The 72,089-nt window shown below is 45.3% G+C and overlaps 2 protein-coding genes across 2 annotated transcripts; both read left to right on the forward strand.

The window, feature by feature from the left end:
* The first annotated feature begins 3,560 nt into the window (after positions 1 to 3,560).
* On the forward strand, positions 3,561 to 11,211 carry TAGLN2 (transgelin 2). Its single transcript, XM_082275671.1, has 4 exons — positions 3,561 to 3,770; positions 6,418 to 6,583; positions 8,855 to 8,957; positions 10,360 to 11,211. The coding sequence occupies exons 1-4, from the start codon at positions 3,588 to 3,590 to the stop codon at positions 10,499 to 10,501; spliced, it is 594 nt and encodes a 197-aa protein (XP_082131797.1). The 5' UTR covers positions 3,561 to 3,587; the 3' UTR covers positions 10,502 to 11,211.
* A 23,115-nt stretch (positions 11,212 to 34,326) lies between these two features.
* CFAP45 (cilia and flagella associated protein 45) lies at positions 34,327 to 55,944 on the forward strand. Its single transcript, XM_082275115.1, has 12 exons — positions 34,327 to 34,477; positions 39,015 to 39,125; positions 39,405 to 39,541; positions 41,200 to 41,344; positions 44,101 to 44,271; positions 46,853 to 47,031; positions 47,535 to 47,664; positions 50,640 to 50,786; positions 53,345 to 53,458; positions 53,670 to 53,863; positions 53,948 to 54,172; positions 55,855 to 55,944. The coding sequence occupies exons 1-12, from the start codon at positions 34,328 to 34,330 to the stop codon at positions 55,928 to 55,930; spliced, it is 1,779 nt and encodes a 592-aa protein (XP_082131241.1). The 5' UTR covers position 34,327; the 3' UTR covers positions 55,931 to 55,944.
* Positions 55,945 to 72,089: the final 16,145 nt, after the last annotated feature.

Genomic DNA, 72,089 nt, shown 5'->3' on the forward strand with positions numbered 1-72,089 from the left:
CCTACTCATCTCCCATGTGATAATTGTGGGTGTGGCATCTCCCATGTGATGCGTGTGGCTATTAGGTTTCATGTGTTGGGTGTGGACATTAGGCGCTCAGTTACAGATTATTGCAGTGCATCAAGCATAGGGCTGGGTGTAATAGACATGTTGTGCCTCTTACCGTTTTTTTCTCGGGGTTCCACTTTAAAGTGACTTCATATGGTTCATGCCACGTGCGGGGTTCCTGTAACAGAGAAGATCAGAGGAAGTGGTGAGCTCAGCGGATAATGCAGAAAGGATGTGGAGTGCATACAGATGGTGAATCTATTACTGAATGAACTCTGACAGATCTCTTTGCTGTAATGAAGAGGTCGGATCTCGTACAGCGCTGAAAATCTTTTACAATTACTCCATTTTTCTCATTAAAAAAAGAAAAAAAAAAAAATCCTATCTAAAGGCCAAAACCTTTTAGTTCTAGATAGAGTAAGATAAGGTTAATCATACTTTTTGATTTCTTTCTGCCATCTGCGCCCCGTTGGGGAAAATTTCCCTCACTTCCTGTTCTGGTGACACAACAGGAAGGGAACAAAGATATCCCCCAACAAAAATTAGGGAAATCACAACGCTGAAACAGGTGCCGCCCCCCCCCCCCCCCCCCCATTGGAAGATTAACTGCAACATTCAGGGTTTTCTCCATGGACAAACAGGGTGAATTAACAATAAAATGAAATCCAATATAAAAAAAAAAAAAAATGAAATAAAAAAAATACAATAAAAAAAAAAAAAGATACAACACAATAAACATATAAAAATGTAATTTAATTTTACAATAAATTAAATTACATTTAAATAAAATATGAAATAGATCAACAAAAATACAATAAAAAAAAAAAAAGATACAACACAATAAAGGTAAAATTAAATTACATTTTAATTAATTTATAATAATAATAATAAAAAAAAATAAATGAAATTACAATTAAATAAAATCCAATTTAAAAAAATATAGAATAAAAAAAAATACAATAAAATAAAAAAATACGATACAATAAAATAAAATGCAATAAAATAAAATCCAATAAATTAAAAAAATTACAAAAAAATTAAAATACAATTAAATACAAAAACATGCATTCATTGAATTGCTGGATACTACCAGAGGAAGAATAGGAGCGTGCCCCCATCTCTGTGGTCACAATGTCCCTCCCTGTTCCCCAGCATGTTGGCCAGGGAGCGTCCCTCCGCAGCTGTGCTAACACAAGAAATATCACACAATCCGTGCCTCGCGTCCTAGCGACAAAATGTACCCCGGGGGCTGTTTTCGGAAAACTTCTTTGTTTGTGGGATGTCGGAAAGAAAAAAAAAAAAAGGAGCAACATCTGCTCCATAATCTATACACTGTCATTCTGCAGGAACACACACAAGGCTTAAAAAAAGGACCAATTACATTATTTAAAGAATTAAAGAAATATGTTCATGTCATTTAAAAAAAAAAAAAAAAAAAAAGTCATTTTCAATATTTTGTAAATCTGCAGCTTTAAGTAAAAGAATCCCTTGTGATCCTGCCTTGTTCAAGCACTTCCTGTTATAGGGTGACAACGCTTTGTCATGGTCTCCCAATAGTGCTCCTGTGTAGTCACCCTTCCGAAGGGGACTACTAATGGCTGTTTTAATACAAATTATACAGGCATGGTCCCCAGATGTTACCATCAGGAACGCCAACCTGAATGAAGCCATGCAGCCACTGTTATGAGTGCATGTAGACAGAAGTGAGTGCAAAGAGGTTGCAGAGGATCGGCAGCACTGAGATGAAGAAATACATTTTAAAGCCTCTTTTGTATTGGTTTATAGATGGGTGTTCTGGGAACTATTTGTGACTGAAGGGTTAAGTAGATCAAAGGCGTGCCCTTGGGGTTCGCCCAGGCCCGGTGTTCAGTGTCTGAGAATACCCACTTCCTCTAAACACAAACAGGATGTGGCAGGGAAGTTCCTGCGGGCGCCCGGTTTCCGGGTCCCTCAGAGTTGAAGCTTCAAAAGGTAAAGAGGTCATTTGGCAGCGGGCTTTAAATATAGTGAGGCTAGGGAAGACGATCGGAAAGCAGAATTGAGCAGGAAATATAGGAATGTAGGGGGGTGGGGTTGTGATTTAAAGGGGAACGATTGTCTTATTGAGGTCTTAGTTATACATATGTGGAAGAGGTCAATGGTTTCACCTTGTTGGTCCTCTGATCTCATCGCAAGTCAACCAGACAGGGTCTATCTGTCTGGAAATTACACTCTTTGCAGTCTCCTATGACGTTATTAATTTCTTTAAACCCCCCTTTCACCCTTGCCACCAGGGGGCAATGTTTTTACAGCTCTTGACTGCCCACCTACAAGTGAACATTGGACCACATGGATGAATACACACAATACTTGCCAACTGTCCTGGATTTTCCGGGACAGTCACCCTTTTTAGTAAGCTGTCCCGCCATGGTTCAGTCCCGAGATCCTGTTTGTTGGTAGCTGTGTGTGAGCTGTCTGTGAGCTCAAACATTAGAAAATAAAGGGACATCTCTATGAGTATTAGGAAAACATACTTTGGACCTGAAGTCTTCTGACTCTTGAGTGGAACCAACATGGTTGCTTCCTTGAAGGCTTACTGTACTTGCCAACTGTCCTGGATTTTCCGGGACAGTCACGATTTTTAGTAAGCTGTCCAGCCATGGCTCAGTCCCGGGATTCTGTTTGTTTGTAGTTGTGTATGAGCTGTGAGCTCATACATTCGAAAATACGGGACATCTCTAGGAGTATCAGGAAAACATACTTTGGACCTGAAGTCTTCTGACTCTTGAGTGGAACCAACATGGTTGCTTCCTTGAAGGCTTACTGTACTTGCCAACTGTCCTGGATTTTCCGGGACAGTCACGATTTTTAGTAAGCTGTCCGGCCATGGCTCAGTCCCGGGATTCTGTTTGGTTGTTGTTGTGTATCAGCTGTGTGCTCAAACATTAGAAAATAAGGGACATCGCTAGGAGAATTAGGAAAACATTCTTTGGACCTGAAGTCTTCTGACTACTGAGTGGAACCAACATGGTTGCTTCCTTGAAGGCTTACTGTACTTGCCAACTGTCCTGGATTTTCCGGGACAGTCACGATTTTTAGTAAGCTGTCCGGCCATGGCTCAGTCCCGGGATTCTGTTTGGTTGTTGTTGTGTATGAGCTGTGAGCTCAAACATTAGAAAATAAGGGACATCGCTAGGAGAATTAGGAAAACATTCTTTGGACCTGAAGTCTTCTGACTACTGAGTGGAACCAACATGGTTGCTTCCTTGAAGGCTTATCAAGCAGTATAGTCCTAGGATCGAATATCTATGCTCCCCTCTATTTTCAGGGGTTTTGAATGTGCGGGGAAGCTCAACGGCAGAATTTCTTTTGGACTTTTTTATTAAAATGAAAGGGATTTAATAAAGAGGACATTGTTCCTTCTGGTTTGGGGAAGGGTAGAAGAGTCCACCTAAAGAAGCCTTTCTGTTATATGATCATTGAACTGTAGTAATCTCTCCGGTAATATGTGCTTCAATGTTTTTTTCTTGCAGAGACCTTAACTACCAACACTTCAAAAAATGGCAAACAAAGGACCCTCCTATGGACTGAGCAGAGAAGTTCAGCTGAAGATTGACCAGAAGTACGACCCAGAGCTGGAGAACATCCTGGTGCAATGGATCAGTAGTCAGTGCAGCAATCAGGTTGGCGAACCGGAGGAGGCTGGAAAAGCTGGCTTTCAGAAGTGGCTGAAGGACGGCGTGGTGAGTAGACTAGATTGATGATGGACCACTTACCTGTCTTGGTGTAGGGAGGTCTTTGGAAGTTTCATAGGACCAAAAGTAATCAGCAGCATCCCTTTAGACTATGCCTCAACAACTATTTTAGCGGGAGGACATCTTTTCCAGGGTGAAATAGATATTAGAAGTAGAAAATAAATAGCTGATAAAGTTTTCTACTGTGGTGAACTTTTAAAGCCAAATCACGCAATGTTGCACATAGACCAGTGGTCGGTCTCCAAACTGCAGCCTGTGGGGCGTATGTGGCTCTTTGCTTGCCTTTATACTAACATGGAGGGACCATTCCTCTCAGGGACACCAATGGTGGGGCACCATTCCTCCCAGGGACACCAATGGTGGGGCACCATTCCTCCCAGGGACACTAGTGACGGGACTTTGTTTACCTCCCTCTGACATCAATGATGGGGCACCATTCCTCCCACTGACAGCAATGATGGAGCACCATTCCTCCCACTGACATCAAAGGGGGGGCACAATTCCTCCTACCAATACCAATGACGGGCACCATTCCTCCCACTGACACCAGAGATAAGGCACCATTCTTCCGACTGGCACCAGTGATAGGGCACTACTCCTCCAACTGACATTGAAAACCTCAGGTCATGGCTTATATAAGGCAAAACAAAGGGGATAAGACAGGCTTTCCCAACTTGATGATCCATATTTCCCCTTCCTGGCCAGACCTGGCTGGTGGTCTCCTTCAGTGCCCCTTAACCATTAGATCTGTTATGTAATGGTATCAGCCAAATGATCAGACCAGTGGTGATGTGCAATTTCTACTTTACTTAACAATGTAGAAAATAGATTACACAGGAGATCATGTGGACAGGGATTTGCAGTACAAAACAGCAATATGAGGAAGGGAGAAACCGGTATAACACATATGAAAACAATTCTATTGCAGTTCTACTAATGGCCACTAGATGGCAGCAGAGTGCTCTGAGCGCAGTTTACTGATAGGATAAAGAGCAGAAGATTCCCACGTGTTCCATAGATTAATCATTCATTCAGCAGACTGTGAGCTGAGGGGATTTCCTGCTGGCACAGACTTCACACTGGCACTGCTGATGCTGACTTCGGTCAGGAGGGTCTGGGGGCCGTAGATAGGACCAACCGACTGCTTAGACAACTTCTCCACATGGACTGTAACAGAGTCCTCTCCAGTGACTGGGGCTTGGATAGATGCTGCGTGCTCTTGTGCTCACTGCTGGTGGCCCACACACCAGACTGATCGAATGAGGACCCAGCACCTGGGGACAGCTCACTTGCCCAGTCACTGCTGTCCCATCAGGCAGGAACTCTCTGAGCACAGGAAGCTGGGCGGAGCTGGCATTTATACTCCCTGGGCGTGTCCTGGAACTCAGGGGATGCTGGGAGCCCAGAGGATTGTGGGGAATTGAGTTAAAGGGACTTGCACCTGCATCTGGATAAAGGGGCACACCACTACAGATCCTCTTATGATCTGCTGGAAATTGGCTGAATTTGGATACTATCATCTAAAGGTCTGTGGTCATAACTAAAATAGTTGCTTGACCAACCTTCCATTCCTTTAAGTCAATCTGGTTGGAGCTTAAACTGGTCAAATGTCTAACCCAACCCCTACTTGACTGCAGTTTGGGTAGCGATTGGCCGTTTAGATATTCAGGAATAGAACATGGAAGAAAGGGGAAAGCGTTACATGCTTCTTCCATACCAGGTATTTCTGTATGTTCCGGGGCAACATGATAGAAGAGGTATATAAATCCAGATTACGAGGTGGGGGTGGGCAAGTTAGGATGTTGCATTGCCTTACATGGAAAAAGCACAGGTTAATGACAATATAAGCTTGTACTTAGTTATACTCCTGATCACCCCATTTAAAGTGCCAAATCTCCAGAACATATCCACCCAACCGAGGCCTTTGCCTTCTGTGACTTCATCGAGCCTTGGTCCAAACCTGCCGCTCCTTTTTCAATGGGGCACCTCTTAAATGGCCTTTAAGTTCTTTCTTTGGACTGTGGGGGAATGTTAGAACTTGAAGTCGTACACTTCAACAGTAAAGGTAATCTTGACAATAAGTACGTGACAGGTTGACTTTATGGAATCCATTGTTATAAGAGTTTTATTTAATCCATTGCCAAGAAGAAGACCAAAGACCCAACCATGATATTCATTAACGCACAGCAAGTCAATGATGAGATTATTAAAGAGTAGAAAGTTTAACAGGTGAACTTGCACCTTTAGGAGCGCAGTTGTCAGGAAGGTTGGCAGATACAAGGAGGCAAGAGCTAGCCTGTAAACCAGAGTTTCTCAACTAGGGTTCCTCCTGAGGTTGCTAAGGGTTCTTTTAGCAATGGGCAATTTCTGCTTCTCAGATAAGTTCCCAATGACACCATTGTTCCTTTTAGCCATCTGTAAGGGGGTAATTCTTCCCAATGATAACAAGAGTAAGGAGCATTCTTCCCACTGAATGTCACACCAAAGTATCATGAGTTGTAGATTTTTAATTTTTAGCAGGGGTTCCCTGAGACCAGAAATTTATTTCAAGGGTTCCTCTGTGTTGAAAATGTTGAGAAAGGCTGCTGTAGACTGTCTGTGAACCTCACCAAGTTCCCTTCTTCTTCCTCTACAGATCCTGTGTAAGCTGATCAACTCTCTTGCTCCGGGCTCAGTGGCCAAAATCCAAACCTCCTCTATGGCCTTCAAACAGATGGAGCAGGTGTCCCAGTTCCTGAAGGCCTGCGAGAAATATGGAATAGCAGCTGCTGACCAATTCCAGACTGTCGACTTGTGGGAAGGTGAGAACCATAAAATAACGTCCGTGTTCGAAGCGCAACAACAGTTTTCAGCACCTGTAGCTATGCAGAATCTGTGTCCCCTCCCCCAATGCCCACCCAATCATCACACACACACACCTTTCATATACTTCTGAGCCAATTCTCAGCTCTCCCTCCCTTCTGTTAGCCCACCAGAAATGCGCAGAACCAAATATTTGTTTCATTTCAGTTTGATTTAAGTTACTAATTTTGTTTTGTTGCATTTATAATGAAATTCGTTTTCGATAATTCATTTTTAGACCCGATTCAAATATTACCAATAGATTCAAAGTATTCCAATTGAATTTGAATCAAAGATATTGAATCGATCCAAGTTCATTGTGAAGAATAGCTGGTTCTATTCTATTTAAAATTCGAAATTTCAGAAGACAGCTTTATTTTTTATTTTTTTTATTCAAAATTTGTATTTCTAAATTCAAATTTTGGAAGACAGCTATAATCTATTTTATTCTATTCTAAATTAAAATTTCAGAAGACGGCTATATTCTATTTTTTTCTATGGTATTTTATTCTATTTGATTTTACGTTTGTTTTATTCTATTCTTTTTTAATTTTGGAAGACGGCTATATTCTATTTTATTCTATTTTTTTTTTTTATTCTTTTCCTTTATTTTCTAATCTATAGTTTTACTCTATTTTTTTCTATTCTGTTCCGTTTTATTCTACTCTGTTCTTTTCAAAATGCAAATTTCGGAAGACAGCTATATTCTATTTTATTCTATTTGAAAATTGAATTTCGGAAGACGGTTATTTTCTATTTTATTTTACTCTGTTATTTTCTATTTTAATTTGGTTTTAGTCTATTCTCTTTGAATTTTGTAAGACCGCTATATTCTATATTATTCAATTCACAACTCGAATTACAAAATTAGAATTTTGAAACATGGCTATATCTATTTTTTTCCTATTTTTTTTGTATTATAATCCATCCTTTTCCATTCCATTATTTTCTATTCTATTATATTCTGTTTTTGTTTCTATTCTATTCAAAAATCAAAATTTCGGAAAAGACAGCTATATTCTTCTATTTTATTCTATTCCATTTCAAATTTGAATTTCGGGAAGACGGCTATATTCTATTTTATTTTACTCTGTTCTTTTCTATTCTAATTCGGTTTTATTCTATTCTTTTTGAACCTTGGAAGACAGCTATATTCTATATATTTTATTCTATTTTTTCTGTTCTTTTATTCTATTTTTTTCTATTATATTCCATCCTTTTCCCCTCCATTATTTTCTATTCAATTACATTCTGTTTTTGTTTCCATTCTATTCTTTTCAAAATTTTAATTTTGGAAGACGGCTGTGTTCGAACACTAAGACTCGGCTCACACTGGGGCGGCACGACTCTGTACTACTTCGGGGGCGACTTGCGCATTACCATGCACCACGACCTCGGAGCGACTTGCACGGACTTCACATAATGGAAGTCTATGCAAGTCGCTCCGAGGTCGCCCCGAAGTAGTACAGGACCCTTTTTCTAAGTCGGAGCGACTTGTGTCGCACCTATTAGAACGGGTCCTGTAGCGGTCAATGGACCGCGACTTGTCAGGCTGACAAGTCGCCTGACAAGTCGCACTGGTGTGAATGGAGTCTAATACACACAGTCTTTGAAATTATAAACATCTTGCTGATTTCCTTCAAATACGATTTAGTTTTCAAATTAGTTGCAAATTAGATTCAAATTCACATAGTTCGTTATTTCTGGTTCATTTAAATTCGTTACTATTGTAGTTTGGAAATTCGGATACATCCGAATCTCCGAAGAAAGACATTTTTTTTCTGAATTTTGATTGGGAACTAAACAAACTGCACACACACGTCTAAAGTCCTCTTATTTATTAAAAAAAAAACTGTGCTAATATCTCAAGCATTCACACAGCTTTCACTAATCTCTCTATTTGCCCAATATGATTATTTCCCATGATCATCAGCCCCATCTAGTGGCCATAATGCTGAATTTCCCTGCAAACCCTCAAATCAGGAAAATACCAAATCATGGCCACTTGATGGAGGTGACAATCATAGGAAATAAACATATTAGTCAGTTTATTAGAATTATTTGTGATTTATTTAAATTTTTTATAAAGACCCCTTTTAAGTGGGCTAAAAAAAAAAAAACACACCACTTTACCAGTCTTATTGAGTGAAGATTTTTTTTTTTTTACAGGCAAACACAACAACTCAATCAATAAAATGACAAAATTGGACTAAAATGTTCTTATTTTACAGGAAAGGACATGGCCAGCGTCCAGCGGACTCTGATGAACCTGGGTAGTTTAGCCGTTACAAAGAGCGACGGACATTTCAATGGAGACCCTAACTGGTTCCCCAAGTAAGTTATACCACAGGCTTACTTTTCACTGGTAAAACCAGAGGGGGTTCAAATCATAAAGTTTTAAAAACAAGTTTCTGTATTCCTACCGTGTGACTGAAATTTTCAAACCTCATTGGACTGAAAATCCTTACCTTGGCATGTTTGACTTGGCATTTTAGTGTTTGGTGGATGCTGCAGAGTTAAAGCCCCTGGTGGCTTCTACTATCCCTTAGGGACTATAGATCCCTGAACGGAGTTCACCTGCTGTGCCCATTATGAGGGGTTCCCACCATCCCTGTGCCGAGTTCCCGGGTCTGTACACCTGCTGTGCTCATTATGAGGGGTCCCACCATCCATGTGCTGAATCCTAGGTCTGTACACCTTCTGTGTCCATTATGAGGGGTTTCCACTATCCCTGCACAGAGTTCCCAGGTTTGCACATCTGCTGTGCCAGTTATGAGGAGTTCCCACCAACCCTATGCTAAATCCCCAATCCTGCACCCCTGCCGTGTCCATTATGAGGGGTTCCCACTATCCCCGTGTTGAGTTTCTGGCTGTGCACACTTGCTGTCCCCATTGTAATGGGTTCCCACAACTTTTATGCTGAATACCCAGGTCTGCACACCTGCCATGTCCACTAGGAGGGGTTCCCACCAACTCTATGTTGAGTTCCCAGGTCTGCGCACCTGCTGTGCCCATTATGAAAGTTCCCACCAACCCTATGTTGAGTTCCTGGGTCTGCACTCCTGCCATGTCCACTAGGAGGGGATCCCACCAACCCTATGTTGAGTTCCCAGGTCTGCGCACTTGCTGTGCCCATTATAAAGGGTTCCCACCAACCCTATGTTGAGTTCCTGGGTCTGAACCCCCTGCCATTTGCATTAGGAGGGGATCCCACCAACCCTATGTTGAGTTCCCAGGTCTGCGCACCTGCTGTGCCCATTATGAAGGGTTCCCACCAAACCTATGTTGAGTTCCTGGGTCTGCACGCCTGCCATGTCCATTAGGAGGGGTTCCCACCAACCCTATGTTGAGTTCCCAGGTCTGCGCACCTGCTGTGCCCATTATGAAGGGTTCCCACCAAACCTATGTTGAGTTCCTGGGTCTGCACGCCTGCCATGCCCATTATGAGGGGTTCCCACCAACCTTATGTTCAGTTCCTGGGACTGCAGGCCTGCCATGTCTATTTTAAAGGGGTTCCCACCAACCCTATGTTGGGTTTCCAGGTCTTCACACCTGCTGCACCCATGATGAGGGATTCCTACCAACCCTATGTTGAGTTCCTAGGTCTGCACACCTGCCGTGTCCATTATGGGGGGTTCCCAGGTTTTCACGTCTGCTGTGCCAGTTATGGGGCATACAAAAAAGGTGAGCGAAAAATGATGCAGCTAAAAAATTAATTTTTTCTCTCCCACTTTAGGAAATCCATGGAGAACAGGCGCGAATTCACTCAAGACAAATTAAAAGAAGGGCAAAGCGTCATCGGTCTACAGATGGGCACCAACAAGGGCGCCTCCCAGTCCGGAATGACCGGTTACGGCATGCCCAGGCAAATCCTCTGAACGCCAAAACCACTAGAACCCCCCCTGGCCAGAATCGGGACACGTCAAGCACTCATCTCCTAGCTGTCTCCTTTCTTTGCTCTCTTCTATTATCCTCCCTGGTCCTCGGTACCCAAAAATCGTCAAGGACAGCGTCTAGGCCCCCGCTCAAAGTTATGTGATCGGCAAGACGGAAGAGTCCAATCCTTTCTCATCGGTTTTCCTCCATCGCATGTGATTGTGTTTAGGCCAGGATAAAAATTCTTTGTTTTTTGTTATGTCCATCAGGGGGAAATTATTTAATTGGGGGGATGGATGTTTAGGAATATTTTTGAATTTTTTTTTTTTTTTTTTTTTAAGTTTTTTTTGGGTGTTCGGCAATGCCTTAACATTCCACATGTGCCTGCTACTTTTTTTATAGTCTTGTGACAAAATTAAGCCTTTTTTTAAAACATTTTTTTTTACAATTTTGTTTCGTTCTGATTCTGTGGCTGGTGATATTTCCCATGCTGCTTTACAAGCTTATCGTGGTTGCTGGTGATCAAACCAGCTTCGGCGCAAATAAAAGAAACAAAAGAAGGGAACAAGAGTTTTAGCTGTAGATTCATTCCTGATAAGGATTGGGGTGGGACCTTTGCATCTTTTTGGCTCTGCTGTCTGATCTCCAGATCCGATACTGAAAAATATATTTCTGATCCGAATAAAGACCAATCTATGTTTATAAAATGTGAGTGTTGTCATGTATGGGGTTTTTTTTTTTTGGGTCCTTCCAGCCCTAGAATCTCGAAGAGTTGATGACTTCCTCCACGCAGTGCTGTATTTTGGCCTAGGCCAACAAGGCCTAGGGCAGCACTATGCAGGGGGGCAGCAGAAAAGCCACCCCCCCTCCACTCCACCTGAGACTCTATTGGCCACTGGTTGCTCCCTCACCCCCCCCTATCACTCACCGCCTCTCACCCACCCCCCCCTCTCTCTCCCTCTCATCCCCCTCTCTCTCTCTCACCCCCCTCTCTCACATCCCCTTCTCACCCCTCCTCTCTCCCCCCTCCTCTCTCTCTCTCATCCCCCTCTGTCATTCCCCCCTCTCTCTCTTACCCCCCCCTCTCTCTCTTACCCCCCTCTCTCTGATTCCCTCTCTCCCTCTCTCTTTGGTCTCCCCCTCTCTCTCTCACCCCCTCTCTCTTTCACCCCCTCTCTCTCTCCCTTTCTCTCCCCCTCATCCACCCCCCTCTCTCACATCCCCTTCTCACCCCTCCTCTCTCATCCCCCTCTGTCATTCCCCCCCTCTCTCTCTTGCTCTCTATCTCATCACCCTCTCTCATCCCCCCTCTCTCTCTCTCTCTTACCCCCCCTCTCTCTCTCTCTTACCCCCTCTCCCTCTCTCTTTGGTCTCCCCCTCTCTCTCACCCCCTTTCTCTCTCCCTCCCTTTCTCTCTCCCTTTCTCTCTCCCTCCCCCACCCCCCTCTCTCTCTCTCTTCCACCCCCTCTCACAACCCCCCCTCTCTTGAGATCTCAGGGGTTCATGCTGGGACTTGTAGTCCTTCAATTTTGGAGGGAGTCCCATCCGTTAAAAAAAGGAGTGGGGCAAATTTACATAGGAGGGGGCGCCCAATTTTAGTCTTGCCTAGGGCAGCACAAAACCAAAATACACCACTGCCTCCACGTATGGTGATCCTGATGACCAGCGACTCATGCTAGAGCACCCATCATGGAAGAAGGTTTTAGTCCACCCTCAACCCACCCATACTCACCTCCTCCAATGCTCCTCAGACACTCCCATCTGTCTAACCTTGTGTAAGATCCATGTTTGATGGCATTGGAGCTTACGCAAGGTTAATGTTGTCCTCACATGGCGATTGCTTGCTTATGCTAGAGCATTGTATCATGGAGGGGGATTTTTGGGTCACGCATAGCTCTTTTGCCCTTTTCCTTGTGACCTTCAGTTCATGATTTTAAAGAGATTTTGTTGCTTTCCTAGCTAGTCCACCCCCAACCTACCTATACTCGCCTCACCCCATGTTCCCCAGTCACTCCATTCCTCTGACTGTCAAACCTTGTGTAAGCTCCATGTTGGATGGAGTGGCTAATCACCAATTGAGGAGAACGTCATCAACCTTGTGTATGGTCTGACACCATCCAACATAGAGATTACACAGGGTTTGACAATCTGGGGAATGGATCGACTGGGGAGCATGGAGGAAGGGGAGTATGAGTAAGGGAGGGTGGACAAGCTTAAGCCATTGGAAGTTGCAAGGATGGGGCAAAAGGGCCAAATGTGATACAAAAACACCTTACCTCCTCCCATGCTCCTCAATTGCTCCATTCTTTCAATTGTCTAACCTTGTGTAAGCTCCACATTGGATGGTATTGGAGCTTATGCAAGGTTATTGATTTCCTCCTCACATGGCGATTGGCTGCTCATGCTAGAGCATTGTATCATGCAGGGTGTTTTTCGAGTCATACTTGGCTCTTTTGGCCTTTCCCCTGTGGCCTTCGATGGCTTAAGAAGAGATTCTGTTGCTTTGTCCTAATAGCTAGTCCACGCTCAACCTACCCATGCTTCACAGTCACTTAATTTCTCCGAGTGTCAAACCTTGTGTAAGCTCCATGGTCGATAGAGTGGCTAATCGTTAGGATCGCCACATAAGATGAATGTCATCAACTTTGTGTATGGTCTGACACCAACCAACATGCAGTTTACACAAGGTTTGACAATCTGAGGAATGAATGGACTGAGGAGCATGGGAGAAGGCGAGTATGAGTAGGGCAAGGGTGGACCATCCTAAGCTACAGAGTCACTTTAAATTCTCAAGTCACCTAAGGTTGCAAGGATGGGATAAAAGGGCCACACGTGACCCCCAAAACACCTTACCTTCTTCCATACTCCTTATCTGCTCCATTCCTCCAATTGTCTAACCTTGTGTAAGCTCCATCTTAGGTGGCACTGGAGCTTATGCAAAGTTAATGACGTTCCCCTCACATGGCGATTGACTGCTCGTGCTAGAGCATTGTATTATGGAAGGTATTTTTTGGGTAACTCGCTGCCCTTTTGCTCCTGTCCTTGTGGCGTTCAGTGGCTTAAGAATTTAGAAAAACTGTTTATTTGTCCTAATTGCTAGTCCACTCTCAACCTACCCATACACACCACTCCCCAGTCACTCCATTCCTCTAAATGTCAAATCTTGTGTAGGCTCCACGTTGGATGGAGTGGCTAATCGCCAGAATGGCCACATGAGACGAAAACCATCAACCTTGTGTATGGTCTTATACCATCCACCATGGAGTTTACACAAGGTTTGACAGTTGACAGTCTGAGGGACTGGGGAGCATGGAGGGGGGGGGGTTGAGGGTGGACAAGCTAGAGAGTCTCCAACTTCTTAAGCCACTTAAGTGTGCAAGGATGGGGTAAAAAGGCCACATGTGACCCAAAAACACCTGCCATGCTTTAGCATGAATGGCCAATCTCCAAGATCGCCATGTTGATGTCCCAATCTTGTCTAAGCTCCAGCATGGTCCAATGTGTGGTGATCCTGGCAATTGGCCACTCAGGCCACAGCTCCTTTCCCTGGAGGGTGTTTTGGGCCACATGTGGCCCTTTTCTCCTTCCTTGTGACCTTTGTTGGTTTAAGAATTTAAAGAAAATCTGTAAATTTGTGGTGCTTACATGAAGCCTCAAGGGGCAAGACTGTTACTTTCCCCAGAATGCTAATCCACCCTAAACTCACTCATACTTGCCTACCTCATGCTCCAAGGTGACTCCATTCTTCTGATTGCCAAACCCTGCAGAAACTCCATATTGGATGGTGTTGGAGCGTAAACAAGGTTGAAGACATCCACCTCGCTTTGCGATCCTGGAGATTAGCCACTCGTTTTATGTATCATGGAAGGTGTTAGGTCATGTGTGGCCCTTTTGCCGCAACCTTCAGTGGCTTGAGAAGTTAAACTGGCACTGTAGCTTTGCCCTGAATGCTAGTCCAGCCTCAACCCACTCATACTTACCTTCCCCCATGCTCCCCAGTCAATCTATTCCTCAGATCGTCAAACCTTGTGTAAGCTCCATGTTGGATGGTGTTGGAGCTTACACAAGGTTAAGGACATCCTCTTCACATGGTGATTGGCTGCCCATGCTACACATTATATCATGGAAAGTGTTTTTGGGTGAAGCATGGCCCTTTTGCCTTTGTGGCCTTTGGTGGTTAGAGAGATCTTGCTTTGCCCTTATAGCTAGTCAACCCTCAACCTACCCATACTCCCCAGTCACTCCATTCAAGGTTGTTGACATTCTCCTAGCGATTAGCCACTCATTTCGGAGCACTGTATTGAGAATTTATAGAGACTCTGAATCTTTGCCCTGAATACTAGTCCACCCTTGACCCACAAATACACCCCTCCTCCCTTGCTTCCCAGTCAGCCCTTTCCTCAGATTGTCCACCCCCTGTAAGCTCCACTTTCAATTATGTTGGAGCTTACACAAGGGAGAGGGTTTTCTCCTCATGTAGGGAACTTGGCAAGTGGCCACTCAAAGTAGCCTAGCAAGACATTTCACCAAGTGGGCAAAGTGATAGGATTCTCCAAATCCAGATGATAAAAGCTCCACTTCCTTACATAACAGTCCTGGAGACCCAACAGGATATGAGAGAAAATCTCTAAAGTGAAGGGAAATCGCCTTTTAGACAGTTGACCACACAAAGAGTCTACCCTATCCCTTTTCCAATGAGAATCATAACATTTTGGATTTCCTTTCCTTCTGGTCTCTGTAAAAGTAGCTTCTAGGACAAAAATCTAGGTCAGATCGTCATGACAAGCAAGACACAGACAGCAAAAGAAACCCAACATGGGTTCTAACTACTTCCTACTCTTTCAAAAAAAAAAAAAAAAAAAAATGGATGGAGTGGGCAATTTGGTACACATAATGTAGCCCCCTTGATGACCGATTCCTGCCAGGTCGGCCCTTGTGGACCCATTCCAGCCAGGTCGGCCTTTGAGGACCCATTCCTGACAGGTCGGCCCTTGAGGACCCATTCCTGACAGGTCGGCCCTTGAGGACCCATTCCTGACAGGTCGGCCCTTGAGGACCCATTCCTGACAGGTAGGCCCTTGAGGACCCATTCCTGACAGGTCGGCCCTTGAGGACCCATTCCTGACAGGTCGGCCCTTGAGGACCCATTCCTGACAGGTCAGCCCTTGAGGACCCATTCCTGCCAGGTCGGCCCTTGAGGACCCATTCCTGCCATGTCTGCCCTTGAGGACCCATTTCTGCCAGGTCGGCCCTGAGGACCGATTCCTTCCAGGACGGCCCTTGAGGACCCATTCCTGCCAGGTCGGCCCTGAGGACCGATTCCTGCCAGGTCGGCCCATTGTTTTTATTGAGTTTGACATGGCTATTATAATTATTGATGGATTTTTACGTCTCTTAGAGACTCTGCTGATGATATCCCCCTGTCATAGTGCTTAGCTGTTTCTGTCTACCTTGAAGTCTCACTTCTGCTGCAGTAGGATTTTCCAGGGTGTCCCACTCTTCCCCATCGCATTCTCCATAATATAGAATAACAAAAAAAATCCAGAAGGAACAGCGGGATGCCCCTGTAATGAATAGAGTCGATTTGCAAATCCAGGAACTCGGTGCAGGGACAGTAGGAACCCCTCATAATGGGAGCAGTATGTGTGAAGACCTGGAAATTCTGCGCAGAGACAATGGGAACCCCTCATAATGGGCACGGTAGGTGTACCTGGGAACTCATCGTTGGGATGGCGGAAGCCCCTCGTAATGGGCACAGCAGGGGTGTAGAGCCAGAACTCAGCACAGGGATGGTGGGAACCCCTCATAATGATCACAGCAGATGTACAGACTCAGGAACTAAGAGCAGATATGGTGGGAACCACTCATAAGAGACACAGTGGGTGTGTAGACCTAGGAACAAAGCACAGGGATGGTGGGAACCCCTTATAATAGGTACAAGTAGGTATGCAAACCCAGGAACTCATTGTGGGGATGGTGGAAGCCCCTCATCAGTGGTGTACCAACTGGGGTATGGCCTGCTCCAAGTGCCACGCACTGGGAGGGTGTCAGGCCAGCGTCGACAGGCTGGCCCACATGTCCATGTGAAAACAGCTGCAGTCGCTGCTCACTCGCCCCTATTCGGTTTAGCAGTTGGTGCCGGAGGGGGAGCGGAAACTACCCAGCTGCCCCATAATCGTAAAGGGGAAGGTGCTGCAAGGAATCCCATCGTCTGATGCCAACGCCGGACCGTAAAGCAAGTGAGTGCCCGAGCAGCCTCCCTGTTGCATGCCTGGATAGGAGGAGCGGCGGGGGCAGCTGCATATAAATTGATCCTTCCATTTTCCCCCTGCGGCTGCTGAATGCCTGCAGGAGAGAGAGGAGGAGAATCAGGCATTCAGCGGCTGCAGGAGGAAAATGGAAAGATCAATTCTTCTATATGCAGCTGCCCCTGCCGCTCCTCCTATCCAACTTATTTTCCTGGCCCCCCAGTGCTCTCCAGCCCCGCCATGCTCTCTGGCTCCCCCAGCTCTCTCCACCCCCCTGTGCTCCCAGGCTCCACCAGTGCTCTGCAGTTTCCCCCCCCCCAGTGCTCTCTGGCTCCTTCAGTGCTCTCCGTCCCCCTGGTTCTCCCTGGCCCCACCTCAGTGCTCTCCACCCCCGCGCTCTCCGACCCCCTGCAATGCTTTTCAGACCCCCCCCATGCCCTTCAGCTACTCCAGTGCTCTTCTATCCCTTGCATCACGTCCACAGTTTCTGACCATCTATTTTATCACATCCGCAGTCTCTGACCATCTCTTTTATCACCTCCACAGTCTCTGACCATCTCTTTTATCACCTCCGCAGTCTCTGACCATCTCTTGCATCATGTCCGCAGTCTCTGACCATCTCTTGCATCATGTCCGCAGTCTCTGACCATCTCTTGCATCACGTCCGCAGTCTCTGACCATCTCTTTTATCACGTCCACAGTTTCTGACCATCTATTTTATCACATCCGCAGTCTCTGACCATCTCTTTTATCACCTCCGCAGTCTCTGACCATCTCTTTTATCACCTCCGCAGTCTCTGACCATCTCTTGCATCATGTCCGCAGTCTCTGACCATCTCTTGCATCACGTCCGCAGTCTCTGACCATCTCTTGCATCACGTCCACAGTTTCTGACCATCTATTTTATCACATCCGCAGTCTCTGACCTCTTGTATCACTATTAAATACAGATGAATGCGGCGCCAAAGGGATAAGGAAAAATAATAATCTCTTGTATCATGTCCGCAGTGTCTGATCATCTCTTTTATCACGTCCGCAGTCTCTGACCATCTCTTTTATCACCTCCACAGTCTCTGACCATCTCTTTTATCACCTCCGCAGTCTCTGACCATCTCTTTTATCACCTCCGCAGTCTCTGACCATCTCTTTTATCACATCCGCAGTCTCTGACCTCTTGTATCACTATTAAATACAGATGAATGCGGCGCCAAAGGGATAAGGAAAAATAATAATCTCTTGCATCACGTCCGCAGTCTCTGACCATCTCTTTTATCACGTCCACAGTCTCTGACCATCTCTTTTATCACGTCCACAGTCTCTGACCATCTCTTTTATCACCTCCGCAGTCTCTGACCATCTCTTGTATAGCTATTAAATACAGATGAATGCGGCGCCAAAGGGATAAGGAAAAATAATACCAATAAATATAAAGCACTCTAAAGTGCAAATGCCATCATAGTTCAATAAATAATATAGCAAAGTGTTGCAAAAAAAATTTTGTGCCAATAAGTGGGTTGTCACAAAGGACAAAGTGCATGTGCTACAATACTGATGACATAGATAGTATTCAATTTTCCAGTGGTGAATGAATAAATTAATTAAATTGCAAGATCCATATAACATTATCAGTGCAAAGTGACACAATGGGCAAGGTGCACGTGCTAAATTGATCGTGACTATCAAGATATTTAAAAAACAAGTGGTAAAGTAAAGTGACACAATAAATAGCTAAATAAATAATAAATTATTGAACTCCAAAGGGTGAATTAATAATATGCAAAGTCCATATGCAATCTTCTGTGCAAATAAAGCAATCAAAGTGCTGGTGATCCAATCCCAATCCAGGTGACTCAAAGTGCTGGTTAAATGAAATGCTAGACGCTCACCTCAATGTCTGGCTCACAAATTATAATGAGCCAGACTCACTTGGTGCACTCTCAGGTGCTAATAGAACATGGGCTGAACACCTCTCCTATTCCATTCCCACAGTAAGGGATCTGCTGGATGGCCAGATCCACTGCGTCCACTCAAACAGTAATCAGATATGTTGGGGCATCAACTCCTCTCTCCCACGATAAGATGACACCATAGGAGGAAAGACACGGAATCTAGTGCTCTCTGAACAGGGCCATCTTTAACGCAGGGCAAAAAGGGCAGCTGCCCCGGGCCCAGTCATTGTTGTGGGGCCCAAAGCAGCTGCCCAGGGCAGTGGTGTATTTAGGTTTTGTGCTGCCCTAGGCCTGACTAAACTTGTGCACCCCTTACCCCTAATTGAAATATGACCCACCCCTTCCTGTAAAGGCCACACCCCTTCCTGTTTATGACACGCCCTGTCATCTGTAAACCACAGACCACAACCACAGTTTATTAGTGCCCATTAGTGTAGCCTCATCAGTTATAAATTCTATTATTTACATGATGCCTGCCATACCTGGGGGTGGAGGAGGGTAGGTGGAGCATTAGGCTGCAGTGCCACACTTATTAGCATTGGCGGCCGTCGGGCCAGTTGTATTAAGTGTGGTCTGCGGCCTGCCCAAAAGTCCTCACCGGTCGGTATTATCATACCGACAGGTAGCAGTGTGACTGCTTTATGGGGATGCCAGACTGATTTGCCTCCTGGAACCTGCCCTCCAGCCCAATTCGCACCATAGGACTGGCACTATACTAAAAGTATGACGCAAGCCGGCAGGGACCCTTTCCGTGTGAGAGCCGGGAGGAGGCTGTTATTTTTTTGTGCGGGGTGTAGCTTTTTTGCTGCCCCCCCTGCAAAGTGCTGCCCTAGGCCTGGGCCTTGTTGGCCTAGGACAAGATACAGCACTGGCCCAGGGTCCAATCAATAATAAAGACGGCCCTGTCTCTGAATACAATGTTTTATTTAAAGCACATACAAAATAATGGAAGAACACTCACATTTAGGGGCACTATACCAGTGTGGGCATACAGGCAGGGATGTGTGTGGATGTCGGCGTGTGTACAGGCTCCTCCCCCCGTACGCGTTACGTCGATACGTCCGACTTCGTCGTAATTTGTGAGCCAGACCTTGAGGGGAGCGGCTAGCATTTCATTTAAACCAGCACCTTGAGTCACCTGGATTGGAGCACCAGCACTTTATTTGCTTTATTTGCACAGAAGATTGCATATGGACTTTGCATATTATTAATTCACCTTTTGGAGTTCAATCATTTATTATTTATTTATTTATTGTGTCACTTTACTTTACCACTTGGTTTTTAAATATCTTGATTGTCACGATCAATTTAGCATGTGCACCTTGCCCATTGTGTCACTTTGCACTGATAATGTTATATGGATCTTGCAATTAATAAATAAATTAATTAATTCATTTATTTATTCACCACTGGGAAATTGAATACTATCTATGTCATCAGTATTGTAGCACATGCACTTTGTCCTCTGTGACACCCAAATTATTGGCACAACATTTTTTTGCAACACTTTTCTATATTATTTATTGAACTATGATGGAATTTGCACTTTAGAGTGTTTTATATTTATTGGTATTATTTTTCCTTATCCCTTTGGTGCCGCATTCATCTGTATTTAATTGTCCACTGCACTGTGTTATGTGAAAGTGCTTAATGTGAGCAGCCATTGGTTTTATGCATTTTATTAAGTAATATCATAATCAATACCTAATCATCCTGGTTAGCGCTGATTTTTTTTCTCACTTCACCATCTCTTGTATCATGTCTCCAGTCTCTGACCATCTCTTGTATCATGTCTCCAGTCTCTGACCATCTCCTGTAGCATGTCTGCAGTCTCTGACCATCTCCTGTAGCATGTCTCCAACCTCTGACTATCTCTTGTATCATGTCTCCAACCTCTGACCATCTCCTGTAGCATGTCTCCAGTCTCTGACCATCTCCTGTAGCATGTCTCCAGTCTCTGACCATCTCCTGTAGCATGTCTCCAGTCTCTGACCATCTCTTGTATCATGTCTCCAGTCTCTGACCATCTCTTGTATCATGTCTCCAGTCTCTGACCATCTCTTGTATCATGTCTCCAGTCTCTGACCATCTCCTGTAGCATGTCTCCAGTCTCTGACCATCTCCTGTAGCATGTCTCCAGTCTCTGACCATCTCTTGTATCATGTCTCCAGTCTCTGACCATCTCTTGTATCATGTCTCCAGTCTCTGACCATCTCCTGTAGCATGTCTCCAGTCTCTGACCATCTCCTGTATCATGTCTCCAGTCTCCAGTCTCTGACCATCTCCTGTATCATGTCTCCAGTCTCTGACCATCTCTTGTATCATGTCTCCAGTCTCTGACCATCTCTTGTATCATGTCTCCAGTTTCTGACCATCTCTTGTATCATATCCACAACCTCTGACCACCTCCTGTAGCATGTCTCCAATCTCTGACCATCTCCTGTAGCATGTCTCCAATCTCTTGCTCAAACTTAAACACATTACTAATAGTATTAGCTACCCGTTTATGCCAAAAGGTAGGACTGTGCAGGGGAGGCAGAGAGTGTAAAAGGGGGCACTGCAATTAGATAGGGGGGGGGGGGGAGGCAGACTGCAAGGGGCACTGTCATGGGGGGGGGGGGGGGCTGTAAAATTTGTGCAATAAATATTCTTGAAAACATTACAAATTTTTGTGGGTGTTTTTACATTTTAAAGTTGGGGGGCAGATATAGGATCTGCCTCGGGTGCCAAACGCTCTAGGTACGCCACTGCGCCTCATAATAGGTGCTGAGCCAGATCTCAGTGCTGGAATGGTGAGAACCCCTCATAATGGGCAGCACAGGGATGTAGGAACCCCTCATAATGGGCAGCACAGGGATGTGGGAACCCCTCATAATGGGCACACCAGGTGTACAGACCCGGGAACACAGCACAGGGATAGTGGGAACCCCTCATAATGGGCACAGCGGTGTAAAGACCCGGTAACTCAACACAGCGATAATGGGAACCCCTCATAATGAGCACAGCAGGTGTACAGACACAGAAACTCAGCACAAGGATGGTGGGAACTCCTCATAATGGGCACAGCAGGTGTACAGACCCGGGAACTCAGCACAGGGATGGTGAGAACCTCTTGTAATGGGCACAGCAGGTGTACAGACCCAGGAACTAAGCACAAGGGATGGTGGGAACCCCTCATAATGGGCACAGCAGGTGTACAGACCCGGGAACTCAGAGCAAAGATCTCACCAATAAAGTCACGAGGAGACAGAAGACAATGTCTGACGATTTTCACCAAAACTGAAATATCATTTTTTAGCGAACTGACCCTTTAATTGCTACTAAGCAGCCCAGGACAGACCCAGAAGCCTTGAATTCACGTCCATCAAGATGAAGCCAAAACACGATCGTTGTCTCAATCCTCCAAAGCTGCTCAGGCAAACCTAAATATTTTATGTAGCAAGCTGCCAATGTATACAGGGGGGTAGGAGATGGATGGGGGGGGGGGGGAAAGAGACGGATCGGTGGGGGTCATGTACGACGATGAGGCTCAGCATGCGCAATGAGCGGCCAGCCAGGAGAGGATTATAACAGAAATCAGGCGATCGTTTTGGTGTGGAAAATCCTTTTCCTAACATCGAGAGCCGTCCTGACTGCCTGAAATTGTAGGGAAGAGTCATAGCAGAACTTAAAGTTAAACTCTCGGGGCAACAGCTGAATACGCAGATGGAATACATATACGGCGCAAAAGGATTTGTATTTCTGTCCATCCAGTCCCAAGATTTTTACTGCTCTGCCACTCCTGTGCCAGTGCTTGATGATTGGCTCTCCAAATTCCCAAAAGAGCTATTAAATTAATGGCGGTTATTGAATTAAGGTGACAGGGCCACTTTAAACAAGATGCAGCAGCATACGAAAACCCTTCTATCTCTTGGCTGACCCCTCTCCCTCTCCCCGTATTCCATCCCCCCTCGGCCTCTCGTGTTTTCTTTTATAAGTGAATAAAGAATGGATGTTTTCCTTCAGACGGCTGTTCCTGAGAAAACCGAATTCTGAGAAGAGGCCTGCTCTCCTTCACCCCCGACTTCTGATGAGGAACACACGCCGAGATACGCGCCCCATTCATAGAACAGTCTCCTTATCTGCGTCTCCTTATCGTGAACGCATGAAAAACTGGACGACCGCGACGCAGCGCAGAGTTGGGTTACAGACTCAGTATAAATGTTCAGGGCTTATTCACACCAGACTGCAATGGAATTTTGCATTGGGCAACCAACCAAAGTACCAATGCAGTCCCAGCGCAAAGTCCAATTCCAATCTCAACTCAGTCCAAGCGCAAAGTCCAAAACGTAGCCCCAGCGCAAAGTCCAAACGCACCTTCAGTGCAAAGTCCAATTGCAAAGTCCTGACGCAGTCCCAGCACAAAGTCCAGACACAGCCCCAGCGCAAAGCCCAAGACGCAGTCCCAGCGCAAAGCCCAAGACGCAGTCCCAGCGCAAAGCCCAAGACGCAGTCCCAGCGCAAAGCCCAAGACGCAGTCCCAGCGCAAAGTCCAACTGCAATCTCAACTCAGTCCAAGCGCAAAGTCCAAACGTAGCCCCAGCGCAAAGTCCAAACGCACCTTCAGTGCAAAGTCCAATTGCAAAGTCCTGACGCAGTCCCAGCACAAAGTCCAGACACAGCCCCAGCGCAAAGCCCAAGACGCAGTCCCAGCGCAAAGCCCAAGACGCAGTCCCAGCGCAAAGCCCAAGACGCAGTCCCAGCGCAAAGCCCAAGACGCAGTCCCAGCGCAAAGCCCAAGACGCAGTCCCAGCGCAAAGTCCAACTGCAATCTCAACTCAGTCCAAGCGCAAAGTCCAAACGTAGCCCCAGCGCAAAGTCCAAAAGCACCTTCAGTGCAAAGTCCAATTGCAATCTCAACTCAGTCCCAGCGCAAAGTCCAATTGCAAAGCCCAAGACACAGTCCCAAGGAAAGTTTGAAATGCAGTCCCAATGCACAGTCCTATTGCAAAGTACCAAAGCAACCCCAAGGAAAAGTCCAGACGCATTCCAAGCGCAAAGTTCCAAACGCAGTCCCAATGCAAAAAATCCAAAGCGCAGTCCCAATGCAAAAAATCCAAAGCGCAGTCCCAATGCAAAAATCCAAAACGCAGTCCCAATGCAAAGTTCCAAAATGCAGTGCCAATGCAAAAACCCAAAACGCAGTCCCAATGCAAAAACCCAAAAACGCAGTCCCAATGCAAAAACCCAAAAACGCAGTCCCAATGCAAAAACCCAAAAACGCAGTCCCAATGCAAAAATCCAAAACGCAGTCCCAATGCAAAGTTCCAAACACAGTCCCAGCGCAAAATACCAATGCAGTCTCAATGTAAAGTCCTGACACAGTCGCAAGGAAGAGTCCCAACAAAGTCCCAATGCAAAGTCCAGACACAGCCCCAACACGGCAAAATCCAAAACACAGTCCTAGTGCAAAGTCCAAATGCAGTTTCAGCTCAAAGTCTAAACACAGTCCTAATGAGCAGTCCCAGTGCAAAGTCCAATTGCAAAGTCAAGATGCAGTCCCAGCGCAAAGATCCAGACGCAGTCCCAGCGCAAAGTTCAAAACGCAGTCCCAGGCGCAAAGCCCAGAATGCAGTCCCAAGGAAAGTTTGAAATACAGTCCCAATGCACATTCCTATTGCAAAGTACCAATGCAACCCCAAGGAAAAGTCCTGGCGCAGTCCCAATGCAAAGTTCCAAACGCAGCCCCAATGCAAAGTTCCAAACGCAGCCCCAATGCAGAGCCCCAACAAAGTCCCAATGCAAAGTCCAAAAGCAGTCCCAACGCAAAGTCCAAAAGCTATCCAAATGCAAAGTCCAAACATAGTCCCAATGCAAAGTCTAATCACAGTTCCAATGCACAGACCCATTGCAAAGTCCAGACAAAGTCCCAACGCAAAGCCTTGGGCGCAGCAGTTTACTGTATGGATGGGGGCGCCAGTGAGCTCATTTGGAATACAAGACATTTTGACAAGCAGCTGACTGCTGGGGGTAGCATCCCCTAAAGCTCACACATAATGAAGGAAGGGGTGCAGTTTGGCTTCTTTGCCCCGGATGACCTTTTGACAGCACTGGTTGTCACCATCAGGAAACCCGCCCCTGAGAAATGTCATGTAGCCATTGCTGGAGTGCCCATAGACCAGAAATGGCTTCAAAGAGGCTGCAGGAGATCAGCAGCGCTGGATCTTGGCTTTAGACACACTATAAACTGCTCAAGCTGAATGATAACTGGAAGATGGGTGACTGGGAAAACACAACTTAATGATGTGCGCCCTCTACAGCCCAAAAAATGTCACTGCTGTTCCAGCAGCTGCCCATTACTGCTCCACGAAGTCCCTGTGGGATAAACTAAATATTTATGAATAAACACATGGAGAGGGTGAGGAAATGGATTCTAATACCGGGAAAATTCCGGCACAATCCCAGATATTTACAATTGTTTTTACATTTTACCATAGAGACAAATACAAGCAGAATAATTGGCGAGCCAGCCGGGGGACTGCACAGAGGCCACAGAGGTGCTTGGGGAAGGGGGGGGGGGGGATTCTGAGCTGGGACAGATGGAGGCACAGCTGGAGTCTGGGAGAAAATAAATAAATAAATATCCTTCCGAAAGCAGAACTCCGGCCTTACCTTCAGTCATGCACAGGTGTAGCGGCTCCTCTCCTAGACTGAAATGGCTTACTCCGATTTCACCGCACACTGTGAGATTCTCACCATGTGCATTCCAAGCTGCAGCAAGTCAGATAGAGCCCATCTCATTTCCTGGCTGGAGAACATCAAATCATCTAAGTCTTTCCTCCCAGCCCGACTGCCCCTACCCCTCCCCCTTTTCCAGTCCGACTGCCCTAGCCCTCCCCTTTTCCAGCCCGACTGGCCCTGGCCCTCCCCCTTTCCAGCCCGACTGGCCCTGGCCCTCCCCCTTTCCAGCCCGACTGGCCCTGGCCCTCCCCCTTTCCAGCCCGACTGGCCCTGGCCCTCCCCCTTTCCAGCCCGACTGGCCCTGGCCCTCCCCCTTTCCAGCCCGACTGGCCCTGGCCCTCCCCCTTTCCAGCCCGACTGGCCCTGGCCCTCCCCCTTTCCAGCCCGACTGGCCCTGGCTCTCCCCCTTTCCAGCCCGACTTTCTCTGGCCTTCCCCCTTTCCAGCCCGACTTTCTCTGGCCTTCCCCCTTTCCAGCCCGACTTTCTCTGGCCTTCCCCCTTTCCAGCCCGACTTTCCCTGGCCTTCCCCCTTTCCAACCCGACTGGCCCTGGCCTTCCCCCCTTTCCAGCCAGACTGGCCCTCCCCCCTTTCCAGCCCGACTGGCCCTGGCCTTCCCCCCTTTCCAGCCCGACTGGCCCTGGCCTTCCACCCTTTCCAGCCCGACTGGCCCTGGCCCTCCCCCTTTCCAGCCCGACTGGCCCTAGCCCTCCCCCTTTCCAGCCCGACTTTCCCTGGCCTTCCCCCTTTCCAGCCAGGCTGTCCCTGGCCTTCCCCCCTTTCCAGCCCGACTGTCCCTGGCCTTCCCCCCCTTTCCAGCCCGACTGTCCCTGGCCTTCCCCCCTTTCCAGCCCGACTGTCCCTGGCCTTCCCCCCTTTCCAGCCCGACTGTCCCTGGCCTTCCCCCCTTTCCAGCCCGACTGTCCCTGGCCTTCCCCCCTTTCCAGCCCGACTGTCCCTGGCCTTCCCCCCTTTCCAGCCCGACTGTCCCTGGCCTTCCACCTTTCCAGCCCGACTGTCCCTGGCCTTCCCCCTTTTCCAGCCCGACTGTCCCTGGCCTTCCCCCCTTTCCAGCCCGACTGTCCCTGGCCTTCCCCCCTTTCCAGCCCTACTGGCCCTGGCCCTCCCCCTTTCCAGCCTGACTGGCCCTCCCCCTTTCCAGCCCGACTGGCCCTGGCCTTCCCCCTTTCCAGCCCGACTGGCCCTGGCCTTCCCCCCTTTCCAGCCCGACTGGCCCTGGCCCTCCCCCTTTCCAGCCCAACTGGCCCTGGCCCTCCCCCTTTCCAGCCCTACTGGCCCTGGCCCTCCCCCTTTCCAGCCCGACTGGCCCTCCCCCTTTCCAGCCCGTCTGGCCCTGGCCTTCCCCCCTTTCCAGCCCGACTGTCTCTGGCCTTCCCCCCTTTCCAGCCCGACTGTCTCTGGCCTTCCCTCTTTCCAGCCCGACTGTCTCTGGCCTTCCCTCTTTCCAGCCCGACTGGCCCTGGCCCTCCCCCTTTCCAGCCCGACTGGCCCTGGCCCTCCCCCTTTCCAGCCCGACTTTCCCTGGCCTTCCCCCCTTTCCAGCCCGACTGTCCCTGGGCTTCCCCCTTTCCAGCCCGACTGGCCCTCCCCCTTTCCAGCCCGACTGGCCCTGGCCCTCCCCCTTTCCAGCCTGACTGTCCCAGTCCTATGCAGCCCTAGTGCCCCAGGCCCATCCCTTTTATTCATTGGATTTCAGTTCGGTCAATCATGAAGGCTTAGCATCACATGGGGGCCCCAGATACAGCCCACCTAAGAACGCTCACTCCTAAGAACGCTCACTCCTCTAGACTGACACCCACCCATCAAGGGATTTTCATATTTGCATTACTCCTCCCCACTGCTTGCACCAGGACTGAGGGCTCTGCTGTAGAGGAGTACTGAATCAGGGGGCTATGTACAGGCCCCTCCCACCAGCCATGATCTGCCTGCATTGCATAGACAAGCATGGAGGCCCAGTGATGACTCTAATCTAAAGTATATATATATATATATATATATATATATATATATATATATATATACATATATTTTTTTTTTTTTGATTGGGGGAGGAGGGGGGGACAAATAGAAGCTGATTAAACTAAAGCTTTCCTTAAGGGTTATTTATTTCCTTTACTACGTTGTCACCGGGGCAGGAAATGAGAAGAATCTGCCCAATCGGGACAAAGACAGCAATTAAGACCTGACAGAGGTTCTAATCACCCAGTATTCTTGCAAAAATAAAAAATGTTTTGCCTGGAGTTCTGCCGTTGTCTCTGACCTTGGCTGCTATAACACAAATGGAGTTCCTCCTTTGAACCCGCCCCCAGGTAGTCAATGCCCACTCAGGTTAAAGAGCGCTGGGAGTCCCAATGAGTTTACCAAGCAAAACGCTATATACATTTTGTAGAATGGTGAAGGGTTAGAACCCCTGACAGATTTTTACTTGCATCCGGAGCTCAATTATAGAGATTCCCTTTTACTTTCTGTCCTGGTGACAACATTTTACCAGACAGGAAGTGAGGGGAACTCTCCAACAGCAACACATGAGCTTTTTAAACATAGGACACTTTTCTTTGCGGCACAGTTGGAAGAGCAGAACTTTATTTGGTGACAATGGTTCCTTTTTTTTTTTTTTTTTGGTACTTTGTCTCCCTCTGCTGGATAAATATAACAACTACAGGGCTCACAAACTTTTTGCTTCATCCAACAACTCATAGGTTTGTATTTGCCAGAGTACCAAATAGAAGCTGATCTGCAGCTAGGAAATAATTACAGGTGGGTATGGGGGGTGGTATTACAATGTCTTCTGGGCCCCTGCAGTTAGAGGGCCCACGTGCATATTAGACGTCGTGCGCTACCGCTACAGTCTGCGCATAATATTGCGACAACACTCGGCATTCTTCAGCTGTAGCCATTGATGAATAAAGCGGCAGTCCAGCCAACGTGACTTTTCCATTTTAGGTGGAATCCTGAGGATTTGGCCATTAAAGAGAACATGTTGCAGGTAGGAATATACAGCATTGTAGGTGCTGTACGTAAGCTATGGCTGCCTACGTTTGGGGAGGGGTCCTGCCTGCTGTTGGACCGCTTTCCTGGTAGTTCTGACCCCATCCATATGACCATCTACTTCATGGCACCCAATCAGATACAGACTTGGTCTTTGGGTGCAGGCAGTCATTGAGGTCCTGTTCCCAACCACATGCCACACATCCCCCCTCTTCCCCCCATGACATCCAATGCAAGCTCAGCACACATGTGGGAGGGCAGTTTTTGGCAGTTCTGATCCAATACTGCAGTTCTGATCCAATCCACATGACCACCATCCCCACCCCATAACATCCAATCAAATACAGGCTCAGCAAACGTGCGGGCCGGACAGGGGCTGACTGGCAAGTACAAACCAGAGGCCCATGGTGCAGCAACTCGGCCCCCACTCCCACTCTCCCTCTTTTCCGGTCTCATCCTGACCCCCATTTCAGGCTGAAGCTCCGCTCCAGGTACTCTCTGCTCATCGGCCGATTCTGGTTTTCCCGACCTGGCCAGCAGTGGGCGGTTGGGGGGGAGCTGGGATAGCTTGGTCTGGGTGGAGCATTACAAATAGACAGCAGCAACGTCAATGTGGCCAACAATAATCTGGCCTCTGCGCTGTAAGACACCTCCGACCCCAGAGGAGGACTGGGCCAGGGGGCGAATGCCCCCCGGGCCACTCTGATGCCCCATAAAAAGGCTGCACTGCTTCTGCCACAGACATACCTAGAGGGTTCCTGGTGAAGAGAAGTAAAAAGTCCCCACCGCTGACCTACTGAGTGAGGGATGAAGACAAGGACAGAGCTCAGACCCCAGCATGGATGGTGTGAGCTGTGTCTGAGCAGAGGCCAGTTCCATGCCCCACTGGAGACTCTCCTCCTCCGGGCCAGCTCCGACCGAGCTGTCCCAGATCCCCCCAACCGCCCCCTGCTTCCCAGGTCAGGAAACCAGATTCAGCCTGTGAGTAGAGAGTACCTGGAACGGAGCTTCAGCCTGGAATGGGGGGTCAGGAGGAGACGGGAAGAGGCAGAGTGGGAGGGGGGCCAAGTTGCTGCACCATGGGCCTCTGGTTTGTACTTGCCGCCTGCGCTGAAAGTTGCCAGTCAGCCCCTGTCCGTGGCCCGCACGTGTGCTGAGCCTGTATTTGATTGGATGTCATGGGGTGGGGGAGGTGGTCATGTGGACGGGATCAGAACTGCCAAACATTGCCCTCCCACATGTGTGCTGAGCCTGCATTGGATGTCATGAGGGGAGAGGGGATTTTGGGCATGTGGTTGGGAACAGGACCTCAATGACTGCCTGCCCCCCAAGGACCAAGTCTGTATCTGATTGGGTGTCATGAAGTAGATGGTCATATGGATGGGATCAGGACTACCAAGCACTGCTCTCTCACATGTGTGCTGAGCCTGTATCTGATTGGGCATTATGGGGGGGGGGGGGGGGGTATTGGACATGTGGATGGGTAATGGGCATGTAAATGAGTAAAGGAATATCAGTGACTGCCCACCCCCAAGGACCAAGCCTGTATCTGATTGGGCTTCACAGGGGGGGGGGGGGGGGGGGGGGGGGTGTTGAGCGTGTGGATCGGTACAGGATCTCAATGGCTGCCTGCCTCCAAGGACCAAGTCTTTATCTGATTGGGGGTCATGAAGTAGATGGTCATATGGATGGGATCAGAACTACCAACCACGGCTCTCTCACATGTGTGCTGAGCTTGTATCTGATTGGGCATCATGAGGTGGAAGGGGGGTGTTGGGCATGTGGATGAGTAAAGAGATATCAACGACTGCCCACCCCTAAGGACCTAGCCAGTATCTGATTGGGCATCCTGGGGGTCAGTGGACATATTGATGGAATCAGAACTACCAACTGCGGCTCTCTCACATGGGTGATGAGCCTGTATATGATAGGGCATCATGGGGGAGGGGTGTTGAGCATGTTGATGGGTACAAGATCTCAATGACTGCCCACTCCCAAGGACCGAGCATCTATCTATTGGGCATATGGATGGGATCAGGACTACCAACCGCTGCTCTCTCACGCGTGCTGAGCTTGTAGCTGATTGGGCATCATTGGTAAAGAGAGTGGTGGGCATGTGGATTGGAAAAGGATCACATGACTACCAGCCCCCTGTGTACTGAGCCTGTTTCTGATTGGGCGCCCACTCCTGCCTATATGACCCTAGCCCACTCCTTCCTATATACTACCCTAGCCTGTCCCTATATGACCCTAACCCACCCCTGCCTATATACTACCCTAGCCTGTCCCTAACCCACGCCTACCTATATACTACCCTAGCCTGTCCCTAACCCACGCCTACCTATATACTAACCTAGCCTGTACCTATATGACCCTAGCCCACTCCTTCCTATATACTAACCTAGCCTGTCCCTATATGACCCAAGCCCACTCCTGCCTATATACTACCCTAGCCTGTCCCTAGCCCACCCCTGACTATATACTACCCTAGCCTGTCCCTAACCCACGCCTACCTATATACTAACCTAGCCTGTACCTATATGACCCTAGCCCACTCCTGCCTATATACTACCCTAGCCTGTCCCTATATGACCCTAACCCACCCCTGCCTATATACTACCCTAGCCTGTCCCTAACCCACGCCTACCTATATACTAACCTAGCCTGTCCCTATATGACCCTAGCCCACTCCTTCCTATATACTACCCTAGCCTGTCCCTATATGACCCTAACCCACCCCTGCCTATATACTACCCTAGCCTGTCCCTAACCCACGCCTACCTATATACTACCCTAGCCTGTCCCTAACCCACGCCTACCTATATACTAACCTAGCCTGTACCTATATGACCCTAGCCCACTCCTTCCTATATACTAACCTAGCCTGTCCCTATATGACCCAAGCCCACTCCTGCCTATATACTACCCTAGCCTGTCCCTAGCCCACCCCTGACTATATACTACCCTAGCCTGTCCCTAACCCACGCCTACCTATATACTAACCTAGCCTGTACCTATATGACCCTAGCCCACTCCTGCCTATATACTACCCTAGCCTGTCCCTAGTCCACCCCTGACTATATACTACCCTAGCCTGTCCCTAACCCACGCCTACCTATATACTAACCTAGCCTGTCCCTATATGACCCTAGCCCACTCCTGCCTATATACTACCCTAGCCTGTCCCTAGCCCACCCCTGCCTATATACTACACTAGCCTGTCCCTAGCCCACCCCTGCCTATATACTACCCTAGCCTGTCCCTAACCCACCCCTGCCTATATACTACCCTAGCCTGTCCCTAACCCACCCCTGCCTATATACTACCCTAGCCTGTCCCTAACCCACCCCTGCCTATATACTACCCTAGCCTGTCCCTAACTCACCCCTACCTATATACTACATGACCCTAACCCTACCTATATACTACCCTAGCCTGTCCCTATATGACCCTAACCCGCCCCTGCCTATATACTACTACCCTAGCAAAGGGGGCACGTGAGAAGGATCAGAACTCTCAGCCAATCACCTTGTGTAACTCTGTCGCAACAGAGCTCCACTACTAATTATTACAATTAAAAAAAAAAAAAGTCACAAGAGTATTTTTTTAACCCAAATAAAAAAAAATAAATAAATAAAAAAAAAAAAAATCATAAATCACATCAAACTACAAACAACGTATAACAATAAACAAAACAACAATAAATGTAAAAATGACAATGAATGGACAAATACAATCAATACACAAATATAAAATGTATAACAATAAACAACAATACATGTATTAATGAAAATGAAATAATATAATAAATCAATAAACATACATAAATTAACAATAAGGTTCCATTCACACTTGTGCGACTTTGGAGCCCCCCCAAAGTCGCACATCCAACGTTTTCCAGTTATTACCATTCATATCTGTGCTACCTGAAGTCCCAGTGACTTTAAATGCACGTTAATCCGCCTTATATGCGACGTGAGGGCTATAAACTTCTATGTAAACCCTCAAAAGCCTCATGAAAGTCGCACCTGAATGATATACACGCGACTCGGTGAGCACGCAGTCACATGGTCAAAGCCAAAGTTGCACTTGTCTAAATGGAACTTGTCTAAATCGTCACAATAGAAAATCACACAAAGTATGAGCCCCGGTTCACACTAGGGCGACCTGTGAGGCGACCTGGTCGCCTCACAGGTCGCCGCAGGTCGCCTCCCATAGGGAAGCTGCGGACCCGTTCTAATAGGAGCGACACAAGTCGCTCCGACCTAGAAAAAGGGTCCGGAGCTTCTTTGGGGCGACCAGGAGGCGACCGCCATAGACTTCAATGTTATGAAGTCCGTGGCGACCGCTCCGAGGTCGCGGCGCGCTGCTCGCACCGCGATCTCGGAGGTCGCCCCTGGAAGTAGCGTCGCGGTTGTGTGAACCGGCGCTGAATGGAGCCCCTATGTAATAAAAATGTATAAAAATAAACAAAAAACAACAATTGTAATCAGGAGAATGAACAAAAAAGGAATATAATAAATCAATAAAACAAAAATAAACAATAAATACACTATAAAGGAAATTGTTTCTTCTATAGTTGTCACTCTATTGGGATGAAGGTATCATATTAAATACTATTTGTATTGATCAACACAATCAATCCTTTCTTCAACAATAAAGATAGAACAATAAAACAAAACACTAATAAATGTAAAAATAAATGAACAAATATAATAAGGAATATAATCAATCAATATAGAAATATAAACAAACAATAAATGTATAACAATCAATAAAACAAAAAAGGATTTCCTACTTTTTCTGAGGTCTTAGGAGGAGAAATGATCTGCTGATGAACACCAAGTAGGACAGGTGATTGATCAGGTGACTGATTCGAGGCTGATCAGATGATTGATCAGGTGACTGATCGGAGGCTGATCAGATGATTGATCAGGTGACTGATCTGAGGCCAATCAGCTGTTCCAATAATCAGTAATCTACTGTTAAAGGGCCAGTGAACCAAATTCATAACCGCTAACATTTTTTTTTTGGGCCCTTTTAATTGTTTTATGTTGTATGTCTTGTTTCTTGTTTATACTGGTTACACAATGCACATGATTAGTATCTAAACGGTTATGTATTCACATATGATTTTCTTACAATAAATTGCTATGATTTACTTCTTACATTGTGTCCCTAAATTTGTCCTGACCATCTAACCATCTTTAAGTTCTGACCACTGGACAGAACACCTTCTTATACAGGTCATAGATGAGCCTGTTTTTTTTTTTTTTGTTGGGCTTATATTGCAGTCTGTGTCCCCTTTAAGGTGATTTCTCCACTTCCTGAGTGGTCACAGGAACAGGAAGTGACAGGAAATCACCCCAGCGGGGACACAGAGGAATAATAAGAACCCAAAACAGGGGCCCTAACCCTTCGCCAGTTGAAAATATAACATTTTGGCTGAAGTTTGGCTGTATGTGCTCATTTCATGCAATCTGATTGGCCGGGTTCAGGCTGATCGCACGCCATTGAAGAAGTCAACAAAAATAAAGCTCAGAAATTGAATTTTCCAGAAACAGCGGCTGACATGGAGGAGGAAAGCGATTGATAGTTTTTGATTAGAATAAATTACAATTTTAATAATATATATTAATTTTGTTATAATTATATGTTCTTACTTTTCTTGTTATGTTTTCATTTTTATTATCATGATTGTTATTATTACTTCATCCATTTCTTTAAGTTTTGTTATTATTTAAAATTAATAAGAATTCATGATCACTTGGTCACCATGGAGACAGTGCAGCCAAACAACGAAGCTGCCAAGGACCTAACAGCACCGCCCACTCCCTCTATGCTGCATTCCTATTGGCTCCTCTGCAGCACCCTACCTGCTGACTGACTAGGCTACAACAAAATGGCGCCCGAGGTCTCCGAAAAAATGGAGAAGAAGGAATTTCCGGTTGAAGTCAGGTCTCCATGGAGAGAAGGGAAGTTTTCAGTTGCTGTGACGATCAGTAAACAAAAGAACTCTGATCAGACTGGAGCCAGGAACAGAGCTGACATGGTGAGAGGACACCTCTGTATACATTATATATACCTCTCCTGATCCCTATACACCCTCCCCATCATCATCATCATCCCCCTCTGTATACATTATATATACCTCTCCTGATCCCTGTACACCCCCCCATCATCATCATCCCCCTCTGTATACATTATATATACCTCTCCTGATCCCTGTACACCCCCCCATCATCATCCCCCTCTGTATACATTATATATACCTCTCCTGATCCCTGTACACCCCCCCATCATCATCCCCCTCTGTATACATTATATATACCTCTCCTGATCCCTGTACACCCCCATCTTCATCATCATCCCCTTCTGTATACATTATATATACCTCTCCTGATCCCTGTACACCACCCCCCCCCATCATCATCCCCCTCTGTATACATTATATATACCTCTCCTGATCCCTGTACACCCCCCCCCATCATCATCCCCCTCTGTATACATTATATATACCTCTCCTGATCCCTGTGCACCCCCCCCCCCCCTCCATCATCAACATCCCTCTCTGTATACATTATATATACCTCTCCTGATCCCTATACACCCTCCCCATCATCATCATCATCCCCCTCTGTATACATTATATATACCTCTCCTGATCCCTGTACACCCCCCATCATCATCACCCCCTCTGTATACATTATATATACCTCTCCTGATCCCTGTACACCCCCCCCCCCCCATCATCATCCCCCTCTGTATACATTATATATACCTCTCCTGATCCCTGTACACCCCCCATCATCATCACCCCCTCTGTATACATTATATATACCTCTCCTGATCCCTGTACACCACTCCATCATCATCACCCCCTCTGTATACATTATATATACCTCTCCTGATCCCTATACACCCCCCCATCATCATCATCCCCCTCTGTATACATTATATATACCTCTCCTGATCCCTGTACACCCCCCCCCCCCCATCATCATCCCCCTCTGTATACATTATATATACCTCTCCTGATCCCTATACACCCCCCCCCCCCATCATCATCCCCCTCTGTATACATTATATATACCTCTCCTGATCCCTGTACACCCCCCCCCCCCCCCTGTATATGGTGAGAGGACACCTCTGTATACATTATATATACCTCTCCTGTTCCATGTACACCCTCCCCCCCATCATCATCACCCCCCTCTGTATACATTATATATACCTCTCCTGATCCCTGTACACCCCCCCCCATCATCATCACCCCCTCTGTATACATTATATATACCTCTCCTGATCCCTGTACACCCCCCCCCCATCATCATCACCCCCTCTGTATACATTATATATACCTCTCCTGATCCCTGTACACCCCCCCCCCATCATCATCCCCCTCTGTATACATTATATATACCTCTCCTGATCCCTGTACACCCCCCCCATCATCATCCTCCCCCTCTGTACATGGTGAGAGGACACCTCTGTTTATCTTTTTCCCTTACCCATTGTCTTTTCCTTTCCCATTCTTTCTTCCTTTATTTCATCATGTCCCTTCCCTTTACCTTCCTTCCTTCCTTCCTTCCCTATATCTTCCTTTTCCTTTATTGATTTCTTCTTTTATTTCCCCCTTCCTTCTCTTCTTTCATCACCGTCCTTTCTTCCTTCTTTTTGTTCATTATTCCTTTTATCTCCCTAATTCCTTCATTCCTTCCCTATTGTCTTTTCCTTTCCTTCCTTTCTTCTTTCCCTTAAAGAAGTTGTAAACCCTTTTTTTTTTCACCCTGAAAGAGAGACATAATGAGCTAGTATTCACCCCATACTAGCTCAATATGCAATACTTACCTTAGAACGAGCCCCCGCCGTGCCGCCCCACTTAGCTGTATAATGGGCGACATGTCCAGTCGCCCGTCCTCCGTGATTGCGCCATCCGGCCATCTGATTGGCCGGAGCCGTGGTGACGTCACTCCCGCACACGCACGCGGGGAGCCGACGGTCACGGCACGGGGCTATGAAGGAGCGGCACCAGCGGCTGTTCCTTCAGAGGGCATGCACCAGTGACGTCACTGACTGCATGTAAGATAAATCTCTCCTAAACGGTACCTATAGGTAAGCCTTATCATAGGAACATCTATAGGTGGAAGTGTCAGAGGAGGGTTTACTTCCTCTTTAACTCTTCCTTCCTTCTTATTTCATCATTCTCCTTCTTTTCGTTCATCATTGCCGTTTTCTTTTTTTCCTTTTTTCACCATTATTCTTCCCTTTATCTTCATTTTATTCTTCTTTCCTTCTTTTCTTTCATCCCTGCCCTTTCCCTTATCTTCCTTCCTTTCATTATTGTCCTTTTTCATTTTATTTTCTTTCCTACCTTCAAATCTTCTTATCTCCTTTCCTTTCATCATTGTCCTTCCCATTATCTTCCTTCCTTCCTTCCTTCCTTCCTTCCTTCCTTCCTTCCTTCCTTCCTTCCTTCCTTCCTTCCATCATTGTCCTTCCCATTATCTTCCTTCCTTCCTTCCTTCCTTCCTTCCTTCCTTCCTTCCTTCCTTCCTTCCTTCCTTCCTTCCATCATTGTCCTTCCTATTATCTTCCTTCCTTCCTTCCTTCCTTCCTTCCTTCCTTCCTTTCTTCTTTCCTTTTATCATTGTCCTTCCCATTATCTTCCTTCCTTCCTTCCTTCCTTCCTTCCTTCCTTCCTTCCATCATTGTCCTTCCCATTTTCTTCCTTCCTTCCTTCCTTCCTTCCTTCCTTCCTTCCTTCCTTCCATCATTGTCCTTCCCATTATCTTCCTTCCTTCCTTCCTTCCTTTCTTCTTTCCTTCCTTTCTTCTTTCCTTTTATCATTGTCCTTCCCATTATCTTCCTTCCTTCCTTCCTTCCTTCCATCATTGTCCTTCCCATTATCTTCCTTCCTTCCTTCCTTCCTTCCTTCCTTCCTTCCTTCTTTCCTTTTATCATTGTCCTTCCCATTATCTTCCTTCCTTCCTTCCTTTTATCATTGTCCTTCCTTCCTTCCTTCTTTCCTTTTATCATTGTCCTTCCCATTATCTTCCTTCCTTCCTTCCTTCCTTCCTTCCTTCCTTCCTTCCTTCCTTCCTTCCTTCCTTCTTTCCTTTTATCATTGTCCTTCCCATTATCTTCCTTCCTTCCTTCCTTCCATCATTGTCCTTCCCATTATCTTCCTTCCTTCCTTCCTTCCTTCCTTTCTTCTTTCCTTTTATCATTGTCCTTCCCATTATCTTCCTTCCTTCCTTCCTTCCATCATTGTCCTTCCCATTATCTTCCTTCCTTCCTTCCTTCCTTCCTTCCTTCCTTCCTTCCTTTCTTCTTTCCTTTTATCATTGTCCTTCCCATTATCTTCCTTCCTTCCTTCCTTCCTTCCTTCCTTCCATCATTGTCCTTCCCATTATCTTCCTTCCTTCCTTCCTTCCTTCCTTCCTTCCTTCCTTCCTTCCTTCCTTTTATCATTGTCCTTCCCATTATCTTCCTTCCTTCCTTCCTTCTTTCCTTTTATCATTGTCCTTCCTTCCTTCCTTCCTTCCTTCTTTCCTTTCATCATTGTCCTTCCCATTATCTTCCTTCCTTCCTTCCTTCCTTCTTTCCTTTTATCATTGTCCTTCCCATTATCTTCCTTCCTTCCTTCCTTCTTTCCTTTTATCATTGTCCTTCCCATTATCTTCCTTCCTTCCTTCCTTCCTTCCTTCCTTCTTTCCTTTTATCATTGTCCTTCCCATTATCTTCCTTCCTTCCTTCCTTCCTTCCTTCCTTCCTTCCTTCCTTCCTTCCTTCCTTCCTTCTTTCCTTTTATCATTGTCCTTCCCTTATCTTTCTTAACTTCTTTCCATATCTATCTATCTATCTATCCTTCCCATTATCTTCCTTCCTTCCTTCCTTCTTTCCTTTTATCATTGTCCTTCCCATTATCTTCCTTCCTTCCTTCCTTCCTTCCTTCCTTCCTTTTATCATTGTCCTTCCCATTATCTTCCTTCCTTCCTTCCTTCCTTTTATCATTGTCCTTCCCATTATCTTCCTTCCTTCCTTCCTTCCTTCCTTCCTTCCTTCCTTCCATCATTGTCCTTCCCATTATCTTCCTTCCTTCTTTCCTTTTATCATTGTCCTTCCTTCCTTCCTTCCTTCCTTCCTTCCTTCCTTCCTTCCTTCCTTCCTTTTATCATTGTCCTTCCCATTATCTTCCTTCCTTCCTTCCTTCCTTCCTTCCTTCTTTCCTTTTATCATTGTCCTTCCCTTATCTTTCTTAACTTCTTCCCATATCTATCTATCTATCTATCTATCTATCTATCTATCTATCTATCTATCTATCTATCTATCTATCTATCTATCTATCTATCTATCTATCTATCTATCTATCTATTATATATATAAATAGTATAGTATCATTTATGAGGCCGGTCTCTGCACTCTGTAGTTGATGGAAGATCTGGAGGAGATTGTTTGGTGTGTGGTCACCTCACTGTGTCCCATACATGGGGGGAGGGGGGGATGTGACTCCAGAGATGATGGTCAGTAGAAGACCTCCGTGTCCCATCAGTTGGTGACATTACCTTCTCGTTGTTCTTCCTCAGCCGGAAAGCGTTGTGGGCTCTGTCAGCTCTGGATCCCAACGATCGAAGGCCTGGAAGTACCGGACGAAGGCGCTGAGCTCGGAAATCGATGAGAGTTTGTTTGGCACGAAGGTGAGACGAGAAATGGTTCTCCTCTCTGGTATGGAGATCTCAGGTGGTAGGAAGACTCTCCTCCAGACTGACACCCACCCATTTTGCATATCTCCTCCCACTGCTTGGATCAGGGCTGAGGACTCTGGAGAGGAGTACTGATCTAGGGGGGCTGGGATGTTTTCAGGAAGCTCCTCCCACCAGCTATGATCTGCCTGCACTGCATAGAGAAGTGCAGAGACCTAGTGATGCCATAAAATGGGGTATATAATGAAAGGTTTTATCTGTTTTTTATTGAAGCCACAGCCTGCCAAAGATGACACCCCGATTGTACGGATGTCGGAGAACAGACAGCGCAAAACCGTGTCGGCGCCAACCAGGGGACGCAAACCGGAGACCATCCAAATCATCACCAGCGACCTGATCCGAGATCTGGTGTAAGTGCCCTAAACATCTTCCATCTCCAGACAGGGACTTTGCCAGGGATAAGCTGACCGGATCAGTCTGCTGCAGTAAAGAGGAAACATTTCCTCAGTCTCCCGCAGTGATCACTCAGACTGTACATTGTAACTTTGTAGGAAGTGACAAGGTGGGAGGCAGCAGCAGGGGGCTGATCTGTGTCAGACTTTTGTTAACACATCTATCTATCTATCTGTCTATCTATCTATCTGTCTATCTGTCTATCTATCTATCTGTCTATCTGTCTGTCTGTTTGTCTCTCTGTATCTACCTAGGAGAATAGAATAGAAAAGGATTGATGGGCACTGATGAGGCAGCTGAAATTCTAATTTTGAAAATAAATTCTAGAAAAGAATAGAATAAAACAGAATAAGAAAAATAGAAAATAAAGGAATAAAATAAAAGAGAAATAAAGAAATAGAATGGAAAATAAAAGAATAAATTAGAATGGAGAAAAATAGAATAGAAAACAAGGGAATAGGATAGAAAAGATAGAAAACAAGGGAATAGGATAGAAAAGAAGAGAGGAGAATAGATTAGAGTAAAATAGAATATAGCCACCTTCTGAAATTCAGATTTGCAAAAGAATAGAATAGAACAAAATAGAACATAAAAGAATAGAATAGGAAAAAAAAAAAGCAATAGAACAGAATAAAATAGGATAACAGAATATAACCGTCTCCTGAAATTCAAATTTCGAATGCTGATTCGATACTTTTTGGTCAGCCGAATTTGAAAACAAATTTAATGAATTTAATTAAAAAACATTTTTAAAATAATGAATCAAAGCGAAACAAATTTTTTTTTGTTCTGCACATGTCTATTAAAGTTATTGCCTTAATTTATTGCGTTCTGCTGGGACAGGAAATGAAAAGAATCTCCTCAATGGGGACAAAGACAGCGATTAAATCTGACGGAGGTTCTACCACCACTTAGTCTTGCTAAAATAAATATGTTTTGGTTGGAGTTCTCACAATAAACCTATACAAAGGTTTGAGGGTTTTCCCACGTTTAAACCCCATGGGTGGGACGAAACACGTTGGGAGTGTGCTGGACGAAACGCGTTGGGAGTGTGCTGGACGAAACGCGTTGGGAGTGTGCTGGACGAAACGCGTTGGAGTGTGCTGCCTCGACAGAGGCCCGGGCTGAGGCAGTTTTCACTTGCCACACATAGGGTTTTGTTGTGATGTGCGTCTTTTGGGACCTTGGTTGGAGTTCTACCTCTATCTCTAACCTTGGCCGCTAATATGCTCTCTATCCCATATCTATCTATCTATCTATCTATCTATCTATCTATCTATCTATCTATCTATCTATCTATCTATCTATCTATCTATCTATCTATCTATCTATCTATCTATCTATCTATCTAATTCCAAGCCAAGCCTACAGCCAAGAACTACACAGACATCAGGATTTATATAATTGTGGCATCTCAGTCCAGGACCCTGGATGATGCCTGAACAAAGATGGTGCCGTCCTGGAGAGAAATGCTGATAAGGGTATTGTCAGGGGGGAGTACTGGGATCTCTTCTGGAGGTAATCCATATCTGTTCGGGGTACAATGACTCATTATGTAGCATGCTGGACTTAGGGTGAAAGATCTGATGACCGGTCCACTTTATTCTGTTTGCAGGGTTCCCTCTGAGGACCCCTCGGGGTTATCCATCATCATGTCCCCTCATGACTTCCATCGCATCAAGTCTGCGTCTCGTGTCCTCACCAAGGCCGAACGTGAGATGGCCGTACAAACCTTCAAGGAGCAAAAGGAAGCAGCCATTGTAAGGACCTCTTGTCATTGTGATATTTGCATAACTCCTCCCACTGCATGAATAAGGGCACCTGAGGGCCAATGAAAGGACTGCCGAGGAAGGGGGCTGTGATATTTCCAGGAAGCTTTGTACGGCACCCTGCCGCCAGCTTAGAGAAGCGCAGAGACCCAGTGATGGCATCACCGGGTATAAAATGAGCTATTTAAAAAAAAAAACAGGTTACAAAAAAAAAAAAAATTCAAGTTTAAAAAAAAATACAAGTTTAAAAAAAAAAAAAAATACAAGTTTAAAAAAAAATGAAAAATACAAGTTTAAAAAAAAAAATACAAGTTCAAAAAAAAAATTAAAAATACAAGTTTTAAAAAAAAAAAATACAAGTTTAAGAAAAAAAAATACAAGTTTAAAAAAAAAATGAAAAATACAAGTTTAAAAAAAAAAAAATACAAGTTAAAAAAAAATGAAAAATACAAGTTTAAAAAAAAAAAAATACAAGTTCAAAAAAAAATTAAAAATACAAGTTTTAAAAAAAAAAAAATACAAGTTTAAGAAAAAAAAAATACAAGTTTAAAAAAAAAATGAAAAATACAAGTTTAAAAAAAAAAAAATACAAGTTTAAAAAAAAATGAAAAATACAAGTTTAAAAAAAAAAAAAATACAAGTTAAAAAAAAAAATGGCATGTTGATGAGGAAGGAACCAAGCAAGGCAAAAATATAAGCAGAAAAACCACTTCAATACCGGGCACCTTCAAGTTCAAGTTCAAATACAAGTTTTAAAAAAAAAAAAATACAAGTTTAAAATGAGGTATTAAAAAAAAAACGGGTTACAAAAAAAAAAATGCAAGTTTAAAAAAAAAAAAATACAAGTTTAAAAAAAAAAAATACAAGTTTAAAAAAAAAAATACAAGTTAAAAAAAAAATTACAAGTTTAAAAAAAAAAAATTACAAGTTTAAAAAAAAAAAAAATACAAGTTAAAAAAAAATACAAGTTTAAAAAAAAAAATACAAGTTAAAAAAAAAAAATACAAGTTTAAGAAAAAAAAAAATACAAGTTTAAAAAAAAAAAAAATTACAAGTTTAAAAAAAAAAAAAGTTAAAAAAAAAATGGCATGTTGATGAGGAAGGAACCAAGCAAGGCAAAAATATAAGCAGAAAAACCACTTCAATACGGGGCACCTTCAAGTTCAAGTTCAAATACAAGTTTAAAAAAAAAATACAAGTTTAAAATGAGGTATTTAAAAAAAAAAAAAATGCAAGTTTAAAAAAAAAAAAAAATACAAGTTTAAGAAAAAAAAATACAAGTTTAAAAAGAAAAAAAATACAAGTTTAAAAAGAAAAAAAAAATACAAGTTTAAAAAAAAAAATACAAGTTTAAAAAAAAAAAATACAAGTTAAAAAAAAAAATACAAGTTAAAAAAAAATGCAAGTTTAAAAAAAAAAAAAAATACAAGTTTAAGAAAAAAAAAATACAAGTTTAAAAAAAAAAAAGTTAAAAAAAAAAAATGGCATGTTGATGATTAAGGAACCAATCAAGGCAAAAATATAAGCAGAAAAACCACTTCAATACGGGGCACCTTCACCCACTTCCTGCCCAGACCAATTTTCAGCTTTCAGCACTGTTGCACTTTGAATGACAATTGCGCGGTCATGCAACGCTGTACCCATATGACATTTTTATCATTTTTTTCACACAAAGAGAGCTTTCTTAATGGTATTTAATCACTTCTGGGTTTATTATTTTTTGCTAAATAATGAAAAAAAAAAAAATGGATGGCCACTGATGGGTGGGTTTGACGAAGAGGCACTAATAGGCAACACTAATGGGCACTGATGGGCGGCACTGATGGGCAACACTAATGGGCACTGATAGGTGGCACTGATGGGCACTGATAGGTGGCACTGATGGGCGGCACTGATGAGGAGGCACTAATGGGCAGCACTTATGGTCACTGGTAGGTGGCACTGATGGGCGGTACTGATGGACACTGATAGGTGGCACTGATGGGCAGCACTGATGGGCACTGACGAGGAGGCACTAATAGGCAGCACTAATGGGCACTGGTAGGTGGCACTGATGGGCGGTACTGATGAGCACTGATAGGTGGCACTGATGGGCGGTACTGATGGGCACTGATAGGTGGCACTGATGGGCGGCACTGACGAGGCACTAATAGGCAGTACTAATGGGCACTGGTAGGTGGCACTGATGGGTGGTACTGATGGGCACTGATAGGTGGCACTGATGGGCGGCACTGATGGGCACTGACGAGGAGGCAGTAATAGGCAGCACTAATCGGCACTGGTAGGTGGCACTGATAGGTGGCACTGATGGGCACTGATAGGCGGCACTGATAGGCGGTACTGATGGGCACTGATAGGCGGCACTGATAGGGGGTACTGATGGGGTGGCATTGACGAGGAGGCACTAATATGCAGCACTAATGGGCACTGATAGGTGGCACTGATGGGCACTGAAAGGCAGCAACGATTGGCCTCACAATAGTAAAAAATTGAAATGAATCCAAAATAAATTTTGCCCGAAATTTTAATCAAATTTGAAAATAAAGTCGAATTCGATAACAAATTTGAAATGTTAACAGATTGCTGATTTCCTTCAAAAGACGTATTTAGGGATCTGTGCTAGTGACACCAGGACAAATAGAGGGTGAATCTCTCCCCAGGGGACACAAAGAGCAATAAAAGTCTAACAGGAGATCTATCCCCCATCATTGAACGCATTGATAGGCGCATGTGTTGCTTTTTTTCAGGAAGCCGTTAACGAGCGCAAGAACTTTATGAAACAGAAGGAAATGCTTCGCAGGAAGAACGAGAAGCTGAGCGACCTGGAGGAGGAAGCCCAGCGGAGGGCGCAGTATCTCCTGCAGAGAGCCAACACCATGCGAATGGAGCAAGAAGACGAGATCAAAAAGCTCAACGAGGTGGGAGGAGCTATAATACACTTAAAGCCTCATTCCACCAATAAGTTAGGAACAACCGTTTTAATTTTGCGGCAATTCGTTAAATTCATGTTATTGATTTTTATTATTATATTTATTTATTAAGCGCAAATGACTCCATATAAATTGAGTGTTCGGACCGCCGAAACGCGTTGGTTATTTTATTTAATGAGTCCATATTAAGTAAATTTTAGCGATTGCCTTATTGTAATTATTTAAACATAGCATTGCATACAAACTGTGTTGACATATTCTAAAGAGATAACTCCCTGACCTTGTAGCCTATGAGGCGAAGTGTTGAGACATCTGAAACGCGTTGACTGTTTTGAATATATGGTGATAGTGGGTTTTTTTTTTTTGGACTAATTTGTGGTTTTTCTCTTTTTGGAGTCTGATTGTGGGTACCCAAATTAGGGTGTCCCTGTCTGACCAGAGTAGCCCCACCGGGGCCATTGGGTCTTAGTTGGGCATTCTGCAATATTGCACTACTGGTTGTCTCTCCGACACTGATTCTGGACTTGGCACATAAAAACCAGACAGGGGTTCTAACCCTTCCTTACTGTATTCAAAGCTAAAATATATATACAGTATCCCACAAAAGTAAGTACACCCCTGACATTTTTGTAAATATTTTATTCTATCTTTTCATGTGACAACACTGAAGAAATGACACTTTGCTACAATGTAAAGTAGTGAGTGTACAGCTTGTATAACAGTGTAAATTTGCTGTCTCCTCAAAATAACTCAACACACAGCCATTAATGTCTAAACTGCTGGCAACAAAAGTGAGTAAACCCCTAAGTGACAATGTCCAAATGGGGCCCAATTAGCCATTTTCCCTCCCCGGTGTCATGTGACTCGTTAGTGTTACAAGGTCTCAGGTGTGAATGGGGAGAAGATGTGTTAAATTTGGTGTTATCGCTCTCACTCTCTCATACTGGTCACTGGAAGTTCAACATGGCAACTCATGGCAAAGACCTCTCTGAGGAACTGAAAAAAAGAATTGTCTCTCTACATAAAGATGGCCTAGGTTATAAGAAGATTGCCAAGACCCTGAAACTGAGCTGCAGCACGGTGGCCAAGACCATACAGCGGTGTAACAGGACAGGTTCCATTCAGAACAGGCCTTGCCATGGTCCACCAAAGAAGTTGAGTGCCGTGCTCAGAGGTTATCCTTGGGAAATAGACAGATGAGTGCTGCCAGGTTGAAGGGGTGGGGGGTCAGCCTGTCAGTGCTCAGACCATATGCCGCACACTTCATCAAATTGGTCTGCATGGCTGTCGTCCCAGAAGGAAGCCTCTTCTAAAGATGATGCACAAGAAAGCCCGCAAACAGTTTGCTGAAGACAAGCAGACTAAGGACATGGATTACTGGAACCATCTCCTGTGCTCTGATGAGACCAAGATAAACTTATTTGGTTCAGATGGTGCCAAGAGTGTGGGGCGGCAACCAGGTGAGGAGTACAAAGACAAGTGTGTCTTCCTACAGTCAAGCATGGTGGTGGGAGTGTCATGGTCTGGGGCTGCATGAGTGCTGCCGGCACTGGGGAGCTACAGATCATTGAGGGAACCATGAATGCCAACATGTACTGTGACATACTGAAGCAGAGCATGATCCCCTCCCTTCAGAGACTGGGCACCAGGGCAGTATTCCAACATAACGACCCCAAACACCTCCAAGACGACCACTGCCTTGCTAAAGAAGCTGAGGGTAAAGGTGATGGACTGGCCAAGCATGTCTCCAGACCTAAACCCTATTGAGCATCTGTGGGGCATCCTCAAATGGAAGGTGGAGGAGCGCAAGGTCTCTAACATCCACCAGCTCTGTGATGTCATCATGGAGGAGGGGAAGAGGACTCCAGTGACAACCTGTGAAGCTCTGGTGAACTCCATGCCCAAGAGGGTTAAGGCAGTGCTGGAAAATAATGGTGGCCATTAGAAAATATTGACACTTTGGGCCCAATTTGGACATTGTCACTTAGGGGTGTACTCACTTTTGTTGCCAGCAGTTTAGACATTAATGGCTGTGTGTTGAGTTATTTTGAGGGGACAGCAAATTTACACTGTTATACAAGCTGTACACTCACTACTTTACATTGTAGCAAAGTGTCATTTCTTCAGTGTTGTCACATGAAAAGATAGAATAAAATATTTACAAAAATGTGAGGGGTGTACTTACTTTTGTGAGATACTGTATACTTTATAGTGTATCTAAACCAATCAAACTATGGCCCTCCAGTTCAGGAACTACAATTCCCATCATGCCTAGTCATGTCTGTGAATGTCAGAGTTTTCCAATGCCTCATGGGATGTGTAGTTCGGCAACAGCTGGAGGGCCATAGTTTGAGGATCCCTGATCTAAAACATAAATTATAAAAACAAGATGGCGGCTTACCCTACGACAGTGGTCTCCAAACTGCAGCCCGTGGGCCTTTGCTTGCCTATATCTAACCCTTGGGGGGCGCTATTCCTCACACTGACACCCTGAGGTTGTTGGATGAATCCAGCTCACCCATGAATTTTTCAGGAAAAAACCTCCGACCCCTCTTTTGCACCCCAACAGATGATCTTGAACGCCAAGTGCCACGCCATCCGCGATGCCCAGAAGGTGGAGAGGAAAGTGATCACCAAAGAGCTGGAGGAGGAGTCCAAGCGTCTGGACCAGATGATGGAGGTGGAACGCCAGAAGGCGATAAAGATGCAAGAGGAGATTGAGGAGATGAGGAAACAGGAAAGGATCAGGTAGGCTGCGTCATTTATTGAGCTCTAAACGTTGGCATTCTGCTTTCGAGGCAAGTTAAGGGGTAACTCTGCATTAACCCAAAAAGCTTTTATTGGCTCATTTTAAGGCCATCTTGGGGTAAAAAGAAAAAACGCTCTGCATCAGTAACTCAGAGTACCGAATGCAAACCCAAACAAAGATGATGGGTCTTGGAGCTCTATGACTAAGTCCTGTGAGTGAGTCGAAACACGTTGGGGGGGCGTGGCCTGGACTGTCTCTGGGCTGAGGCAGCTCTTACGATTCACATAGGCTTTTGTGAGAATGTGCGGCAATTTGGACCTCTTTTTCTCCTTCGCTTGGATCAGAGAGTACTGAGAGAGTCAGGCAATTTACATCTTCAGAAGGAAGTCAACATTGGTAGCATATATACGGTATATTGTTTATCGCAGGCTTCTTTTAATTGGATCAAAACATTTTTTCCCGTTCTGTGCAGTAAACATGGCTGACTTATCTCTCTCCGCAGAGGGAAGCTCCATATCGTCGAGCAGATCGCCGATAACGAGGAAGCCAGACTTCTCCAGGAGGAACAAAGGGATCAAGAAGCCCAGCAGATGCTTCAGTACCTGGAAGAGCTTCAGATGGAGGATTACAAGGTGAGTGAATGGAGAAGAGAGACAGCATAATGTTTATTATTACATCAGTTTCCTCAGTACAGGGATTTCCCTATACTTCTTGCTGTGTCACCAGGAAAGGAAGTAGTGGGATTGTCCCCTAATGGGATATGAACATCAGTAAACCATATATATATTGTACCTTTTATAGATATTCAACCTACCATATACCGTATTTATCGGCGTATAACACGCACTTTTTTTCCCTAAAAATGGAGGGCAAAGCACCAGTGCGTGTTATACGCCGATATAGTAAAAAAAAAAAAAAAAAAAAAAAAAAAAACCCGGGCAGCGCTGAGAGGAAGAGGAGGGGGGCGGGCCGGGCGGAGCAGAAGGAAGGACGAGCGGCTGCTGTCATAGGAAGTCTCGCCTCCTATCATAGACAGCACAGTGGCCCAATGCCGGGACACGGGACGTGTGATGTCTATCATAGGCGCCGGGACCATTATAGATGTTCTACCTTTTATAGATGTTCTCTCTACCATATGGACGTTCTACCTTTTATAGACGTTCTCTCTACCATATGGATGTTCTACCTTTTATAGATGTTCTCTCTACCATAAAGATGTTCTACTTTTTCATAGATGATCTCTCTACCATATGGATGTTCTAACTTTTATACATGATCTCTCTACCATATGGATGTTCTACCTTTTTATAGATGTTCTCTCTACTATTATAGATGTTCTACCTTTTATAGATGGTCTCTCTACCATAAAGATGTTCTACTTTGTATAGATGTTCTCTCTACCATATGGATGTTATACCTTTTATAGATGTTCTCTCTACTCTATGGATGTTCTACCTTTTTATAGATGATCTCTCTACCATATGGATGTTCTACCTTTTATAGATGTTCTCTCTACTTTATAGATGTTCTACCTTTTATAAATGATCTCTCTAGCATATGGATGTTTGACCTTTTTATAGATGTTCTCTCTACTATTATAGATGTTCGACCTTTCATAGATGTTCTCTCTACCATAAAGATGTTCTACCTTTTATAGATGATCTCTCTACCATATAGATGTTCTACCTTTTATAGATGTTCTCTCTACCATATGGACGTTCTACCTTTTATAGATGATCTCTCTACCATATAGATGTTCTACCTTTTATAGATGGTCTCTCTTCTATAAAGATGTTCTACCTTTTATAGATGGTCTCTCTACCATAAAGATGTTCTATCTTTTATAGATGATCTCTCTACCATAAAGATGTTATACTTTTTTATAGATGATCTCTCTACCATATGGATGTTCTACCTTTTATAGATGATCTCTCTACCATAAAGATGTTATACTTTTTTATAAATGATCTCTCTACCATATGGACGTTCTACCTTTTTATAGATGGTCTCTCTACCATATCGATGTTCTACCTTTTATAGATATTCTCTCTACCATAAAGATGTTATACCTTTTATAGATGGTCTCTCTACTATATGGATGCTCTACCTTATACGATAGTTAAATCCTAAACAAAATTGGACATAGATCATACAATCAGACTATAATGTGTGTGGCCAGCTGTAATACTCTAATAGATTTATTTTAAATAGTCATGTACTAATGAGCTTGAGGGATAGCCATTTGATGGTACACAAGAAGACGGCTTGCAGTTGGTTTTTCTGGTTCATGCCAAAGATGTTCAGTAGGGTTGAGGTCAGGGCTCTGTGCAGGATACTCAACTTTGTCCCCACCAAACTGGTCAAACCATGTCTTTATGTAATTGTCCACCATCTATGAGCTCAGGTACCGATGTTAGATGAGATGACATGGCTCACAAATGGGATTTCAGTTCATCCCAAAGGTGATAAGTAGAGTTGAGGTCAAGGCTCTCTGCAGGACACTCAAATTCTTCCACACCAAACTGGTCAAACCATATCGTTATGTAGTTGGCCACCATTTATGAGGTCAAGTACTGTTGGATGAGAAAACCTGGCTCATAGTTAAGGTTTCAGTTCAGCCCTAAGGTGTTTAGTAGGGTTGAGGTCAGGTATCTCTGAAGGACACTTGAGTTCCATCACACCAAACTTGCTAAACCATGTCTTAATGGAGCTGGCAACCATTTATAAGGGCAGGTACTGTTTGATGAGAAGACCTGGTTCACAACTGGTGTTTCAGTTCATACCAAAGGTGTTCAGTAGGGTTGAGGTCAGGTCTCTTTGAAGGACACTTGAGTTCCTCCACACCAAACTGGTGAAACCATGTCTTTATGTAGTTGGTCACTATTTCTGAGGTAAGGTACTGTTGGATAAGAAGACCTGGCTCAAAATTGGGGTTTCAGTTCATCCAAAAGGTGTTCAGTAGAGTTGAGGTCTGGACTGGGTGCAGGATACTCAACTTCGTCCCCACCAAACTGGTCAAACCATGTCTTTATGTAGTTGGCCACCATTTATGAGCTCAGGTACCGATGTTAGATGAGAAGACCTGGCTCACAATTGGGGTTTCAGTTCATCCCAAAGGTGTTAAGTTAGAGTTGAGGTCAAGGCTCTGTGCAGGACACACACATTTTTCCACACCAAACTGATCAAACCATAATTAGCCGTAGTTGGCCACCATTTATGAGGTCAAGTACTGTTGGATGAGATAACCTGGCTCACAGTTAAGGTTTCAGTTCAGCCCTAAGGTGTTCAGTAGGGTTGAGGTCAGGTATCTGTGAAGGACACTTGAGTTCCATCACACCAAACTTGCCAAACCATGACTTTTTGGCTTTGCACACAGGGGTGCAACCGTGGTGGAAGAAAAAACTGTTACCACAAGGTTGAAAGGACAATTTTCTAAATTGTTTTTATATTCTGTAGAATTACCAGAACCCTTTACTGAAATGAAATCATCTGAAGTCAACCATTTAGAGGGAGTGTCCACATACTCTTCCCCATAGTGTAGGCATGATGGTCAAACTGTTGGCCATATAGTATGGGTGTAAAAGGACATTTGGTGTTTCCCCACCAGGATTTGGAGAAGAGAAGGAAGGAACAGCTGGAAATCCAGGCCGAAATAAAACATATTAATATTGAGAACGAGAGGAAGAAGATTGAGCGGAAGGAGCAGGAGAGGCTGGCAGACCTGCGGGTGCTGGAATATACCAAACAGAAAATGGTAAGTGGTTGTCTGTGGATGAATGAATAGGACGAGCCATATGCCTTTATTGGAGCCTTCTACAATCCTCAACGTTAGAAATATTAAATTGCTGAATTTATCTCTGTCTATGTGTAAGTCACTGATTTACGTACTTTTTTCTGGTTCCTTTAAGCCAGGGGTCTTCAAACTATGGCCCTCCAGTTGTTCAGAAACTACAATTCCCATCATGCCTTGTCATGTATGTGAATGTTTTACAATGCCTCATGGTATGTATAGTTCCGCAACAGATGGAGGACCGTAGTTTGAGGATCCCTGCTTTAAGCTATAAAAAAATCCCTCAATTTCTAGTGAAATTTCCCTATCCATTGAGGGACACCACTTTGCTGGTAATAAGCAACCAAGGGTTATATTGCCACATACAGTATAATGTTGTATACTGCCATCTACAGCATAACCGTTGGTTGTTTATTGTCAATATAGCTGTGTCCCTCAATGGACTCCAACCAGTGAGTAAAAAAATCCTATTTTTCATAGTCCTACTCATTCTTTCCTGTTATAATAGTTGTGCAGGGTGTCTGTTTATGACTTGGCGGTCCAGTTGGCACCAGCGTTCGACCCAGTCCTTCCAGTAATCAGCACACAGTAACATACCTGGCTAGTCACAACCCCTCTGCTTCTCTGCAATACAACTCTGTTTGAGGACACCTGAGTTGAGGAATGTGGCTGTTATTCAGCTTTGCCTGCACAGATTACTGGAAGGGGACAAAATCAGCATTATATTGTTATTTTAAGGCATTTTCAAGCAAAAACGAATTTACTATTCATAACATGGATACGGAACTAAAAAAATATGTGAATTAAATTGGACTTTAAGTTGTTATAATAGAGCAGCTTATCTCTCAGGGATTGCTGTGTGTGCTGTTATTCTCTTATATACTCTCCCTGTCAGAAGAGAAATGTCAGGCTACATGGCCCCCACAAAGCTTGTCCCGTCTCTTGGCTGTTTTATGGTACAGCATATGCATTTCAGGGTGTTTGGACTCCCCCTTTTTTCAGGGTTCTTGGACTCCCCTTTTTTTATGGTACCTGGACTCCTCCTTTATTTTTGGGTTCTTGGACTCGCACTTCTTCAGGGTTCTGGGACTCCACCTTCTTCAGGACTTTTTGACTCCCCCTTTTTTACAGCTCTTGGACTTCCCCTTTATTCAGGGCTCTGAGACTCTCCTTTCTTCGTGGTTCTTGGACCCCCCCTTCTTCAGAGCTCTTGGACTCACCCTTGTTCAGGGCTTTAGGGCTCCCTCTTCTTCAGGGCTCGTGGACTCCGCCTTCTTCATGGCTATTAGACTCCCCCTTCCTTATGACTATTAGACTCCCCCCTTCTTCATGACTATTAGACTCCCCCTTCTTCATGGCTATTCGACTCCCCCCCCCCTTCTTCATGGCTATTTGACTCCCCCCCTTCTTCATGGCTATTAGACTCCCCCCTTCTTCATGGCTATTAGACTCCCCCTTCTTCATGGCTATTAGACTCCCCCTTCTTCATGGCTATTAGACTCCCCCTTCTTCATGGCTATTAGACTCCCCCTTCTTCATGGCTATTAGACTCCCCCCTTCTTCATGACTATTAGACTCCCCCCCCCCTTCTTCATGGCTATTAGACTCCCCCCTTCTTCATGGCTATTAGACTCCCCCTTCTTCATGGCTATTAGACTCCCCCTTCTTCAAGGCTCTGGTCTTCCCCTTCTGTAGGGCTTTTGGACTCCCCCTTCTTCATGGCTCTTGGCCCCCCTTCTCAAGGCTCTTAGACTCCCCCTTTTTCGTGGCTCTTGCCATCCCCGTTCTTCAGGGCTTATGGACTCCCACTTCTTTGGGGCTCTTGAACTCCCCCTTTTTCAGGACTTTTGGGTTTCCCCTTCTACAGGGCTCTTGGATCCCCCTTCTTCATGGCTCTTGGACCCCCCTTCTTCATGACTCTTGGACCCCCCTTCTTCATGGCTCTTGGATCCCCCTTCTTCATGGCTCTTGGATCCCCCTTCTTCATGGCTCTTGGATCCCCCTTCTTCATGGCTCTTGGATCCCCCTTCTTCATGGCTCTTGGATCCCCCTTCTTCATGGCTCTTGGATCCCCCTTTTTCATGGCTTTTGGATCCCCCTTTTTCATGGCTTTTGGATCCCCCTTTTTCATGGCTCTTGGATCCCCCTTTTTCATGGCTCTTGGATCCCCCTTTTTCATGGCTCTTGGATCCCCCTTTTTCATGGCTCTTGGATCCCCCTTCTTCATTGCTATTAGATTCCCCCTTCTTCAGGGCTCTTGGACTCCCCCTTCTGTAGGGCTTTTGGACTCCCCCCTTCTTTAGGGTCCTTTGTTTCCCACTTTTTCAGAGCTCTTGGTGAAAATGGAAGTTATTTCCATGCTACTGCTTGGGAGGTTGTTTCTAATTTTTTTACAAAATGTCAGTTTTCACTTCCAGTGAGAACTCGGCATTGGCAGCCTCAAGGTTTCTCTCCTGACAGAATTACTTTAAATAATACATGGAATGTGCATTGATCGTTCTTCCTTTTGTCTTTGTTGCCAGGCTCGGGAAGCAGAATACGAAGCAGAGCAGGAAAGGATTAAAAAGGAGAAGGAAATGGAAGTTGCTCGTCTACGAGCCTTACAGGAGAGGGCTCATGACCACCGAGCAGAGCAGGTATGTTCACCTTTAAGAAGGTCGGAAGCATAGAGAAGTAGGAAACGCACAAAGCTAGACCACCCTATGGCCAATCAGAACCTCAGAGCATTTGGAACACTAGAACAATCTGTAGCCATTCAACATCTTAGAAATTTCAACGGACAACGGTGGAACTACGTCATTCAATTGTCAATGAAATCTTTGCCTTACACTTTTACCATTTTTTTAGGATGCCCTCCGAGCAAAGAGAAACCAGGAGGCCATGGAGAGATCTTGGCGCCAGAAGGAAAAGGAGGAGGCATTAAAGCAGGCTGAGGAGAACGCCATTTTGAGGAAGGCGCGTCTGGAGCAGGTGACGCACAAGGAACACTTCTTGGCTGTGCAGGCTCAGCGGGACCGGGCAGAATTTGAGCGTGTGTTAAAGTATGGAGACCACTCACAACCCTTCTGGTAAAATGTAGATATTTAGAAGCAGGTCATATAATGGCCTTCATGTTTCCCTGGCAGGGTCCAGCACAATCTGGTGGAGAAGGAACTCAAGGAGCAGGAGGAGAAGACCAACCAGCTAAGGAAACATGCCAGCGAACTGAGGCGGCAGGTGCGTGAACAGGAGCAGAAACAGGTCGTAGACCGCATCTCCCACTTCGAGGAGGGCAAGAGGCTGGATGAGGAGGCCCGACAGCGCAGGGCACGCCTGGATGAACTGAAACAGAAGAAGCTGGAGGAACTAAGGTGAGGGCTACCACAAGAGTCATGCAGGGGATAAAGAATTGAAAAAGTGCACGCTCCTGCTGATTGATTTGATTCAGCGGGAGACGTGCCTAACCTTTGCATAGAGACCACTGCTTGCACTCCGAGAGGAAGGGTCCTTCTCTGAAGCTTTCTGGGGACAGCTTGGATCATATTGGAAAGTTCTAGCTCTAACTCAGCAGGGGGTGTATCAGACCTTTGCAGAGAGACCACTGCTTGCACTCAGAGAGGAAGGGTCCTTCTCTGAAGCTTTAGTGGGGACAGCATGGATCATATTGGAGAGTTCTAGCTCTAACTCAGCAGGGGGTGTATCAGACCTTTTGAAGAGGGACCACTGCTTGCACTCCGAGAGGAAGGGTCCTTCTCTGAAGCTTTCTGGGGACAGCTTAGATCATATTGGAGAGTTCTAGCTCTAACTTAGCAGGGGGTGTGCCAGACATAAAATAGAATAGAAGGGAATAGAATAGAAAATAAAAAATACAATACATTAGAATTAGAATAGAAAAGAATAGAGAAAAAAAAAAGAATAAAATAGAATAGAAGGAAATAGAATAGAAAATAAAAAATACAGTACAGTAGAATAGAATAGAAAAAAAAGAATAAAATAGAATATAAGGGAAAAGAATAGAAAATAAAAAGTACAATACATTAGAATAGAAAAAAAAGGAATAGCATAGAAAATAAATAAATAGAATAGAGCAGAATAGGAAATAATAGAATAAAATATAATACAATATATAAGAATAGAAAAACATAGAATAGTAGAAAAACAAACGAATATAGCTATCTTTCGACATTCGTATTTCTAATAAATTCGAATTTCGAATCGATTTGAAAATAACAAATATATGAAGTGAATCCAAATATACGAAACTAATTCCGAGAACGAATCATTGGAACATAACAAATATGGTGAATGGAAATGAATTACTTTTCCGAAACAAAACTCGGTTCCATGGAGAACATCTCTAGTCGCTCCCTAGGACAGAATGTGAGTTACTTAAAGTATATGACCAGGAATGAACCAAACTTACACTCAAACCTCCCCCTCCCCCCTCACCCCTCCCCCTCTACAGCGTGTTCCAGCTTTATTTTGGTATTTACCCTCCTAACTTCAGCAAGAAATCGCTTTTTTTTATTTCCTGCGACTTTCCCACCAGAATTGTCAGATTCTTGCTGGGGCAGCTACTGGGAGGTCGTTACTTATTGACATTGGCGAACCCCCAGAACTACATCTCCCAAGAGCCCTTTTCTTACACACAGTGTTTGGACTGGGTCCTGGGGGTCAAGGCAGCAGAATTGTTTCGCTAGTAAAGAAATCAATGACTGCATGTAATGATACCCAGAGAGAGGTGGGGGATGGGTGGAGTTCTGTAGCCCAGCAGGCGGGGCTGACAACACTGCTTGGGATTTCAGTGCAGCAGAGGCAGCGTTGTCAGTCTGAGCAGGAACTTAGGAGCTCACTGGATTTCTGGCAGATCCATAGGTATTTTTCTGTACTTGTATTGCAGAGATGTACCAAATATGTTTTTGTTTATTTATTTATTTATTTATTTTTATTTATATATTTATTTTTTATTTATATTTTTATTTTTTATTTTCGACTTTTTTTATTTATTTTTTTTAACGCTTCCTTGTACCCAATCAAATTTGCTCTCTTGCAGAAACGCCGGCCTACCAGACAAGTATTGCTCCATGGTGGCCCGGAAAGCTGATGTCCCTATAACCATCGTCAATTAAGGAGACCGATGATCGTAGTCTGTCCTGCAGACAGCGCAGGATTGGTCAGACTATAGAGATTGCTTTCATTTGTTTGACTTCAACAGAAGTTATCCGAACTTACACTAACTATTGAATAAAAAGTTTCCAATTCATGTGTTACATTTCCTTCTCTCTAATGTGACTGAATTTTAAGGGTCCGACCACTCAGTGGAAACCCCTCATAATGGGCACAGTAGGTGTAGAGACCTGGGAACTCAGCACAGGGATGGTGAGAACCCCTCATAATGAGCACAGCAGGTGTACAGACCCGGGACCTCAGCACAGGGATGGTGGGAGCCCCTCATAATGGGCACAGCAGGTGTACAGACCCAGGAACTCAGCACAGGGATGGTGGGAACTCCTCATAATGAGCACAGCAGGTGTACAGACCCGGGACCTCAGCACAGGGATGGTGGGAGCCCCTCATAATGGGCACAGCAGGTGTACAGACCCAGGAACTCAGCACAGGGATGGTGGGAGCCCCTCATAATGGGCATAGCAGGTGTACAGACCTGGGAACTCAGCACAGGGATGGTGGGAACCCCTCATAATGGGCACAGCAGGTGTACAGACCTGGGAACTCAGCACAGGGATGGTGGGAACCCCTCATAATGGGCATAGCAGGTGTACAGACCTGGGAACTCAGCAGAGGGATGGTGGGAACCCCTCATAATGGGCACAGCAGGTGTACAGACCCAAGAACTCAGCACAGGGATGGTGGGAGCCCCTCATAATGAGGACAGCAGGTGTACAGACCCAGGAACTCAGCACAGGAATGGTGGGAACCCCCTCATAATGGGCACAGCGGGTGTACAGACCCGGGAACTCAGCTCAGGGATGGTGGGAACCCCTCATAATGGGCACAGCAGGTGTACAGACCCGGGAACTCAGCACAGGGATGGTGGGAACCCCTCATAATGGGCACAGCAGGTGTACAGACCCGGGAACTCAGCACAGGGATGGTGGGAACCCCTCATAATGGGCACAGCAGGTGTACAGACCTGGGAACTCAGCTCAGGGATGGTGGGAACCCCTCATAATGGGCACAGCAGGGGTACAGATTGGGAACTCAACACAGGGATGGTGGGAACCCCTCATAATGGGCACAGCAAGTGTACAGACCTGGGAACTCAGCTCAGGGATGGTGGGAACCCCTCATAATGGGCACAGCAGGTGTACAGACCTGGGAACTCAGCTCAGGGATGGTGGGAACCCCTCATAATGGGCACAGCAGGTGTACAGACCTGGGAACTCAGCTCAGGGATGGTGGGAACCCCTCATAATGGGCACAGCAGGGGTACAGACCTGGGATCTCAGCACTTAGCACATGGGGGGGATTGCAATATATGCTTAGCAATGCTAGCATATAGATAGTAGATCGCAGGATCAATATATTTAATTTAGGCTTTAGAATTACTTCGGACACCAGGGGGCAGCATAGTACATGTCTGTATTGTACTGTAAAAGGCCTTGTAATCCTCCCTGCTATGTTCCTCCTTGCTATTGGTCTGGACACGTGAGCTTCCCATTACAAAACATGACACATAATTATGGTCAGGGCATGTCTGAGTAGCTGAGATCACGATTTGGAGTGTGTGAAGAAATGGAGTAATAATACTCTTGGCATATGCAATGCTGTCATCGGGCATAATGGAAAAATATTGTAATAAATTTGAACTCTAAATTACAAAAAGAGCCGTTCGATCTGAACTCACAAACATAAGTATATTCCTTAACCCATAGGCGTGCGCATGGGGGTGTATCAGGTGTGCCTGGGCACACCCTAGTCACTAGGTAGGGCGCAGATTCCCCCTACTGCCTGGGCTTCCTCTCCCCCTAGCTGCTTTGGGGGATGTATCGGGATGGAGAGTGGAGGAAGGACTAATAAATATGTCATTTACCAGGTGCCTTGTTTTCTAAATGAACACAGTGAACACACTCACTGTGTTCATTCATGATTGAAGCATAGTAAACTGTGTTTACTATGCTTCAGTTTGTGAATGAGCAGGAAGCCTATCAGCACAGAGCGCTTTCCATTCATTCACTGTCACGTGCAGCTGAAGCTACAGAGAAAGGCATGAGTGTTTGAGCTTTGGGGTGCACACTCTAATGCTGCGCACACCTATGCCTTAACCACAATGGATATAAATCTACTCTGTGTGCACTTTTCATACCTCAGATATTACCTGGTAAAGTAGCAGTGATGTCATCACTGTGCTATACATAGCCTGTGCAAAGAGCGGAGCTGTGGGAGGGATCCAACATGCTCCACCTACAACAGAAAACTACAGGAGGGGTGGAGACAGGACCAATCACCCTGCACACAGAGAGGGGGCAGAGCTGTGGGAGGGACCCAACAGGCTCCACCTACAACAGAAAACTACACGAGGGGTGGAGACAGGACCGGTCACCCTGCACTAGGAGAGAGAGAGCAGAGCTGTGGGAGGGACCCAAGAGGCTCCACCTACAACAGAAAACTACAGGAGGGGGCGGAGACAGGACCAGTCACCCTGCACAAGGAGAGAGAGAGCTGTGGGAGGGACCCAACAGGCTCCACCTACAACAGAAAACTACACGAGGGGTGGAGACAGGACCGGTCACCCTGCACTAGGAGAGAGAGAGCAGAGCTGTGGGAGGGACCCAAGAGGCTCCACTTACAACAGAAAACTACAGGAGGGGGCGGAGACAGGACCAGTCACCCTGCACAAGGAGAGAGAGAGCTGTGGGAGGGACCCAACAGGCTCCACCTACAACAGAAAACTACAGGAGGGGGCGGAGACAGGACCAGTCACCCTGCACAAGGAGAGAGAGAGCTGTGGGAGGGACCCAGCAGACTCCACCTTCAACAGAAAACTACAAAAGGGGGCGGAGACAGGACCGGTCACCCTGCACAAGGAGAGAGAGAGAGAGCAGAGCTGTGGGAGGGACCCAGCAGGCTCCACCTACAACAGAAAGCTGCAGGAGGGGGCGGAGACAGGACCCATCACCCTGCACAAAGAGAGAGAAGAGCTGTGGGAGGGACCCAACAGACTCCACCTACAACAGAAAACTACAGAAGGGCCGGAGACAGGACTGGTCACCCTGCACAAGATGAGAGAGAGAGAGAGCAGAGCTGTGGGAGGGACCCAACAGGCTCCACCTACAACAGAAAACGACAGGAGGGGGCAGAGACAGGACCGGTCACCCTGTACAAGGAGAGAGAAAGCAGAGCTGTGGGAGGGGCCCAGCAGGTTCCACCTACAACATAAAACCAAAGGAGGGGGCAGTGACAGGACCGCTCACCCTGCACAAGGAGAGAGAGCAGAGCTGTGGGAGGGGCCCAGCAGAAAACTACAGGAGGGGGCGGAGACAAGACCAGTCACCCTGCACAAGGAGAGAGAGAGCAGAGCTGTGGGAGGGGCCCAGCAGGTTCCACCTACAGCAGAAAACTACAGGAGGGGGCGGAGACAGGACCGGTCACCCTGCACAAGGAGAGAGAGAGAGAGCAGAGCTGTGGAAGGGACCCAATAGGCTCCACCTACAACAGAAAGCTACAGGAGGAGCAGAGACAGGACTGGTCACCCTGCACTAGAAGTGAGAGAGAAAAGAGCTGTGTGAGGGACCCAACAGGCTCCACCTACAGCAGAAAACTACAGGAGGGGGCGGAGACAGGACCGGTCACCCTCCACAAGGAGAGAGAGAGAGAGAGCAGAGCTGTGGGAGGGACCCAATAGGCTCCACCTACAGCAGAAAACTACAGGAGGGGGCGGAGACAGGACCGGTCACCCTCCACAAGGAGAGAGAGAGAGAGAGCAGAGCTGTGGGAGGGACCCAATAGGCTCCACCTACAGCAGAAAACTACAGGAGGGGGCGGAGACAGGACCGGTCACCCTGCACAAGGAGAGAGAGAGCAGAGCTGTGGAAGGGACCCAATAGGCTCCGCCTACAACAGAAAGCTACAGGAGGAGCAGAGACAGGACTGGTCACCCTGCACTAGAAGTGAGAGAGAAAAGAGCTGTGGGAGGGACCCAACAGGCTCCACCTACAGCCGAAAACTACAGGAGGGGCGGAGACAGGACTGGTCACCCTGCACTAGGAGTGAGAGAGAAAAGAGCTGTGGGAGGGACCCAACAGGCTCCACCTACAGCAGAAAACTACAGAAGGGGGCGGAGACAGGACCGGTCACCCTCCACAAGGAGAGAGAGAGAGAGCAGAGCTGTGGGAGGGACCCAATAGGCTCCACCTACAACAGAAAACTACAGGAGGAGCAGAGACAGGACTGGTCACCCTGCACTAGAAGTGAGAGAGAAAAGAGCTGTGGGAGGGACCCAACAGGCTCCACCTACAACAGAAAACTACAGGAGGGGGCGGAAACAGGACCGGTCACTCTGCACACAGAGAGAGAGCAGAGCTGTGGGAGGGACCCAACAGGCTCCACCTACAACAGAAAACCCCCATCCCGTCGCCTCTCCTGGGCTCTCCGGTGCCATTGCAGAGGCGGGGAGCGATGGGGCGATGGCTGCCTGGGACAGAAAGAGAGGAACTGACGTCGTTCCCCTCTCTCTGTAACCCTGGAAACCAGGAGTGACGAGTATTCGTCACTTCTGGTGCCGCCCCTTTGTTTACCTGGCCAACAGCGGCCGGAGAAGCAGCTGATCGGACGGGGGGCCGGAGGAGAGATTTGGGGTCTAATATCCAGAGGTTGTCTTTGGGAAATAGACGTATGAGTGCTGCCAGCATTGAAGAGACAGAATAAAATATTTACAAAAATGTGAGGGGTGTACTCACTTTTGTGAGATACTGTGTGTGTGTGTGTGTGTGTATGTGTGTGTGTGTGTGTGTATATATATATATATATATATATATATATATATATATATATATATATATATATATAGTATAAGATATAATAAAGAGAGAAAGTTACAAATATATAAAATACAAAAAATTTATTGTGCACATAGTAAAAAATAAAAGCAAACAAAAATATTTATAAACAAAATAAATTGCACTGTGTTTATGAATGGTGAGTCTATCCAGCAATTATTGTAATAACATTCATTATCTGATATATTACTGCAAAGTTTATATAAATAATGATTATTAGGTTCCAAAGATACAATGGGAGGTACTTCTCTTTTCCCTAGAAGGGAGTGTGTCGAAAGTATGGCATGAACCCAAAGCTCTATATTAGCCTTTCGTAACCTTTTAAACCCAGAGAGGAACCCCTAAAATATTTTTAGGTCTGAGGGAATTCTTACTGAAACCAATTTATGAAGAGTCAATGGGAAAGTTGCCCCTACATTGATGGTCAGTGGGAAAAATTCTCCTTACATTGGTAGGAAATAGGAGGAATTTCACCCTTACAGTGGTGATCGCAATGTTCCCCATACATTAGTGGTCGGGGGGAAGAATGTCCCTTAAATTGGTGGTCAGTGAGAAGAATGCTCCTTATATTGGTGGTTAGTGGGAGAAATGTCCCTTACATTGATGGCCAATGGAAATATTGCCCTTTACATTGGTGATCAGTGGGAAGAATACTCCTTACTTTGGTGATCGGTGGGAAGAATGCTCCTTCCATTGGTGGTCAGTGAGAGGAATGCTCCTTACATTGGTGGTCAGTGAGAGGAATGCTCCTTACATTGGTGGTCAGTGAGAAGAATGCTCCTTACATTGGTGGTCAGTGAGAAGAATGCTCCTTACATTGGTGGTCAGTGAGAGGAATGCTCCTTACATTGGTGGTCAGTGGGAGGAATGTCCCTTACATTGGTGATCAGTGGGAATTTAGCCCCTTACATCGGTGGTCAGTGGGAGGAATGCTCCTTACATTGGTGGTCAGTGGGAAGAATGTCCCTTACATTGGTGGTCAATGGGATTATTACCCCTTATACTGGTGGTCAGTGGGAAGAATGTCCCTTACATTGGTGGTCAATGCGAATATTGCCTTTTACATTGGGTGATCAGTGGGAATTTTGCCCCTACATTGGTGGTCAGTGGGAAGAATACTCCTTACCTTTTTTTTTGTAAAAACCAGAAAATCTAAAGATTTAAAATTGTTCCCAACACCCCACTGTGATGGCTCAAAACATGGGGCAAATGGTTTTCACAGGGCTGGTTTGCTCTCCCAACACCCAATCCTCTATTTTCACAGCACAGGCTTGGGACTGGCCATGGCAGAGTTAGAGCAATGGTTTCCTTTTTTATTTCTTTTTGGGTAAACATTGCAGCAATACATGTGCCTGAAATAATTGCGGGTTCAACATATTATTTGTGAGACTGTTGTAGACAGCTAATAATTAAAATATTTGCAGTATTAACTATTCATTATATAGATTATAGAATGAATTGCCAGTAATACATTTTGCAACACAATTGTAAAAGTGATATTTAATATGTTTGTTTTTATTTTATTTTCTACTTTCGATTTCACAATAAATGCAGCTTTCCCTCTTTGATATACACTGCCTGGCCAAAAAAAAAAAAAAAGTCGCCACCCAAAAAAAAAAAAAAAAAAAAAAGGTAACACGTTGGACCACCTTTAGCTTTGATTACGACACGCTTTGGCATTGTTTCGATAAGCTTCTGCAATGTCACAAGATTTATTTCCGTCCAGTGTTGCATTCATTTTTCACCAAGATCTTGTATTGATGATGGGAGAGTTGGACCACTGCGCAAAGCCTTCTCCAGCACATCCAGAAGATTCTCAATGGGGTTAAGTTCTGGACTCTGTGGTGGCCAATCCATGTGTGACAATGATGTCTCATGCTCCCTGAACCACTCTTTCACTATTTGAGCCAGATGAATCCTGGCATTGTCATCTTGGAATATGCCTGTGACATCAGGGAAGAAAAAATCCATTGATGGAATAACCTGGTCATTCAGTATATTCAGGTAGTCAGTTGACCTCATTCTTTGGGCACATGCAGTAACTATCCAATAGGAGAGTTACTGCATGCTTAGTTTAGTTAGTTACTTAGGTAATTCCAGGTGGTGTAGATAAGATATGTATTTATACGAACCTGCTATTGTGGTACAGTACATTCTGGAAATTCATGTAAGGGGGCAGAATCCACCAGACGGAAAGGCAGGAGTGTTAAAGCCAGCAATTTGGACAAGTTGGAATTTAGAGACTGGGCATGTGGGTGGTAGGGAGAGTATTTTATTTTCCACTGCAGCAGCTGGGGCAGAGAAATTTGCCTGCTATTCTCTAAAGCTGGTAGTGTACTGCTGGCAGACATGTTGCAAGGACCTCTGACACCCTATCCTATACCATCATCCCTGTTAGTGGAGGCTGCTGAAAGGTCATGAGATACGGCGGGGTTTGACATAAAAGGTGAGGAGTGAGAAGGAGAACAATTGTGCCCCTTGTGTGTGGATTTTAGGTGCTATTTCCTACGGGCTGAGTGGTGGCAGGTTAAATGACTTGTCAAGCATGTGGTACCCAACTGGCTGGTGTTTTTTCAATGCTTAATCTGTTTGCGGCACAGATTGCAAATTGCAACAGTGCGATCGGCTGCACATGTGCTGAAAAAGGCCCACACAGCTGAGTTATGAGAAGTGGGCTGGGAGATAACAGCTCCACAATCTGATGGAACAGGGTGGCTGCTCCCTACTCTTCCATGATGGCTACCTTTGGAGGACATCCTGCCTCTTTGGGGTTGTTTCTCCCCCTAACTTTCCTTTTCTGCTCTATCCGGCACCCAAGTCGCATCAGTGACCTCATCATCAGCATCCCCTCCATCCTCATCATCACTGGAGCCAACTTGGCACTGTGCTGCGGCTGGCGGAACACGACAATTTGTTGTTGTCCAAGTGTCCTCCTCTCTCTGTTATACATACATTGATGTTTTTGGTTGTAACATGACAAAAGGTGGAGAATTTCAAGGGCTATGAATACTTTTTCAAGGCAGTGTATAACCAGCATTCTCCACCCTGCAACAAAGACCCGGCACAGCCGATTCTTGACATAGTTATGAGCTGATGATTTGTTGGGTGTAGATCACCAAAACCTATTTTTACATTTTACCCCTTAAGGCAAATTGTTATCTTGCATAAAAAATCTATTTTGTCATCACGGCTTGAAGGAGAAATAAAAGAAAAAGGATTACTGCATATATAATATATAATTGGATATAGTTGGCTAGTCATATTTAGTCATATATTGGCTGTCTCTTCTACCTTTTGGAGATCGTATTGGTAAGGTCCCTGCACTGAGTTCCCCAGTCTGCATACCTGTTGTGCCTATTATGAGGGGTTCCTACTTTCCCTGTGCTGAGTTCCAAAGTCTGCACACCTGTTATGCTCATTATGAGGGGTTCCCACCATCCCTGTGCTGAGTTCCCAGGTTTGTACACCTGTTGTGCTCATTCTAAAGAAATCCCCAAATCCCTGTGCTGCCTTCTTAGGTCTGTACACCTGCTGTGCCCATTATGAGGGGTTCCCACCATCCCTGAGCTGAGTTCCCAGGTCTGTACACCTGTTGTGCCCATTATGAGTGGTTCCCACCATCCCTGTGCTGAGTTCCTGGGTCTGTACACCTGCTGTGCCCATTATGAGGGGTTCCCACCATCCTTGTGCTGAGTTGCTGGGTTTGTACACCTGCTGTGCTCATTATGAAGGGCTCTCATCATCCCTGTGCTGAGTTCCCGGGTCTGTACACCTGCTGTGCCCATTATTAATGGTTCCCTCCATCTCTGTGCTGAGTTCCTGGGCCTATACACCTGCTATGTCCATTATGAGGGTTTCCCGCTATCCCTGTGCTGAGTTCAAAAGTCTGTACACCTGCTGTGCTCATTATAAAGGAGTCCCACCATCCCTGAACTAAGTTTCTGGGTCTGCACGCCTGCTGTGCCCATTATGAGGGGTTCTCACCATCTCAGTGTTGAGTTCCTGGGTCCGAAAACCTTCTGTGCCTATTATGAGGAGTTTCCACCATCCCTGTGCTAAGTTCCCAGGTCTTCACGCCTGCTTTTTTTTGTTTTTGAGAGGAGCTCTCATTATCCCTGCTGGAATTTTTATGTATTTTATATCATGCAGAATGTAAAAGGAGGAGATGGGACATACCAAGGTGACAGGGACATCCAAAACTCTCAGGTGGACAAGAACAAAGTCAGACGTTATAGCAGGGAGAACCCCCTGGTTGGAGTATCTATATTGGAAGCCAGAGCTTGACTCGGGCCACTAGACTCCTCCTCTAACTAAAATATCACTTTTGGGTAGACTGGCTCTAAGTCAAAATCAGGGCATGGTCTGAATTTTAGCTTCTTTTTCAATGAAGATCATTGTTCAGCATGTAGAATGCTCGATAGTTCTCTTGTCCGATGGTTAGTCTCTCGGCTGGAATCCACAAGCGTAATTGGAAGCAGAATGGATGAACGTAACAATATATTCAAATACAAATGATGTCGGTTCACACTATGGCGATCCAACTTCGGGGGCAACCTGTGAAGTTGCGTGCACCGCGACTTCGGCGCAACTTGCACGGACTTCACAGAATGGAAGTCAATGCAAGTCGCTCCGATGTTGCCTCAAAGTAGTACAGGAACTATTTTCTAAGTCGAAGCGACTTGAGTTGCTCCTATTATAACGGTTCCCGTAGCACAGAATGGATCGCGACTTGTCAGGCTGACCAGTCGCCTGACAAGTCGCGGTAGTGTGAACCGGGACTTGATTTGCTGTACATATAAGAGAATATTTTGTTTTTGTCTGGGCTTCCCCTTGGACTTCCCACCCATCACCAAGGCAGGACCTATCTATGCGGGTGTACTCCAATACAGATACAGGCGGACATGGGTGGGCTTAGATTAGGTGGATTAAGCATATGGAGATTTATAAATATGGATCTATATCTTTTGTTAACAACTTGAGGCGTGAACGTGAAACGAGGTGTGGCTAATCCTCAGAAACAGGTCTCAAAGTTATGGGTGTTGACGTTCTATACAAGGACATCAGTCAATCTTCCTCTTAACTCTTTTATGGTGGTTTCCAAACAATAAAAAAAAAAAAAAAAACACTGTCAACAGTTTTTATAATGTTTTAATTGTAACAAATTCCTCATTTTTGTGCAGCTTTACTCAACTTCTCACTTTTGGATACTAAAAAATTCAGCAAAACATACACTGTAAAAGAACATTATTAAACTTTCATCTGGACCTTGTTGGTCTCTAAAAAAAATAGTTCCCTGCTATAAAAGAGATATTATACTCAACTATTCGATGATCTGCCTCCTACCTTCCCTCCATTGCAGACTCCATTTGTGTCTTCTGCATTGGACCCTTCCTGGAGTGTCCCCTGTGTCCATCCACTCACCCCCATGTCACTTCAGGATACAGCAGTGGTGTAGTGGTTTTGGAGAATGAAGGCAATGCACATGGCCGTGAACATGGGAGACATTCCAAAAGTTTTATATGCCAAACAAACTGATGGAGTCTGCAGAAATGGAACGGAGGGGAGGTAAGGGTGGACTTATTTTCTCTTAGAAGACATGGGTCACTGAAGAGGTGGTAAATTGGCTCTTAGGAGACATGGGCCACTGGAGAGGTGATAAATTGGCTCTTGGGAGACATGGGTCACTGGAGAGGTGGCAAATTGGCTCTTAGGAGACGTGGGCCACTGGAGAGGTGGTAAATTGGCTCTTAGGAGACATGGGCCACTGGAGAGGTGGTAAATTGGCTCTTAGGAGATATGGGCCACTGGGGAGGTGAGTATATTGGCTCTTAGAAGACATGCGCCACTCGAGAAGTGAATATATTGGCTCTTAGAAGACATGGGTCACTGGAGAGGTGGGTATATTGGCTCTTAGGAGACGTGCGAATGGAGAGGGGATAATATTGGCTCTTAGGAGACATGGGCCACTGGAGAAGTGAGTATATTGGCTCTTAGGAGACATGAGCCAATGGAGAGGGGAGAGTATTGGCTCTTAGGAGACATGGTCCACTGGACAGGTAAGTATATTGGCTCTTAGAAGACATGGGTCACTGAAGAGGTGGGTATATTGGCTCTTAGGAGACATGGACCACTGGAGAGGTAAGTATATTGGCTCTTAGAAGACATGGGCCACTGGAGAGGTGAGTTTATTGGCTCTTAGGTGACATGAGCCAATAGAGAGGTGAGCATATTGGTTTTCAGGAGACATGGGTTATTGGAGAGGTGAGTTTATGGACTTTAAGGAGACAAAGTCCACCAGAGGTAAATGCATTGGCTCTTATAAAACATGGTTCACTGGAGAGGTGAGCACATTGGTTCTTAGGTGACATGGGTCATTGGAGAGGTGAGTTTTTTTTAGCTCCTAGGAGACACGTGAAATCAGAGAGGTGAGTTTATTGGCTCTTAGAAGACATGGGCCACTGGAGAGGTGAGTTTATTGGCTCTTAGGTGACATGAGCCAATGGAGAGGTGAGCATATTGGTTTTCAGGAGACTTGGGTTATTAGAGAGGTGAGTTTATGGACTTTAAGGAGACTAATGGCACTTTTCCACTGCAAGTACCGGCTCGGCTCTACTCGGCCCTGCTTGGCCCGGTTTGCTTTTCCACTGCTGGTACCGCATGGTACGGTGTTGGAACGGTTCGGTACGGTATGGTATGGTTTGCTTTTCCACTAAAGTAGTACTAAAGTTAAGTGGGTGGGATAACAACGGGGTGGGTGGGATTCTCTGACCAATCAGTGGCTAGTAGTGACTGCATGCAAAGGATTGTGGGATATGGTACCTCTTGGAACCACAATCGAGGTGGTACTGTTTTTGAGAGCCGTACCGTTCGGTTCCATGCAGTGGAAAAGCGCCGCCGTACCGTACCGAACCGTTCCTACACCGTACCATGCGGTACCAGCAGTGGAAAAGCACAAAAGCGAGCCCAACCGTTCGGTTCCATGCAGTGGAAAAGCGCCAAAAGTCAACCAGAGGTAAGTGCATTGGTTCTTATAAAACATGGTTCACTGGAGAGGTGAGCACATTGGTTCTTAGAGATGACATGGGCCATTGGAGAGGTTAGTTTGTTCGCTCTTACGAGACACGAGACATCAGAGAGGTAAGTATAATGGGTTTTAGAAGACATAGGAGAAAGACATAAGAGAGGTGAGTATAATGGCTCTCAGTAGGGTCACCCTAACCTGGGAGGTCTCAAACAAAAAGAATACCTTGATCATCTATCTAGGTGGGGCTTGGGCAAGGTGCTAACAAGCCCATCCTGTAAAAAAAATATATTAATACCTGTAAAGTTAAAAGACAGGTCCAAATCAAACATTATGAAAACAAGAACGGAATGGACTTTTGTCCTGCAGGAAAGCATATAGACCTTCAAAAACTGTATTGCCATGGAGGAGGCAAGAATATAAAAAAGTATACCTAAGCCACTATGCAAATGCTCATGCAGATTGTTGTGGTGGGTTTAAAATGCAAGGTGCCTCAGTACCACCTTTCTAGGTGAGGAAACCATCTTCTTTAACCATGCATAGCTGCTATTCAAGCAAACAAGTATGCAACCAACAAACAAACAGTCCAATGTATGGGGATTAGCTGAAAATACCAATCGCAATCTGCAGAATGGAAACCCTGTCCCCTTTCATGTGGCCTATTCAATGGACCATGTCTTCCTAAGCAGCTCGAAGAAAAGAGAAACTATTTGAGCCTGTACAAAAGATTCCGGGTTCAAAAGTCCATGGAGAGGCCTCACTTTCATCGATATTTCTTATAGAAACTATTGTGAGTCTTTGCTGAATAGAGTCCCTACACAATAAAGAGAATGTATTTGCAGCTATGAAACTATGATCGGCCTTTCACTTTTCCACAATTGGTGACTCTAGAGCTCCCGGCCTCAGCTAGTTTTCTGCTATACAGTCAGAGATATAAGGAATGGAAACCAATGACATTTCCAAGGTTTATTATTTAGCAATGACAACAAAAAGGGAATTCTACATTGATCTAAATAAGGGGTCGTCAAACTTTTTACACAAAGAGCCAGTTTACTGTCCTTCAAGCTTCAGGTGGGCCCAGACTGTGGCCAGTGGGAGTAGAAAATGCCCCTAAAGTCATTAGAATAAACCATGCCCCTTCATTGGTGTCGGTGGGAAGAATAATGCCCCATCGCTGGTATCAGTGGGAGGAATAGTGTGCCAACAATGGTGTCAGAAAAAGGAGTGGTACCCCATCATTGGGGTGAGTTGGAGTGGGAGGAATTGGTGAGTGGGACGGACATTGACCCATTATTGATAACAGTGGGAGGAATAGTGTGTCGATTTGGTGTCAGAAGGAAGAATAGTGCCCTATCATTGGGGTTAGTGGGAGGAATAGTGCCTCAACATTTTTGTCAGTAAGAGGAATAGTGCCCCATCATTGGTGTCAGTGGGAGGAATAGTGCCCCATCATTGGTGTCAGAAGGAGGAATAGTTCCCCATCATTGGTGTCAGAAGGAGGAATAGTGCCCCATCATTGGTGTCAGTAGGAGGAATAGTGCCCCATCATTGGTATCAGTGTTAGGAATAGTGCCCCATCATTGGTATCAGTGGGAGGAATGGTGTCCCATCATTGGTATCAGTGGGAGGAATAGTGCCCCATCATTGGTATTAGTGGGAGGAATAGTGCCCCATCATTGGTGTCAGAAGGAGGAATAGTGCCCCATCTTTGGGGTCAGTAGGAGGAATAGTGCCCCATCATTGGTATCTCTGGATCAACTGTGGGTATAGGATTGTGTATATGGGATTGTATGGTTGGGTTTTCAATACTGTTTTTTTTTTTCTTTTTGTTGGTTGAACCAGACAGACTTGTGTCTTTTTTCAACCTGACTAACTATGTATGTAACTATGTAAGTTCCGAGGTATGGGTTGGGATCAAATCCAAGTCATAGAGTGTAATATATCTTCCACTTCAAACTGCTACACATGAGGTGAACAGCATATTCCATTCATCCTCCAATCCTATCACCGGTGTATTTTTTTTTTAGCAAATTAAGACAAGAAACTATAACAATGTCCATCCATGTCACCACGTACCTCTAAGCTCTCCAAGCTACTCCTAGTCTTCTGGAAGGTAAATTGTTGTCCTGCAGGCTGGAAAAAAATCAAATATTAATTGCAGCAGTAGTATTGGGGACTGCCATATTTATTGGGGAGTATCCACATACTTCTGGCCATATTGGGTATTTTTCATCTAAAGACCTCCCATCAAAATTCCACACAACACTGGAAAATCAAGCACTTCACAATCCATATCCACTACCTTTTCTGCAGCTTTATCCTATTGACCCACATGTGTATCCTATAAATCCAGCTATAAAACCAGGATTTATTGTAACAAGGATCATGTCTCATCTCCGATTAATTATTTCATACACTGTCTCCCCTCCGGGTTTAAATTAATTGTGCCCGTGTCATGTTTATCATAATTAAAAATAATGTCTAATGACTAATAGCTTAGTTAAATAATTTTTATCATTCATTTCAGGTAATTTTCTTAAAACAAATTTAAAATTCTTCTACTAAAAGGCATTTATTTGCAATACCACACCCACTCATCTCCAACCAGAGGGCTGCAGGCAAGAATGAGCTAAAATTACCTATAGATTTTGCAGGGAGTTAGTACTTGCCCATTGCAAACTAAAAACTACCTTTGCTTTGCCTTTCCCATTGACTTCAATGCATTTTGCCAAAATGGCAAAAGGTTGGGATTGTCCATATTTTTTATTTTGTTAAAGCGAAAAACTCTCACAATGTTGCCCGTCCCAAGTCGGGGATTACACAAGGCCATTATTGCCTTAAAATAAAATATATTTTTAATTATTAAAATAAATTTAATATTTTTAATTTTTTTTATTTAACCACTTAAGCCCCGGAAGATTTGGCTGCTCAAAGACCAGGGCCTAGTTTGCGATTCAGCACTGAATTTAACGGACAATTGCGCGGTCGTGCGACGATGTACCCAAATTAAATTGATGTCCTTTTTTTCCCACAAACAGAGCTTTCTTTTGGTGGTATTTGATCACCTGTGCGATTTTTTGATCATGCGCTATAAACAAAAAAAGAGCGTCAATTTTGCAAAAATAACAATATTTTTCACATTTTTTTTATATGAAATTACCCCAAAAAAAAATGTAAAAATCAAAATTTGTAACATTTTCGGCCAATTTGTTTTATGCTACATATGTTTGGTAAAAACATATAAGCGTATTTTGATTGGTTTGCGCAAAGGTTATCGCGTTTACTAACAAAGGGAAAGATTTTTGTCATTTTTGTTGTTTTTTTTTTAACGCGTAATGGCGGCGATCTGCGATTTTTTTTGCGGTACTGCGACATTGTGGCGGACAGATCGGACCCTTGACTGACATTTTTGACACTTTTGGGGGTACCAGTGACATTACTACAGTAATCAGTGCCAGAAATATGCACTGTTACTGTAAAAAATGACACTGGCAGGGAAGGGGTTAACTTTATTAGAGATCAAGGGGTTAAGTGTGTCCCTAGGGGCGTGATTCTTACTGTGATTGGCTGTGGCTTGAAGTGTAGGAACACTGATCAACGGTCCTACATAGTAGAACCGTGTGATCGGTGTTTCTACACCAGGGAGAATGACAGGCGGCTTGTTTACATTAGCCGCCTGACTTTCTCCCTCTCCCCCGACGATCGCCGAGTGACCGGCGGACATCGGGTCCGCCGGTCACACGCGCGGGGGGGGTCCGTGACCACGCGGGAGCGCGCCTCCGGTGGCGCACGCTCGCTCCCCAGAGCCTCACAGGCTAGCGACGTAGACCTACGTGTGAGCCCCTGTGAGGGGCTGACTGCCGCAGTAAATATACTGTGAGCAGTCGGCAAGTGGTTAAAAAAAAAAAAAAATTAAAAGCTGAGTTACAAATATGGAAACATCAATCAATCAACGCAATCTAAAAACAATGTCTATAAAGTGTAAAGTGCATAGATATCCGGCTGCCAACACTGTATGTGTAAACCACTTCACATAGACATAATAAATAAATATCAAATAGTGCTGCGCCAGAAAAAAAATGGCAAAAAGTGCTAATAATTCAACAATAATCACATCAAATATTAATCGCATTAAATATTAATAAATAATGTGAAGAAATAGTCCATAAAAGGCTCAGTCCTGGGACCAATTTTGTTCAATTTATTCAGAAATAGCATTGAGGATGGGTGAAAAAAGTGCAAAGTGCTACC

Source organism: Pelophylax lessonae (genome assembly GCF_965119305.1).
Source record: "Pelophylax lessonae genome assembly, chromosome: 13".
In the NCBI taxonomy this organism is placed as follows: Eukaryota; Metazoa; Chordata; class Amphibia; order Anura; family Ranidae; genus Pelophylax; species Pelophylax lessonae.

Bases quoted from the DNA above. Each gene is read 5' to 3' on its own strand.
- TAGLN2 (XM_082275671.1), top strand. From the start codon at position 3,588: ATGGCAAACAAAGGACCCTCCTATGGACTGAGCAGAGAAGTTCAGCTG. The intron at 6,584-8,854 runs GTGAGAACCATA...CTTATTTTACAG, and splicing joins GACTGTCGACTTGTGGGAAG to GAAAGGACATGGCCAGCGTC. The intron at 8,958-10,359 runs GTAAGTTATACC...CTCCCACTTTAG, and splicing joins GACCCTAACTGGTTCCCCAA to GAAATCCATGGAGAACAGGC.
- CFAP45 (XM_082275115.1), top strand. From the start codon at position 34,328: ATGGCGCCCGAGGTCTCCGAAAAAATGGAGAAGAAGGAATTTCCGGTT. The intron at 39,542-41,199 runs GTAAGTGCCCTA...TTCTGTTTGCAG, and splicing joins GACCTGATCCGAGATCTGGT to GGTTCCCTCTGAGGACCCCT. The intron at 44,272-46,852 runs GTGGGAGGAGCT...GCACCCCAACAG, and splicing joins AGATCAAAAAGCTCAACGAG to ATGATCTTGAACGCCAAGTG.